The sequence below is a fragment of the Dama dama genome, chromosome 22 (genome assembly GCF_033118175.1).
Source record: "Dama dama isolate Ldn47 chromosome 22, ASM3311817v1, whole genome shotgun sequence".
NCBI lineage: Eukaryota > Metazoa > Chordata > Mammalia > Artiodactyla > Cervidae > Dama > Dama dama.
The window spans coordinates 9,510,765-9,569,108 of NC_083702.1; the positions used below are offsets into that span (position 1 = coordinate 9,510,765).

General features: G+C 50.6%; 1 protein-coding gene across 4 annotated transcripts; it reads left to right on the forward strand.

The window, feature by feature from the left end:
* The first annotated feature begins 466 nt into the window (after nucleotides 1-466).
* On the forward strand, nucleotides 467-20,839 carry PDGFB (platelet derived growth factor subunit B). Of its 4 annotated transcripts, none has more exons than XM_061124523.1 (7): nucleotides 467-596; nucleotides 9,182-9,278; nucleotides 11,553-11,642; nucleotides 12,774-12,982; nucleotides 14,286-14,427; nucleotides 18,737-18,890; nucleotides 19,245-20,838. In XM_061124523.1, the coding sequence occupies exons 2-6, from the start codon at nucleotides 9,212-9,214 to the stop codon at nucleotides 18,862-18,864; spliced, it is 636 nt and encodes a 211-aa protein (XP_060980506.1). In that variant the 5' UTR covers nucleotides 467-596; nucleotides 9,182-9,211; the 3' UTR covers nucleotides 18,865-18,890; nucleotides 19,245-20,838. The 4 variants fall into 4 exon arrangements, with proteins under 4 accessions (XP_060980506.1, XP_060980504.1, XP_060980503.1 ...); XM_061124521.1 differs by lacking the exon at nucleotides 467-596 and adding an exon at nucleotides 763-914 and having other exon boundaries at nucleotides 19,394-20,839; XM_061124520.1 differs by lacking the exon at nucleotides 467-596 and adding an exon at nucleotides 764-914.
* The last annotated feature ends 37,505 nt before the right edge of the window (nucleotides 20,840-58,344 follow it).

Below are 58,344 nucleotides of genomic sequence, written 5' to 3' on the forward strand. Positions count from 1 at the left end.
GGAAAAAAAAAAAAAAAGACAACCCACCCTCCAGCCTCGTTGCAAAGAGAAAGCCGGAGCAGCCGCAGCTCGCAGCCCGCAGAGGACGTCCAGAGCGGGGAGAGGGCGGGCAGACGAACCGACAGACTCGCGCCGCGTCCACCTGTCTGCCGGGCGCGGCCCAGGGCGCAGCGGACACGCCGCGCGCGCGGAGCAGCCGTGCCCGCCGCCCGGGCCCCGCGCCAGGGCGCACACGCTCCGGCCCCCCCCACCCGGCCCGGGCGGGAGTTTGCACCTCTCCCTGCCCGGGTACTCGAGCCGCCGCTGCAGAACCAACTTTGGAAAAAGTTTTTTGGGGGAGACTTTGGCTTTGAGGTGCCCAGCTCTGCGCTTTCCGACTTCAGGGACCTTTCCAGAAAATGTTGCAAAAAAGCTAAGCCGGCGGGCAGAGGAAAACGCCTTTAGCCGGCGAGAGAAGACGAACCATCGACTGCCGTGTTCTTTTTCCTCTTGGAGGTTGGAGTCCCCTGGGCGCCCCCACACGGCTAGACGCCTCGGCTGGTTCGCGACGCAGCCCCCCGGCCGTGGATGCTCGCTCGGGCTCGGGATCCGCCCAGGTAGCGGCCTCGGACCCTGGTCCCGCGCCCAGGCCCTCTCCAACCCCCCAACGACGGAGCCCGGGCTGGGGGCGGCGGCGCCCGGGGGCCATGCGGGTGAGCCGTGGCGGCGGCTGCAGCGGCCTGAGCGCCTGATCGCCGCAGACCCGAGCAGAGCCCACCTCCCTCCCCAGCCCCCGCCCCCCACCCTGGCCGCGGGGGCGGCGCGCTCGGTCCACGCGTCCGGGGCCCCGCGGGGCCGGGCCCGGAGTCGGCATGAATCGCTGCTGGGCGCTCTTCCTGTCTCTCTGCTGCTACCTGCGTCTGGTCAGCGCCGAGGTGAGTTGCGACGGCGGCTGGGGCTGCTTCGCTTCATTCATTACCCCCATCCCTGCCTCCCGATCGCTCCCTCCTTTCGCTGCAGTGAACTTTGGACCCGTGGGGCTTGGCGGCGGGCGTGAGGTGACCTCCGAGGGCTGCGAAGCGAGGTCCAGGGGGTGCTAGGCTCTAAGGGGAGGGGGCAGACGTGGCTTTCTTTTTCCAGGGGGGATCTCAGATCTCCGATCTTTTAAAGCGTCAGGGGAGGAGGTGTGTGTGGTCCTGTCCCCCACCCCTCCAGGAACCCGAGAATAAGCCCCTTCCTAGCACAAGCGAGAGGGGTGGGGTGCTGCTTAAGCAGCAGGCAGCGCGTCCTCGCGAGCCCACTTCGGTTAAGCTTAGGTCCTAACCAGGACCCGGCTTGCCCCGGAGGTGCAAGCTCGCGCACCGGCGGCAGCCACACCAAGCTTCCGCGGGGGTCTGCGAACTACCCCGGCTCCTGCTCCCGGTCGGGGCGTGTGCCCATCGGGCCGTGCAGGTCTTGCCCGGCCCCAGAGTGCAGTGCCAGAGCCGCTTGCAGTCTTGGGCGCGGTGGGTGCAGAGAGAGGTTTGGGGCACCTGGGCTGAGGGGCGGGGTAGGGGCTCGTAGGGAATCCTGCCCCGGTGGTGGTGTGTGCCTGAGGCCGCGCCACACCTGCGCCCGCACCCTGCGAGAGGACGCACCTCTCTTCCCCCGCTCGCAGGGTGCGGAGCGCGCCGCCTCGAAAAGCCCCGCAGCAAGGAAGCTGGGATAGGGAGACGTCTGCGGGAGCTATCAGATCGTACGGGTCCCCCGCACCCCTCCCAGCCTCACGTAGCAGTGAGTTGGCAAGTCTACCCGGAATCCAGGTGGGAAAGGGGGCGGGGCAGGTAGGAGGCGCGAGGTGCCGGGGAGGAGAGGGCGGCGGGCCGCGCGCCGCGCCTGGGTCCCGTCCCGCCAACGCTCGGCCGCGGCCGGGAGCCCGCACCTCGCCCGCTCCTGGGGGGAGGACCGGCCGCTCTCTGCCTCCGACGAGGCGCAGGAAGGAGGCGGCGGCGGCGAAGGGGTTAAGGTGAAGAGCTCCGAGGCCGCGGCCGGGCCTTGGGCCGCCGCCAGCGCAGGTTGTTTTGACCACGGAGGAGCCGTCGCCGTCTCCTTTTGTTCTCGGGGCTCCTCGAGGGCCGCCGGCCGCCCGCCCTGGGGCCCCGCCCTTCCGCGGCCACCCGCCCCCCCGCCACCCCCGGGGGCCAGCACCCGAGAGGGAGGACGCGGGGCTCGGCCCGACCGCCTGCAGTCCCCTCCCGACGTCCCCTCCTCTCCGCTCCCGCAGCCCCCCGGGCCGCGGCCAGCTGTTGGGGAGGGGGGCGCCGGCCGGCCCCAGCTGCCGCCTTGCCTCGCCGCGGGGCCTGGGGGGCTGGGCCCGGTGCCAGGGCGTCCTGGGAACGGCGGCAGCGCCCCCGCCTCTGCTCTCCGCAGCCCACCCCGCCCGGCCCCCCGACTCGCGCTCACTCACCCCACGCATGCACACTCTTGGCCGGAGGCGATGCTGCGCTCCGGCGGGCGGGCGGGTGCGCAGAGCGACGGGCACGCACTACCGCGGCCGGGTCGCGCGCCCGCCGCCGCCACCAAGCCCGTGCACACGCGGGGCACACGCGCGCGCACCGCATACACACGTACGCACGGCCCCTGAACACGCAGCTTCAGCACACGTGCGCGCACACCCACGCACGCACACAGGCACGCAGGGCCCGTATATCCGCCGTGTACCAGGTGCCCACCCCCGCGCAACAGGTGGCCCTGGAACCTGGTCACCTCTGCAGCCACCCCATTTCCTTCCTGGGTCCGATGAGGGAATGGAAACAGGAACCCTCCCGTCAGGTCCCGGCTCCACAGCACGCGCTGGTTTTTGCCTGGTCAGGTCAGCCCGACGCCCCTCAAGCATGACCCCTCTGTGGTTGCTTTTTCAAACCATCCTCAGGTGGCTGAAAAAGATGTTGGTGTGACTGGGGGCGCTGTGATGCTCTCTCTGCAGATAAGCCCGGCTTTGAAAGTCCAGCCAAGACTGAGGGCCCTGAACCGCTGAGGGGGTTTCCCACCCTTGACGGCTCAGTCGTCTTTCCCCCCCGCGAAGCCGGCTCTGGGGAGGCTGGGTGACAGCTGGAAAAGGCCTCTCCCGGCCTGCCCTTTCCATTTCTAGCTTCATCCAGCACCTCCTCCTCCTGTTCCACGACTCCATGGGGGGGGGGGGGGGTGTGCCTGGTGGGAGGCTGTGGCCAGGAAGCTGGTGCCTCTCCCCTCACTTGAATCACAGCATCCTTGAACGTAGTCTTCAGGAACTCACGGTTGTGTCGTGCTTTGCAGTTTATGAAGCACTTTCCTGCAGAGCCTGAGTAAGCCTCAGGAGGTTCTGAGGGAGGAGACCCAAAGGGAAAAGGGAAAACCCAGCGACACGGGAGCCAACCCAGGAGGGCTTCCTGGTGGAGGTGGCCTTGGGGTTGGTCATGTCCCCTGCATGCCAGCAGTTGGGAAGGAAGGGTAGGGAGCTCTGAGGTGGGGCCTGGTTGAGGGTCGGCTGAAGTCCCTAAGGTCTCATCTCCATTAGCTGAGCTGGCTTCTGGGAGGGTGACACTCACTGTCATGTGATGCCTCTGGCCTGGGCACCCTTCTGCCAAGAAGAAGTAAAGGGCCCACAGACCTTCATCACCCAGCTTCTTTCTTATTTGCTAATGGCCTTACTTAGTGGGAGACTGACTTGCTGGAATCTCCCAACCCTAGAAGTGTCTGCAAGATTAGGATCAAACAGAATTTGAAGGCTCTGGTGCAAGACCTAGAAACAGTGTGTGTGTGTGTGAGAGAGAGATAGAGAGAGAGAGAGAGAGATTGATTCAGCAGAAGTAGTAAAGAAATACTTGCCATGGGCCTCCTAAGACCCTCTCAGAATCTTCCCTCACCCCCCCTTCTCCATTGAAATACCCCTTCTAGTGCAATTATCTTCATTTTCTGATTTATTTAGTTGTTTCTTACCCGTTTTTCCTCACTGGAGTGTAAACTCCACTAGAGAGCTTTTGTCTTGGTCACCACTGTCTCCCCTGCTTAGAATGGTGCCTGGCCATGATGGATAATCTGTAAATATTTGTGGAGAGGACAGTGAATCCTTGAAAGGGGGAGGGAAGGACCGGACATGTGTCTCGGGCTTGCTGAGTGCTTTATAAACACGGCCTCATTCCGTCCTCACCCAGGGCAGCCCAGTACAGCTCTCTTGCTCTCCAGCAGACATCTTACATTTGAGTCCCCCCTGCACCATCCCCCAGTATTGAAGGACAAGCATGTCTTTCTTTTCCGTGTCTTGGGACTTGGACTGCCAAGATTGGACCGGACAGAGGGGAAGAAACAGAAGGAAAATGAGATCACAAACAGTTCTGGGTGTTTTGAGCTGGGCCTCAGTTTCCACCATCTAAAAGTGAGAGAGGGAGGGAAGACTAGATTAGCTCAGAGTTCCCCAAGAGCAGCAGAATTACTTGGCTTCTTGAAAATGCAGATTCCTGGGCCCCACTGGTTGCTGGGAGTTGGGACCAGGGTGGTGGTGGTGGTGGCTGGGGACAGTGATTGCGGTGGACTGCCAGGATTGTAATTGCTGCTCTGGCCTCTCTCTTCCCAGTCTAACAGTTTTTTCTGCTGGAAGGAGAGGAGGGAGCCCACTGGGGGAGCTGGGCTAAATAATAGGGATGGGGGAGTGGGAGGGTCCCAGGAGCAATAGGGCAGGGAAATGCTAGGTGGGGAAGGCTGATTCTAAAAGGCTTCTATGGTCTGCCCAGAAAAGGCTTCTTCAAAGGGCTTGGCTTTGGCATCAAATCTAAATCAGGCCTGAGACTCTCAGGCAGGCGAGTGCTCCGAGGCCTTCTTCCTCTGCCAGCCACGGACAACGCCCCTGGTTGCTTGGGCCAAGCCCTTGTCGTCTCCCACAGAGGAACTGCAGGCAGCCTGGGGAGTGTGTATCTGTGTGCGCGCTGGGGCCCAGGCAGAGGGTGGGGTCCAAGCCCCTTTAATCTGCCAGCCTGGCTGGGAGCAGGTAATTCACCTGGCCTCAGCCAGCTCGTGCCCTTCCTACCTCTGCAGCTGGCGTTGGGGGTGGGGTGGGGTGGGGTGGGGAGGAGGCTGTTTGCTTTGGCTCCTGAGGCTGGCTGTGCCCCAGCTGCCTTCTCTCGCCACGCCCTCGCCCTGCCAGGAACCCCAGGCCTGAGATCTGGGACAGCTTTATCAGGGTGCCAGGCCTCCTTTCCCATTTCTGAGGGGGAGCTGCCCACCTTAAGGAGGCTTCTAGGACCTGTGCCCAGGAAACCCGGGCTCTGGGCTGCTCACCCTCCCATGCCACGAGGAGACTCTGACCCCGGCAGGTGCCTTGAGTCCCCCCCAGGGCATCGCATCCTGGAGCTGACCACAAGGCCAAATGTCCCCACCTCTCAACCACCCCCAGCCCCGGAAGGGACCCACCCACCAGCCTACAGGGCCCCCGGCAAGTGCCAGTGTGAGGCTCAGGTGTCATTTCCTGTGGTCCACACAGCCACATATCTCCCCTGGGTGGGCAGCTTTCCACCCACTCACTGTTAGCCTCAAAAATGTCCTACACTGCTGGCCCCACGCATGCGTGCTGCTCACTGCTGCCCTCAAGGAGCCACACAGAAGGAATGGATGCAGACCACAGCGGGGGCTCATTAACTACCCATCAATCTGTTGGCTGCTCGGCTAGGTCTGATTCCACCTCCCAATAACCCCGGCGAGGTATTGTGAGCCCCATTTAAAAGATAAAGAAGCTGAGGTTTTAGGTTGTTAAAAGACTTAACTCCCGGGCTTCCCTGGTGATCCAGTGGTTAAGACTCTGTTCTTCCACTGCAAGGGGCATGGGTTTGAACCCTGGTGGGGGAACTAAGATCCAGCATGCCGCAAGGCCAACAAATAAATAAATAAAATACTTACTCCAAGAACCCAGGTTTCCATGACAGCTGAAGCCTTTGCTTTTTTTTTTTGTCTACTACAGAGCTTCTCCATCTCTGCATTGTGCATGTTTGGGGCCAGAGAATCCTATATTGTGGAGGCTGTTCTGTGCATAGAAGGACATTTAGCAGCCTCACTGGCCTCCACCTACTTGATACCACCAGCATTCCTCTATTTGTAACCACCAAAAATGCTTCCAGACATGGCCAGTGTCCCCTGGAGGCCCACTAGCCCCTGGTTGAGAACCGCTGCTCATGACACACACAGGGTGGGGAGCCGACAACTGAGGAGCACCTCCATGGCGCTGGGAGAAGGGGGGTCTGCTCTGCCTCTTAGGAGCTCTGCAGACTTGTAGCTGTTTACTTAATTTTTCTGAGCCTCAGTTTCCTCATCTGGAAGATGGAAAGAAAAGCAGCACCAACCTCTTGGGATTGGTCATTGGTACAGCATTTAGCTCAGTGCCTGCCTTGTAGTTAGCACTTCATAGTCATTAGCTGTGGTGTTAGTATCAAATGCAGGAGCTCTCAGGGCATTCTGGGCATCAGGTGGCCAAATTACAGAAAGCACATGCACGAATCACCTCTCTGCTTAGAAAAACAGTGGACTCTTTAGGAGGCAGGGTGCTTGGGGAGTGGTCCTCCTGGTGGAGGGGGTGGGAGAATCATACAGAAGGGAACCCCAGAGAGAAGGGTAGAGTCCTTCATGCATTTTACTAGCATTTATTGAGCACCTACTGTGTGCTTCTCCCACTTTCCCAGTCTCTCTCCCAGACTCTTCCCTTCTCAGGCTGGGAGATTCTGGGTTTGCTTCCATGAGATGGCATCTTCTTGGCCTCATTGGCCAAGTCAGGAGCATCTGCTAGGCTGGTTTAGGGACCTGCCTGCTCTGCCATTGCTGGCAGCTGCAGCCAGTGCTCTAGGGGGCAAGGAGGTCTTGGCATGAGTGCTATGTGCCATTCCGTCCTGGGCCATTGGGCCCCTCTCCTGGGAAATTAATTGAATCATTACTCCACAAGAAGCCAGGGAGACCTGGCTGGGTACCCCACCCTTGGCTTTCCTCTCCTGCTTCTCTAGCCACCCCCAGGCAGGATGAGAATTGAATCAAGTGTCTTCAACCCCTTCTATTCATAGCTGAGAGCCAGGACCAGAGAGGGGCGGTGGCCAACCTGAGTTCACGGGACGGTCAGTAGCAGTGGAGGGGGAATCCAGCTCTTTGGACCACCCGCTCTGAGACAGACAGAACCCTCAGGGGGCATGGCCTGCTTTGGGCTTCACTGGAGACCAGCCCTGCTTTCCCTTGCACGAACTGGGTCCTGTGTTCACATCTGGAGACCAACAAAGGCGTGGTCTCTCTGGGTGGGAGGAGGCAGGGCAGGCTGGAGATGGGAAAGGCAAGTGCAGGCCAACCGACTTGACATCCTTCCCATCTCACACACGCATCATCTGGTTTCCCGGCTGTGCAGTCGTGGACCCCAGCTTCCAGCCAGACCTAACTGCTAGACCCTCACCCTTCTCTCCCGACAGCCCTAGGCACCAGGCAGGATTATAAGCTCCAAGTTCAAATGAAGGACTCAAGGCTCTTAAGGAATTTGCTTTAAAAGCATGGTCGCGCTCCACCCTGGGTCTTCCGGTTCCAGGGCTGACTCCAGTGGCCAGGGCTGCAAGCGCAGCCTGGACCCTTAGATGAGGAAATGGAGCTTTGGGGGAGGCTAAAACCTCATCAATCACCAGGCTCCTCACCAACCTTTCTGGGAGCATCCCTGGGACTGGCCACAAGGCAGGATGATCTCCTTCACCTGTCAGGCAGGGAGAAGGCAGCAGTTTCTCAAGGCAGCCTGTGCAGAGCCTCTTAGCACTCCAGTCCTCAGAATGTAGAGAGAACTAGCTGGAGCAAGAGCGCCTCTCATCTTAATCTGGGGAAACTGAGGCGGGAATTGTGTTACCTAAGGTCAGGCAGTGGTAAATCCTGTCTGCTGATACCCACCCCCTCGGGGCTCCTCCCACAAGACAGGACCCTTCTGCGTGTTTGCGTGTGCACGTGCGTGTGTCTGTAGGGATGTGAGTTCGGACCTGCAGCCGATCTTGCACATTTTCTTTGCCCAGAGACACTGATGGTCAGAACCTGCTTTTCAGCCTCTGTCCTGCCCTCACCTCTTTCTTAAGACCTTTGCCATCAGCCCCTCTGGTCTCCCTGGACCGTGGGGGACGTGGCCATGACCTTCCGATGAGGGCTGCTGTCATGTTATCGTGGGACCTGAGATTTCCCTGGAGGAAGCCCAGCTTCGAACAGGGCCTGTTAAAGTGCTTATTAAGTTTCAAGTGTTTTTGGTGGCAGGCCAGAGGGGCTCTAAAAATAGGGTTTGGTTGGGCATGGGGCACGGGTGAACTTTCAGGTTTCCTGGCCATATCTGAGGATTCCCTTCTCTCCTCTCCTGAGTGAGAGGCTAAACAGATAAGGCAAGTACATGCGGCCTCCTGAGACCATCCAACTCTTCAAGCACTTATTAAACACCTTGTGTACCCAGGAGGCCGGGAGTATGGGCTCTGCCATCAGAAAGACATGGATTTGAACGCAGCTGCTGCTGATAATCGGCTGTAGGACTCTGACAAAGGATGTCGCCTTTTTGAGCCTCTTTCTTTTTTTTTTTTTTTTTTTAGTTTTGTTTTAAAATTAATTAGAGGATAAGTACTTTATATACTGTGATGGTTTTTCCATCTGTCAAATGGGGATAATTCAATCTCCCATGACAAATGCTGTCTGCCTTTAGCTGTCAGGTATGGAGGGGAAGCAGAGAGAAATCAAATTGTTGGAGCCTCCGGAACCTGTAGTGTGATGGGGAGACAAGTGTGTGTGTGTGTGTGTGTGTGTGTGTGTGTTAGTCACTCAATCATGTCTGACTCTTTGCGACCCCATGGACTCTAGTCTGCCTGGCTTCTCTGTCTATGGAATTTTCCAAGCAAGAATATGGGTTTCCAGGGGAGACAGATACATACGGTCAAATCTCACTTTAAAGCAAGCTGGGGTTCTGTTTGGGTGAGAGACACAGATCTGAGCTGGGTCTTAGAGACTTGGTCCCAGGTTCCTGTGCTCCTGGTTGTCCAGCCTGCCCTCACCCCACCCCCACACGCCTTCATCCTGGCTGTCCACTTGCCCTTGGCCAAGGGGCCCTGTGGGAACTTCCCATGGGAGGGAGTGTGTGTGTGTGCTGGGGAGAAGAGGGCCATGGCTGGAAAGCCCTTGCTCTCGGCTCACTTGGCCCCCCATCTTTGCCTGGCAGGGAGACCCCATTCCCGAGGAGCTCTACGAGATGCTGAGTGACCACTCCATCCGTTCCTTCGATGACCTCCAGCGCCTGCTGCACGGAGACTCCGTAGGTAAATTGAATCCTCACCCAGAGCTCTGGCCCTTCACTGAGTCCTAGGGAGCCACGAGGGGCCGGGCAAGGACAGACCTTCTTCCTTAACATCCAGAGGACCAGAGGCCTGTGGCTGCCTGGGAGGGCTTGGCCACACCTGTCCAGGGCAGGGCTGAGTAGGCCGGCGGGTTGCTACCTGGGACGTGGGGCTTGGCGAGCGAAGCTCCCACACGTGGCTCAGGCGGGGTGCAGAGGGCGGGGTCCCGAGAGGAGGGGGCGGGGAGAAGGTGCCCAGGGCATCTGCTGAATGTCTATCCAGGTGTGGACTCAGCCAGGGAGGGTGGGGCGGGAGAAGCCATCTCCCTGCCCTTCTGGCCGAGAGCCCAGTCTGCAAGGTCTCCCAGGGACACCTGGCCTGGACCAGTGGGCAGCCCTAGCCATGCCCAAGAGCGCGCCCAGCGCATGGGCACGTGCTTGGTGGCACGCACGTGGCGCGGCTGACGGGCCGGGCCGGGAATGTATTTATAAACGCTGTCTTCAGAGCGAATTCCTTTCTATTCTAACCTCTGGCCTGTTCCCTGGAGCCCTGGTCGGCACCCCCCCTGCACCCCCAGCTCCCCTTCCCTCTGGGGTTTTGTCTCTTTGTCACTTTGTAATCCTTGCCCAGACTGCTATCTACGGGGGACAGCATTTCCTGCCTTTGTTTCCTCTCCCCGTTGGGCCCCTGGCTCCCTCTCAAAAGCATTCTCGGGCCCTTTCAGACCCGCCTGTGCCGGGGGCTGGCGAGGCAGGCGGGAGGGGGACCCAGCTGGGCCCACCTATTGTTCACCAGGCCCCCCACCCCACGTCTCCCACACCCCTCACCCCATGCCCGACTGGCCAGCCCTGGTCAACACAATGGGGCAACTGCCAAATTTAGCCTTTCTGCTGTTTCTTTCCAAGGCCCTTGGCCCCCACCCTCGGGCAGCCCCTACTTACCCCGGGTGGGGGTCAGGATCTCCGAGATGAACCTTTCAATAGTGGGCCTGTTTCAAGGCAACCATGTGGCTATTTTTTTCCTAATCAACTTAACCTTTCCACGAAGCACATCTTTTCCCCATCTCCTCCCGACCAGGGACATTCCAGAGAGGGTAGAGAGAAAGGAAGGGAGTGAGAAGGACAGACAGATGCGCTGACGCAGGAGCAGCAGATCAGAGGGAAAGGCACCAGTTAGGGCATGGTCTCCTCCGAACAGGACCCCCCGGGAGCCTGCACGGATGAGCAGGGAGCTTTGTCTTGGGCAGGGCCAGCGGGCTGGGGAGACAGAGGAAAAGAGGTGAGGTGCTGTGTGAAGCGGGAGGAGCTCGTCCTCCGCGTCCCCGTGGTTTATGTTTTGACCCTTGAGCCATCGGAGAGATAGAAGGGGCTGCCCACGATTCTGCATGGACCTCTGAGTCCCCTGCAGCTCACTTCCTGCAGCGGCTTCCGGCTGCCATTGCTACAGAGAGAGATGCCTTCAAGGCGTGCCGATGACGCCGAGGTGAGGGCCGCCCAGGCTCGAGAAGGGAGCTGTGGTTTGTGACTTTAGGAGAAAATGGACAGCTGAGGGCAGACATGGGGCACAAGGTTAGAGGGAGAGACTGGGGGCTGGAGAGAGACTCCTGCCCGAAAGGGGGCAGGGCAAGGGTGCCCCTACCCCAGCAGACCTAGCTCTCCACCCTTCTGTCCGTCTCCGGCCCCCACCCCCCACCCCTCGCCTTCCCTCTCTCTCTCCCGCCCAACTGCGCCATTGTCCGGGGCTCCGGAGGGGCTGCGTCCAGGGCATGCTGGTCCCCCCTGGGGATGCTGGGAATTTCTCCATTCAGCACTTCCTGTGGGAACTCTGGGCGGAGGGGCACTGGAAACTGGCCTTCGGAGCTCTGGGTCCTCACCCTGCCCTGGAGACCAAGAGGGTTCTCTTACAGTAGCAAAGGGGATGGGTTATTTTTAACTCCATTGACATGGGTTCTGTCCAAATATGTGGTGGAAGGGCCGGGAGTGGGGCTGACGATCCCTTGGCGATGCAGTCAAGGGCCCCCCGCCACCCTCTGAGCCCTGTGTCTTCCCTGGAGTTTGTTTGCCTGGAGGGGCCCCCTCCTCAGAGCTAGGACCCTGGAGTGTACAGGGAGCCAGAAGGGGACACTGTTCTCTGGAGTGGTGGTGGTCCAGTGGGCGTGGGGGAGGGGAGCAATCCTCCCACCTGTCCTGGAATCCCCATCAGATCCCGGCCTTGGTCTGGCCGGCAGTTTTCAGTGTGGCTGACCTCCTCTTACAGATGAAGACGGGGCTGAATTGGACCTGAATTTGACCCGGTCCCATTCTGGAGGCGAGTTCGAGAGCTTATCCCGTGGGAGAAGGAGCCTAGGTAAGACTGAGGGTGATGGTGATGGCCCCTCAAAGGTGGGAGCCGGGGACAGAGAACCAGGGACGCAGCCAGTCCCAGCTGGAGGGCCGGCTCCTTCATCCTGACGCTTGGGAAGGCGTGGAGCTAAAAGTGTGTAGCCATCCTTAAATACCCTCTATCCAGGCGATGAGTCATCGTTCTCCCCTCCCCCAACACACGCTCTCTTCTCCGTATAGTTCTTTAAAACCTCATTTGTTCCTTAGTTCCACCAGGGAGGTAGATATTATTGACCTCATTTTACAGAGTTGAAAACTGGGGCCCAGAGAGGGTGAAGAAGCAGCCTGAGATCACACAGCTAGCAAGAGGTGATGCGCGTCAAGCATAGGAGGATGCAGGTCACTGGGTCGACAGCAGCAGTTTTAGGTCCAAGTTTTAGGTCCAAGCCCCCCTCCTCTCTGTCTGCCTGCAATCCCAAAATGCTGTGGACTGAGGCTGGGACCCTGCCACATAAGAATCAAGTGGCCTGGGTTTATTCCTTACTCTGAATTTGGGCAGCTAACAGCTCTCAGAGCCTCAGGCCCTCTGTATGTGAATGACAGATGGCAGTTGCCCCAGCACTGACTGTCAGTCTGCTTCAGGCCAAGTTTCACTCCCATTACTTGTTCAGTTGGCAAGTGCAGGGTAGGCAGGGTTTTTGTCCCATTTCACAAATGAGGAAACTGAGGCTTGAAAAAAGCAACAAGATAAGACTATATTACAGTATAAACAGCAGTGTAAGGTAATACACAAGTAAGGGCCACATACTGGGCAGACTTATAAATGTGTGAAATCGTAGAATAAAACGGTGGAGGAACTGACATGTGGCACAGATCAGCACTCTCGGAACGATCTAACTTGATCCTGATAGTGGTTCTAGGGTGTAGGTCTCAACCCCATTTTGGAGACGGGGAAACTGAGGCCTTGAGCCCATCAGCAGCCTGCCCAAGTCCCATGGCTGGTAACCTTCCAACCCAGGGTTGCAGGGGGTGGGATAGGCCTTGCTGCTTCTGAAGGTGAGCCAGTCCTAGAGGGGCTTGGCCCTGGGCTTTTCTACTGGCTAGGGGGCCTCTGGACAGGTCCACCCCCGCTGAAGGAGGTCCCTGCTCCCTCCAGGTTCCCCAACAGTTGCAGCAGAGCTAGCCATGATGGCGGAGTGCAAGACGCGCACGGAGGTGTTTGAGATCTCGCGGCGCCTCATAGACCGCACGAACGCCAACTTCCTGGTGTGGCCGCCCTGCGTGGAGGTGCAGCGCTGCTCCGGCTGCTGCAACAACCGCAACGTGCAATGCCGGCCCACACAGGTGCAGGACCGGAAGGTGCAGGTGCGCAGGCCCCGTCCAGCCCGGAGTGGGGGCGGGGGTGGGCACCAAGGCCTTCCCAGAGGGCTCCTGGGGTCTGTCCTGAGAGGGTCCCTCCAGAGAGGGCCGACAGGCGTGGGGAGGCCGCCCATGGTTGCCCGGAGCCCCCCAGGCTGGGGTGACCATGAGCCACAGACAAGCCCCCAGGTAGACAAAATCCCCAAATGTTCCTGCAACAGACAGGTCCGCTAACATACTGGACACTCAGGATGTTCTGGGCAGCTGTTCAGCTTTCCCCAAAGATCTCCCCTAGACAGGGATCTCCATTTTCTTCCTTCCACACAGAGAAGGGCTCATAGGTGCCCCAGCATCTTCAGCACCCACTTATCTCCCTTCAACAAGTCATGTCTTCACCAAGGAGGGCACAGAGGACCTCCCACCCTCCCCAGGCAGCAGGCCCTGCAAGAGCTGGGGCAGCCCCTAGCAGAGAGTCAGAAGGCTGAAGCCTGCCCCTTTGCTGGAAAGATTGGGTATACACTGGGATTCAAGGGAAATTTTAGAGCAGGGGCCATCCTCGGAGCTCCTGGCCTCAAACGGGGCAGGGCAAGGCCAGAGAAGTCTCTGATTCATATGGAAAGGTTTCTGCACCCCTCTGGCCAGCCTTGCCACAGCAGCTGCTGGGTGGTGGGCATACCTCCTCAGGGCCCAGGACCGACAGGTGACCCCTACCTCCTCTTGCCAAGTGTTCTGCCTCCTTACCACGCTCCCCACCCCTGTGGTCAGCCGCAGCCTTTTCTTGTGTCCCCCTTCTGTCTCAAGTCTGGGCCCTGGGCCTGAGATGACCAATGTTACTCTCCACCCTGGCATCCACCGCCGTGGTATCTCCTGTCCCCAGCCCTGCCAGCTCTATGGATGGACACCTGACAGCTGGCCTCCCCCTTCCCGCCTCCCTCCTGGATGAAGCCTCCCCCTGCTTCCTTCCAGACAACCATCTCCCCGCCTCTGCCGCAGCCCCTGACCTTGGCTGGCTCTCCGGGAATGAGGATACCACCGGCCCCACACTCAACCCGGAAATGCCTTTCTCCCTCTCTGGGGGATCCTAAGGGGCCTACCGGAGGCCAGGTCGGGAGGGCTTGTTTTGATGGAAAAGCTACGAGGAGGGCAGAGGGCAAAGTCCTGCCATTGTTCGGGCTGAAGCGCCTGCCTTGCCGCCCTCTGGGCTTTCGAGGAAAGATGGCCTCAGGGGATGCTGAGCAGGCAGGCGGCTCCCTCGGGCCCCAACCCGGGTAGTCCCCTTCAGAGGCACTTTGGGGGTTCTGTCCTCCAGGTGAAAAAGATTGAGATTGTGCGGAAGAGGAAAATCTTTAAGAAGGCCACAGTGACCTTGGTGGACCACCTGGAGTGCAGGTGTGAGACGGTGGTGGCGCGAGCGGTGACCGGAACCCCGGGGAGTTCCCAGGAGCAGCGAGGTAACTGCTTGTCCAAGGTCTGCCTCTCACTGCTCAGCCCTACAACCCCCTTCTCCCATGGCAGCTGCTGGGGGCACTCAGGGAGAACTGGCTCAGGCATGCCCCTGGCTAAATTCACCTGAAGCTTTTCATAACGCTGACAGCAGTCCAGATTCCTCCCCTGCCTGGGAGGGCTTGTGGGAGGATGTAGCCCCAAGCTGGTCCTCTGTCCTTGTTGCCAACCAATGCCCCTCACTTACGCCACCCCAGCCAGGGTGGCCTCATTGAATGGCGAGGTAAGTTTCTGCATCAGGGCCTTTGCACATGTCAGTCTGGGTAAAATTCACATCTCCTAGCTCTTCCCAAGCCTGGCTCCTATTCACCTGGGTCTAAGGTCAGAAGTCACCTCCTTCTAGAGTTCTGCTGGCCACCCCATCCAGAGCAGCCCCCCTCCCAGTCTTGCTACCACAGCCCCCTGCTTTGTTTAGTGAGTGCATGAAATGGTGGGAGGAACCTTGACCCAGATAAGAGAACACCCCATGCATATATCATATTCAGATATTTGACAACTTGTCCTGGAGATGAAAAATTAAATTAATTCCTTGTAGCCTTGATGAAGGAATTAGGGGCAGTGGGAAAAATCACCATAGAGAGATTTTAACTACGTGTACTACTGGTAAAGAACGTGCCTGCCAATGCAGGAGACATAAGAGATGCAGGAAGATCCTCTGGAGAAGGAAATGGCAACCCACTCCAGTATTCTTGCCTGGAGAATCCCATGAACAGAGGAGCAGGCTACAGTCCATGGGGTCGCAAAGAGTCGGACATGACTGAAACGACTAAGCACGCATGCATGCGGTTTGACTTAAAGAATTCAAATGGACTGAAAAATAATCTGGTCCAGTTGCCTCCTCTACATTATATGGAAGAGATGCCTGAGGCCTAGATAGGCTGAGGTCTTGCCCAAGGTCACACAGCCAGTTCCAGGCAGGGTCATAGCTAGAATTCAGGTATCCTGAAGTTTTGTTCTTGGCTCTTCTCTCACCCTGATGGCTGTCACTGGCTGATTTCTTCAAGTATTTAAAAATTTTAGAGCTAGAGGTGACCTTACAAGTCCCTCCTTCAGTGTTACTAACACGGCTGCTGGAGAACAGAGAGGTTAAGGGACTTAATGAAGGTTGCACAGCAGCAAAATTGAGCCTGGAACCCAGGTTTAGTTTGGGGTTCTTTTGACTATGTCAAAGAACAGTGCTATCTTTTGTGCTATCTTTTCTCCCTTTGGAGAAAAGTAAGGATTGTATGAGACTCATTAAGTTACTAGGATTGTTGTTCAGTCACTGAGTTGTGTCTGCCTCTTTGTAACCCCATGAACTGCAGCACACTGGGCTTCCCTGTCCTTCATTATTTCCCAGAGTTTGCTCCAATTCATGTTCTTTGAGTTGGTAATGCTATCTAACCATCTTATCCTCTGCCATCCCCTTCTCCTTTTGCCTTCAATCTTTCCCAGCATCAGGGTCTTTTCCAGCGGGTCGGCTCTTCACATCAAGTATTGGAGCTTCAGCATCACTGAAGCTGAAGTGAACATGTGAACACCATCACACGTTCCATGAACATTCAGGGTTGATTTCCTTTAGGATGGACTGGTTTGATGTCCTTGCAGCCCAAGGGACTCTCAAGTCTTCTTCAGCACCACAATTTGAAAGCACCAGTTCTTTGGCACTCAGCCTCCTTTATGGTCCAGCCCTCACATCCATACACGACTACTGGAAAAAACCATAGCTTTGACTAGACGGACTTTTGTCAGCAAAGTGATGTCTCTGCTTTTTAATATGATGTCTAGGTTTGTCATAGCTTTCCTTCCAAGGAGCAAGCAAGCGTCTTTTAATTGCATGGCTGCAGTCACCATCCACAGTAATTTTGGAGCCCAAGAAAATAAAATCTGTCACTTCTTCCACTTTTTCCCATTCTATTTGCCATGAAGTGATGGGACCGAATGCCACTGTCTTAGTTTTTTGAATGTTGAGTTTCAAGCCAGTTTTTTCACTCTCCTCTTTGACACTCATCAAGAGTCTTTTTAGTTCCTCTTCACTTTCTGCCATTAGAGTGGTGTCCTCCGCATATCTGAGGTTGTTGATATTTCTCCTGGCAATATGATTAGATAAGCATAAAAAAAAATCCATGCAAGTGACTGTTTTGATTTTCAGTAACTTTCTTTGGTTAGGGGGCAGGACAATCTCACTGTCATTTCTTACTAACAAGCCCCCTGAAGGCAGAGCCATCTCAGCCTCTTCCTCCTGCTGTCAGAGCTGAGCTGAGGCAGGGATGCCCTGGGAAAGGCTGATAATTTGACAGCTTCAAACTGACATGCTATACATTATTTGTAGAATTACTATGGCGAGTGCTTTCTATTCAGGAAAAATTATATTCTTCTTTATGTTTAGAATGGGGTTCTCTTCCCTGCCTTTGTTTCAGATGATTTTCTAAACCAGTTTCTTAGGAGGCGTGTTCAACCACTTGCTATGTAGGTCTTGCCATTTTAGTTTCAACATTTTGGCCCTGGGGGACAGTTCCTCTGGCAGCTGGCGATGTGGCTCATGTGATGGTCAGTGTCAGGCCTCTTGGGCTCAAATCTGTGCTGTGTCACTTATGAGCTGAGTGATGACCTTGAACTTGCTCAGGTTTTGCCCAGCCTAGCATCCTGCTGATGGCTCAGTGTCTGGCCCTTCAATGGCCCCCCTGGGCAGCCTCCCTCAGGAAGCATCTGAGACCCACCTGAGTCCCTAAATTTTGCATTTGCTGCAGTGGGATACATGCCTCATGGGGACTTGTGTTTGTGAGGTGGAAGGTCAAGTGTTGGCCCCCAGAGAGCTGGATAAGCCAAGGGGGAAACTCAAAGGCTCCCAGGAAGAAGTGAGCCTTGAATTTGGCAGAGAAAACTTTCATTTCCAGGCTGTCTACCTAGCAGCCCAGGAGGAAGAGAGACAGAAGTGAAGTGCTAACCTTGACCAAGACTTTCAGGCACAGTGATTTACAGCCCAGTGATTGAAAGCATGGATTCCAGAGGCAGATCCCTGGGTTAAAATTCCAGACTTTCTGTCTCGGTTTCTTCATCTGTTAACTATTCAAATCTCTGTCTGCAGTGAGGAGGGATAGGCTTAGAACTCTGCCAGGTGCGTGGTAAGTGCTAGCTAAGGGTTTCTGGTGATTTCCACGCATTATCTCCTAACCCAGGGAGGCCAGGGCAGCTGTTCTCAGTTTTAAAGGTATGGGAATTGAGGCGCAGAGAGTGTGCATGGCTTTCCTCAAAGCGTCCAACTAACTCCTGGGAGAGCCCAGTTTGGATACAGGTGGTCTGGCCCACCTTGTTTGCTGGCGGTGAGGGCCAGGTAGACCACAGGTACAGTGGAGGGAGAGGACCAGGTCCCTGGTGGGAGGTGTGGTTATGCTCAAAGCCTAGTGGCTCCCATCCCATGGTCGGCCATCCCATGACCAACCGGAAGGGGCTGAAGTTGGTGGGAGGAAACCTCAGTAGGAGATCAAGCAGAGGGAAAAAGAAACAAGTGAATAAGAGCAGCTGCTGTTTTTGCTGATCACTTCTTCTCTAAACTTCGTGGCTTAAGACAATGGCCATTTTCTGTTCTCTGGTCTGTGGGTTGCCTGGGATCAGCTGGGTGGGCCTGCTGGCATCTCTTACGGTTGCAGTCAGTTATCTGGAGGCTACACTGGGACAGCTGGGCCTCTGTCCCTCTCCTTGCAGTCCAGGGCTTCTGCTTACCCCATGGCCTCCACAGATGGCATCCCCAGCAGGGGAACCAGACTTCTTATGTGGAGGCACAGGGTTCCCCAAAGTGCAAAGGTGGGAGCTGCCAGGCCTTCTTAAGGCCCGTGTCTGGACCTGGCCAGTACCAGTCTGCCTCCTTATATTGGTTAATGGGACCAAGTCCAGGCCAGGTTCAAGGTCGTGGAAACAAGGGCCAGTGTCAGTGGGGTAATGACAAATAACTTGAGGCCAGAAATCTTCTGCTCCTTTCTGTTGGCCAGCGTTCTATCAGTCATTCCTTCCATCAGTCCTATAAAATGGACAGTCTATTATTCCCATTTCACAGATGGGGAAGCAGAGGCGTAAAATGGCTCAGTCATTGTTCCTCAGGTGCAGCTGGTGAGCGGTGGAGCTGGGATCCAAACCCAGGAGGTCTGGTCCCAGGCCCCCTTCCCCTTCGCCTGCAGGACCTGAGGAGGTCTGTGGCAGACCTTGGTCACGGGGGCATTGACAAGCCCCAACCTCTGCTATTCTCATCCACCTGCTAACCAGACCTCTCTTTCTCTCAAGCAGCTAGGACGCCCCAAACTCGGGTGACCATTCGGACGGTGCGAGTCCGCCGGCCCCCCAAGGGGAAGCACCGGAAGTTCAAGCACACACATGAAAAGACGGCGCGGAAGGAGACCCTCGGAGCCTAGGGGAATCTGCAGGAGAGTGTGGGCAGGTGAGGGCCAGCACCCTGTTCTTTCTCCCCGGCCTGGGCTTGGGCTGAGGCAGGGCTGAGGGGAGGAGCATTTCCCTAACGAAATCCAGGCTCCAAGCCTTGATCCCCTCTTGCCAGTTATCAGTGGAGTTTTCCCATGAGGCAGGTTGGGTGAGGGGATGGGGGTGAGGGGGCCTGACCCATCTGTGTCCAAGGATGTCCTAAAGGAATCAGGAGGTCTAAACCTCATACCTCCCTGTCCTGAGTGCTGCTGGAAATAGGGACAGCTGGTCGACCCTGCCCCTGGTTGCCTGTGAGCGTGGGATGGAGCCCCAGGCTGTCTCTGACCCCCGTGTCCCTCTGCTTGGCCTACAGGGTTATTTAATATGGTATTTGCTGTATTGCCCCCATGGGGTCCTTGGAGTGATAATATTGTTCCCCTCGTCCGTCTGTCTCGATGCCTGATTCGGACGGCCAATGGTGCTTCCCCCACCCCTCCACGCGTCTGTCCACCCTTCCACCAGTGGGTCTTCCCTCAGTGGCCTCCAGCGTCTTGCCAAGAAGCTCAAGAAGGAAACGAAGAACCTGGACTCCATCGCCATCTTCCTCTCCTGACCTGGCAAAAACGGGATAGAAGTGCAAGAGAGACTGATGGGGTCGCTGTTGGGAGAAAGGGGCTTCCTTCCTCAGTGCTGTGGACTGGCCTGAAACCCTGCACGTGGGCCTGAGGACCTCTTAGCATGGCCCACCTGGTCCCCGGACCCCCAGCCAGCTCTGATGGGAGCACCCCTAGGCCGGCCAGGGTACTCATAATCCTGTGGCTGAGACCACGTGGGGGAGCATAGACTGGAGAAAACCCCCTCCTGCAGTGCCCAGGCCCGATCGTCTCCCCTTGGTCACCTCTGCTCACAGTGACCTCCTTTCATTTAATATGTTTGAATTATTGGAAGACGTGGACTCCTCTGGGCAGGTGTGGCCAGAGCACCAGGCAGTCAAGTGCCCTCTCAAACGGGTTAGAGATGAAGTTTGCTCCGGAGGTGGATGTAGGTGGTGACCCGGGCATCCACTGCCTCCTCCCACGCCCCACCCCAGTTCACTGTTTCCTGTTTCATCTCTCTACCTCCATCCTGTGTCTCCTCCCTTATCTGCTCCACCAAGGGGCTCTTGGACCCCTTACTGAGGCCCCAGATAACCCCAGTCACTGCTCTGTAGGACAGAAAACCAGGGGCTAGAGGGCAGCAGGGGGCCTGCCCATCGTATCCCAGCCTAGCCAAGACTGCCATGTAAGGTTGTACAGGGTGTGCACTGCACAAGGACACTGCATGCGGGGATTACAGTTCACACACACTATAGACATGGCCAATTTGTGTATTTATTATGACAGTTTTTTGGCAAATGGAGGGATGCTTTTCCTAATTGACACGAAGGCTCCGTGTGGACTGGCTGTGTCTCTGACCCAGCCCACGACTTGGAGTGGTCAGACAGGAGTAAGCCCTTGGTGAGGGGCAGGGAGGCAGCATTTGTCCATGTGGCCTCCATTTCCCCAAGTCCTCAGCTCAAGCAGTCTTCCCTTCAGGCAGGTGTGAAAAGCCCAAGAGAATGCTCCAAGGGAGGGGGCAACCGTGCTCCATGCCCCTGCTCACACCCCTTCTCTTAGATCCTTTTGAGGTCCAAATCTGGTGGCTCCTCCCAGGAAACCAGCTCTTGGGCTGGGAGTGGGGGAGTAAAGGGAAAAGATCCCCAGGGCCCCCTAGGGGTGGGGTCTGACCTCCCACCTCCCTTTCCACCTTCTACTGCACTTTCCCTCTTCCCTGCTGTCTCCCAAATCTGCTTCCTTCAGTTTGTAAAGTTGGTGATTATATTTTTGGGGGCTTTCCTTTTATTTTTTAAATGTAAAATTTATTTATATTCCATATTTAAAGTTGTAAAAAAAAAAATAACCACAAAACAAAACCAAATGAATCCGCCGGAGATCTGTCTGTTGGCACTGCGTGTGGCAATTACCCTTTCTGCATTGGCAGGATTTGCCGACAGCTTGCGGCGTGTTCCTCTCGCTCCCGGAGGCTCAGGCGCAAACTCACGCACACACACACATACACATGTTCACACATGCTTGTGTGCACATGCCAGCCTGCTGCTCTGAGGGAGGCCCCTGGGAGTGGGTGAGAGCCAGGCAGCCAGCTCTGTACAGCTAGGTCCTGCGGCAGCTCATGATACCTGGGCCCCACATGCCAGCCCTGTGCCCATCACTGGCAGTGAAAAGAGATGAGTTTCTCCAGCCTGAGGGTCTCTACGAAGAGAACGGATCCTCAGCATCACGGGGTGGGACTGGCTGTGGGTGGGGAGACCCACTCTGGGGAAGGCTGGAGGAGGTCCCTGAGGAGTATGGGGTTTAGAAGGAGCACAGCTCAAAGTTGGGACTGGGGTCTGATCTTGGTTCAGCCCTTAGCCAGCTGTGTGGCCTTGGGCAAGTCATACACCCTCTCTGGTTAGAGCCCCATCTGAAGCACAAGAAGATGAGCAGGAGACTTGTGGTCTCCAAGGTTCAGCTGTGGGGTTGTGTGCTTTCCCTCATCCCTGAAGACTTGGGTCTGATTTCATGAGAAAGATGCTAAATGTATCTGGGTCTTACCTGCTGGCAGACTGTGTGTGTGTGCTCAGTCATGTCCTACTTTTTGGGTCCCCATGGACTATAGCCCACCAGGCTCCTCTGTCCATGGAATTTTCCAGGCAAGAATACTGGAGTGGGTTGCCATTTTCTTCTCCAGAGGATCTTCCCGACCCAGGGACCCAACCTACATCTCTTGAGCCTCCTCAATTGGCAGGTGGATTCTTGATCACTTCACCACCTGGGAAGCCCTTTGGCAGATGGGCTGACAGGGAAACCTAGGAGGTGGAGAATCTGACTCGTCGTAAGGACAATCTAAAACTAAAACCATTTTGCCTCTGTGAGTAGTGAGCTCCCTGTCACTGGAAGTGTGTAAGTGACAAGTTAGCAGCTTGGTGACAAGTTGGCTGAGGTTAGACTGAATTACATTGGGGCATCCCTTGATTGGTTATTTGGTTGATTGATAGACTGACTGGCTCATTCATTCATTCACTCACCTTGATCCCGTATTTTGTGTCTGTCTCTGCCAGAGTCTTTGACAGCTATTTGGTGTAGATTCATCCTGGGATTCATAGCCCTGTGTTTGCGGTGGCGGTGATGGACAGTGCAGATCAAAGGGACCGATCTGAAAACTTCTATCCCTGCCTGCCCAACCTGTCTTAGAACCCTCCCCATTCCCCAGACCCCCAGGGTTCTGGGTCCCAAGGCACTAGAGAAGGCTCAGGAGGAGGGGATGGAACTTAGCAGGCAGCTGGAGGGCCCGGCGTATGTGACATCTCGGCATCTGAAAACAGCTGTGATGTTCCATGGACAGCTGCAGGAACTTCCTGGGTGTAACAGGCAGAGCTGCCTGCATCCTTCCCCTTCCCGGGTGCTCTCCCAGGCTGTGCCATCCCAGGCAGCTGCAGTGTCCAGCCTATAGGCCTCCAGGGTCCTGGTGGGCCCTCTCTGAGTTTTAGAACCAGCAACCTAAAATGACATTCTTCCAGAATCCCCTCTCTGGGGACAGGGCATTCCCTTCTTGGTTCCCTTCTCTGCCCTGTGGGCTACAATGCAGGCATAATGTCTGGCACTTCAGCAGCCATCTTGAGCATTGAGGTGGAAAAATGCTGAGATTGGTGGAGTGCAACAGAAGGGCCCGGGGTCCCTGACACCTAATCGCCTAGCTCAAGAGTTTTTTACATAAAGAAAGGAGGAAATATCTCTATTTGACCTACTCTTATTTGGGGTTTTCTGTTCATAACCAAACTCAATCATAATATATAGCCCTGTTCATTCTGGGAAAGAGATGATGTGGCTCCCAGGTTGGACCATTAATATTCCACAATCTTTGGGCACTTAGCATCACCTTGTGAACACTTCTCCTTCATTCAGGGCCCACTCAGATCTTGTTCTCCACCCCTACCCCACCCCCCAGGAATCTTCTCTATCCCAGTTAGCAATATTTCTCCCTCAACTAGAGGAGAACTATAGCCCTCCTTGGAGGCTTAGAGTTGGCTGTCTCTGTAACATAACAAAATAATGGACCTTTTTCACTTATAAAGAAAAATGCCTATGTCCTTTTAATACTAGTGGGATTGTTTTAAGGAATGGAGGAGGAAATGAAGGGCCAAGGGACGGCAAACAGGCTTAAAGAGAGTAAGTGACTTGCAGAAGATCAGCTCCTGAGTGGCTGGATCCCAACCACACCCTCTTCTGCTAACACGACATCTGGTGTGTTTGCACTATTTCATAGCATCAGACCAAGAACCCCAGAATCCCAACACTTGTACACAACCTGGGGTATAGTCCTGGTTCAGTCATGTAGTTACTGTGTGATCCTGAGAAAGTCACTGCTCCTTTCAGATCTCAGTTCTTCCTTTGGGCCTCCATGCAATTGTCAACCCACCAGTGAGTCTTGCTCCAGAACTAACTCCCCCACTCCCCACTGCCTTCTTACCTGCTTTATTTATTGTCATAAAACTTACCTCTTTTGGCTCACTCTACATGTATAGCTGACAACCACTATAACTGTTCAACTATAGTTGAACAACATAAGGATTGATCCATATATCATTTATGGTCAGCCCTCTCTATCTACCTTTCATCCTTAGTTCTTCCTCATCCACAGATTCAACCAACCGTGGACCACATAGTACTGTCGTATTTACTATTGAAAAATATATGTGTAAATATAAGTGGACCCATGCCATTCAAACCTGCATTGTTCAGGGGTCCACAGTACATCATTTCTCGTCTCCTCTCTGCCCCCACTGAGTTGCTTTGTCCATCTTTCTGTCCCTAGAGCCTAGTACCTGGTACATAGTAGGCACTCAATAGATGCCCACTGAATGAATGAACATAAAGGTCTGTTACTGGAGCAATGAAGTGTGTCCGCCCCATGTGGCAGCTTGCTTGGCTGATCATCACACACACTGTAGTGAGGCTGGGACGTTGCTAACTACAGATAAGATATTTCAACTTCTCAGCCATCTTCCTTGATTGGAAGATACTTGAGAGCTGGGGTCATGTCGAATCCATCTCCTAAACTATCCAGCCATCATCTCTCTCCATATTTGCATCTCTCCATCCATCCATCCATCTATCCACCCCGCCACCCATCCACTCACCCATCCATCCTTCTGTCCATTCATCCATTCATGCATCCACCCACCCACCCTTCCACTCATCTACCTATCTCCCACAACATCCATCCCCTCACCCATCCATCCACTCATCCATCTATCCGTCATCCATTCACCCACCCATTCATCCATCTGTCCATTCACTCATCCACCCATCTATTTGTCTGTCCTTCCATCTCATCCACCATCTCCCTCCTTCCTTCCCTCTCTCTTTCTCGCTTTTACCATGTCCCAAGATCTGTACTTGCCACCTCATTTTATTAACTTCCGAGGAGTATCGCACCAGTGAAGAGAACAAAGGTTTAGCACAGAATCCAACTGGCCCCGTCCCAGCAGCACTAACCCCGCTGTCTGGCCTTACGGAGCAGCTGCACAGGTTAGAGACGTGAGGGCCGAGCGCTGCTCCTGGCATGTACCTCACCTTGGTCAGTGGTAGGGTGTTATTTTTTAACTCTCAGCATCCAGCAAAGGGCCAATCACACTCGACTACCGTGGAGTAAAAATGGAAACAAAGAAAGAATGAGCACAAAATCACAGAGGGATGAAAAGTTCAGCTGCAGCCAGAGTGTGCATTTATATTCCAGGCACTGCCCCATTATTCTACTCAATTAACCGCACAATCCTTTCAGGCAGATATTATTGTCCTCCGTTACAGATGAGGAAACAAGGACTCAGCGAGGTTCAGACCTCCCTCCCTCCTACTCCCCAGGGCATGGTTCTTCCATAAATGGCCATGGTCCCCTTGGGGGAATGTTTTGGGGAGATGCATGGGACCAACTCGGAATGTAACTTCAGGTCCATTCTTTGCTCAGGGACCTCTGGGTCTGTGAACAGACTTGGGTTTGAGATGGGGGTAGGACCACCCATTGATTTCTGTCAAGTCAGACCTCTTTTTACCAGACCCAGATCTTTCTGGTTATAAAAGTCTTAGGTCCAGACGTCCCTGGTGGCGCGGTGGATAAGACTCCACCTGCCAATGCAGGGGGCACGCGTCCCTTCCCTCCAGGAGATTCCACATGCCATGGGGCAACTAAGCCTGTGGACCACAGCTACGGAGCCTGCACACCTAGAGTCCATGCTCGGCAACAAGAGAAACCACTGAAATGAGAAGTCCTCGAACCACAGCAAAGAGTAGCCTGTGCAAAAAGAATGAAGACCCAGCACAACCAAAAAATCAAAAATAAATTATTTTTAAAAAGAAAAGCCTTAGGTCCTTGTGGGTTGTTGATCCACTTTCGCCCTGAGGACTTTGTGACACATTAACCCCACCCGTCCTCATGGTCAGACCACTGGGATGGCCACCTGGTCCTGCTGCTGTGATGGCAACGTTCCTACACCAGCCCTGCCAGTCATGGCTGCCATGGCCTCTGCCCTCCCAAGGGCTAGGTGCCCCCCTTCTCCGCCCTCCCCCAGAAATCAGGAGTCAGATCACTGGCAGCACTCCGCACCTGGACAGAGTCCTTTGAAAGCTGTCGGGTTGCCTCAGCATCCTGATCCTCACCGTCTTGGCGAAGGAAGGCATGAAAGTATTTTGGGGTGTCCTTAGGTGGGGTGGGTCACCCATGCATGGTTAACTCACACAGCTCTGTCTGTCCGTTCCGTCTCTGCAATCCCTGCCTTAGTGAGCATGGGCCATCGTTGAGTCAGGCTTCAGCATACCTGTGAAAAACAACCAGCCCTGGAAACAATTAGAGCCACCCTAACTGATCAGTCTGAGCCCCGAATCCAGGACTTCCACTAGGTACAGCTGTGTTAGGTTAATCTCGGTCAGTCCATTCACAGACTGTCTCCAGATTTTTGATGATGTGAAATAACATCTGAGCAAAGTTTTGCCTTTGGGGTTGATATTCAGTGCTGCCCAATCCCACTGGCCATCTGGGGACGGCTCTGTGAGGGATGGGGGGGACATGGGGGGCTCGTTAAAGTGGCCCTGGACAGGGCCAGCATCATCAGATAGTGAGGAGAAGTTGCTTCAGCTCTCAAGGGACTTCAGTGAGTATGGGGGATCAGGGAGGGCTTCAGCACTACCCCACACCCTCCCACGTGGCTCCATGCAAAGGCTGAGCTCACAGTTCCCCAAAGATCTGATGTCCATGGAGCAGAGCTGATGAAGGCCATGGCATCCGTTAATGATATAACTTGCCACGCTGCAGGCTCAAATTCTGAGTTTCATTTTTGCCTGTCTCAGCCTTATGGCTGCAAGAAATCAGGTACCTTCAGCATATGAGTCCTCTGGTTTTGATCTGGCTCTGGAGTCAAGAATTCAGGACACTCTCTTCTGTTTCTTCATCTGTCCGCGCCAGCAGCGCATTCCCACAGTCTATTTCCTCATTCCTTACATGCTCTTGTAAGGCAGTGGAATTTCAGTCTCAAAACCCCTGCCCTCAACGGGCTCTTCATTCCAGGTGATTCCAGGTGGCGGACTGGAATTCCCATTTTCCTCTGCATGCCATAGGATTCCTGGTCTGATCCCTTGTTATGCTCTGAATTTTTACTGTTTCCAGTCCCAAGCAGTCCAGATAACCAATCTCAGCTTCTCTGAATATCCTCCAGCATCCGTGGTCTGTAACCCCTTCTGGCACCAATTTCTACGTAAGGCAGCATTCTTGGTTGCAGGCAGTAGAAACCAACTCAGGTTAACTTAAGCAGAAAAGGATATTCAAAGAATAGATACTCAAAAGGATATTCAAAGAATGTTGAGTGACTCATGAATCACCAGTGAGCTGGAGACCCAGCTGGTATGCAAACAAGATCAGTGCTCCCAGGTGGCCTCTGAGGCCGGTGCTCTAAACACCTGAAGGATGTCACAGCCCCTGTGCCCTGCACGTCCCACACGCAGCCCAGCAGGAGGTGCTCTGCTTCTTGGCAGTGCAAGTCTTGTTTTTAAGTCTTGAGTTGGTGCATCTGGTGGGTGAGCCTTGAAGGCCCCAGCTGCAAGGGAGTCTGAGAATGTGGAATTGGCATGTTTAGTTTCTATCGAAGTGGGTGGTCCGTGGGCTAAGACCCGTGAAGTGGGGTTCAGAGAGTGGGTGGGCAAAACCCTGAAGCAAAACGAAAGCTAAATGTCTGTCTCATTCTGTACCACACTTCACTCATTTCTTCTAGGCTAGGCCAGAACTCTACCTGCCCAAATTTTCTCCCCAGGGAACCTCCCTAGTGGTCCAGGGGTTGAGTTCGCCTCCCAATGCAGGGGACGCAAGTTCGATCCCTGATTGGGGAACTAAGATCCCACATGCTGAGGCAACTAAGCCCGTGAGCTGCAACTACTGAGCCCATGTGCCTCAACTAGAGGGAAGATAAAATGTATTTAAGTAAATTATAAATTTTATCTATCTGCGCACAACGAAGATCTCGCACGCCAAAATTAAGACCTGACGCAGCCATAAATAAAAAAACAAATAAACTCTTTTAAAACAGGTCTGTCTTTCTCTGATTCATTATCTCTACTTGGCCTTAAACTTGAGGACAGAGAACTACACTGTTTTCACCGACTTTTGGATCCCCGGATCCTAGCACAGTTATGTCACAGGCTCACAGTAAGTCCTGCCGAATAATTGCATGAATCTACGCCACAGTCCAGGGTGGAGATAAGTGAGGTGCTCACCTCAGGTGCAGAGTTGCAGGGGGCACCAGACACTCAGCATCCGGATAAGTAATATTTTCAACACAACTTTTAAACATTGTATTGAAGTAGAGTTGACTTACAATATTGTGCATTGTACAGCAAAGTGATTCAGTTATACATGTATATACATATATATTCTTTCAAAAAAATTAAAAAATTTTTAACACCAAAAGCATTTTGCATTGGGGCATACCAATGTTGTGGTAGTTTCAGATGAACAGCAAAGGGTATACATGTATATATTTTCGTGTTCTTTCCCATTATGGTTTATCACAGGATATGGAATATAGTTCCCTGTTCTATACAGGAGGACATTGTTGTTTCTCCAACCTAAATATACTAGTTTGCATGTGTTAATCTCAAACCCCCAGTCCTTTTCTCCCTCTTGGCAAGCACAAGTCTGTTCTCTATATCTTCGAATCTGTTTCTGTTTTGTATATATGCTCATTAACAGAAAAAAAAATTTTTTTTTAATCAATATGAATGCAAAAAAAAGTCTGCAGTGAACCAAATATCAAATTTCAATTAAAGACACGATCCAACCTTACACTTTCAGGATGTCTCACTTGCCTCACTCTAGTCTTGGCCAGGTCAGATCCTTTATTTAAATAAAACATAAATTTTACCTATGTTTATAATACAAATGTTAGAGCATTATGATAAATATTATAATAAATTATTTTATATAATTTTATTTATTTTTGTTTTTGCCTGTGCTGGCTCTTCGATGCGGCTCGGGCTTTTCTCTAGTTGTGGCAAGAGGGGGCTACTCTCTGGATGCGGTGCTCAGGCTTCTCATGGTGATACAATGGCTTCTGCTGCAGAGCACAGGCTTTAGGGCACACAGCCTTCAGCAGTCGCTGCTCCCGGCTCTAGAGCTCAGCCTCAGTAGTTCTGGTGCTCAGGCTTAGCTGCTCTGGGGCATGTGGCATCTCCCTGGATCAGGGATCAAACTCTTCTCTCTTGCACTGGCAGGCAAATTGTTTACCACCGAGCCACCAGGGAAGTCTTATAATAAATTATTTAAACAAATAATATGCATGTGTGCTAAGTCATTTCAGTCAGGTCCAACTCTTTACAACACTAAGGACCCGCCAGGCTCTTCTGTCCATGGGATTCTCCAGGCAGGAATACTGGAGTGGGTTACCATTTCCTCCTCCAGGGGATCTTCCCGACCCAGGGATCGAACCTGTGTCTCCTGCAACTCCTGCATTGCAGGCAGATTCTTTACACTGAGCCACCAGGGAAGCCCTAAATAAAAATTATTTATTTAAAATGTTATGCCCAAGGTGAGTGCTTCAGTGGCTTCACCTTAGTCCTAACCCTGCTATCCTGGTTCGATGTTCACTGCTTTTTTGCTTCTTCTTTTTGTGGACTTGGTTTCTAGTCTCACTCTATTGCCCCAGCTATCAAAAACCTCCTCCTGGGTCTCCCACCCCCAGAATATTCTGCCACAGTCCCCCTCACTCTTAGCCGCCCGGTGAAGCTTGCTCGGGGTAGAGTGGTCAGGTCACTCCTTTGTTCAAGGCCATCTGTGGGTCCCATCCTCAAATGAGAGTCACACTCACCCACAGATGTGCAGAGGCCCCTGCCCTGATCTACACCTGACCTCTCCCTCCCCAGCCGTCCCCATAAACAGCCTGCCCTCCTGCCCGCAATTTGGGCTGCACCCCCTCCTTCCTTCCCCACTGTGCTGTGGGTTTCCCCACATCTCAGCCTCGCTGATCATCTTCAAGGTCAACCTCCAATTTGCTGTAAAACTGCCCCCGCAGGAATGTAAAATAGTGTCAGTGCTGTGGAAAAGAGCACAGTGGTTGCTAAAAAGACTTAATGGAATTACTGTATGACCCACCAGCTCCACTTCTGGGGATACACACAAAATAATTGAAAGCACAGTTTCAAAGACATATTGGTACCCACGTTCACAGCAGCCCTAGTTCACAATAGCCAAAAGCTGGAAGCAACCCAGTGTCCATTGACAGATGAATGGATAAGTAAATGTGGTCTATACATACAAATGGATTATTATTCAGCCCCCTTTTTTTTGCCGCATGATAGATGGGATCTGAACTCCCCGACCAGGGATCGAATTCATGTCCCCTGCAGTGGAAGCACAGAGTCCTAACCACTAGACAAACAGGGAAGCCCCATAGTCAGCCCTGAAAAAGAAGGAAATTCTAATACAAACTACAACGTGAGTGAACCTTGAGGACATTCTGCTAAGTCAAATAAGCCAGTTACAAAAATACAAAAACTGTATGATTCCACCCCAGTGAGGTCCCTAGGGGAGTCAAATTCATGGAGACAGAAACTAGAATAATGGTTGGCAGGGGATGGGGAAGGAGCTGGTGTTTACTGGCTCTATAGCTTCAGTTTTGCCAGATGAAAATGTCCTGGAGATGGGCGGTGGCGCTGGTTGTACAACAATCTGAATGTATCTAAAATCACTGAATTGTATACTTAAAAATGATTAAGATGGTTAACTTTAATGTTATGTGCATTTTGTGAGTGTTAATCACTCACTCACTAACTAGAGTTTTGTCCAACTCTTTGCAACCCCATGGACTGTAGCCTGCCAGGCTTCTCTGTCAATGGAATTCTCCAGGCAAAAATACTGGAGTGGGTAGCCATTTCCTCCTCCAGGAGATCTTCCGGACCCAGGGATCGAACCCAGATCTCCTGCATTGCAGGCAGATTCTTTTACCATCTGAGCCACCAGTGAAGCCCATTTTACCACAATTTTTAAAAAAAAAGAAAAACTGGGAGAAAAAAGACTGTCCCTGTGGTCAGAAGTGAGCACTTTTCCCTCTGAATCCCTTAACCATTCTACCCAAGATTTCTTTGCAGTAGGAGAGCCTGGCAGCAAGGTCTCTCCACAAGGGCAGGGGTGGGGGGAGAGTGGCTCAGCCCACGCCTCCGGCTAACGCACAGTGGCTGCAGTGAGCTCTGTGGGCAGCCCCCTCCAGACACGGGAGCAGTCACCTGTCATACCTGGGTACCAAGGTACTCTGACCCTGCCCAGTTGGAGCCAAGGGAGGGCAGGTGTGTGGTGAGGTGAGTGTGCTAAGTGGGCCTGACAGAGTCGCCTTGCACAGTCTCCTGCTTTGCAGGCATGTGAGTCCCTCCATGCCCTGCAGTCTGGGAGAAAGGCTGAGAACACGGAGCAGCTCTCCAGCTCTCCAGCTTTGTTACGCCATTTGCTAAGTTGACATAAAACAGTCCTGGCTTCATAACGCTGTATGAGGACCAAGTGAGATGAGGTATGGAAACTGATGGGTGGTGGCCTGTCACCTTACCTGACCAGTGGCCATCCTCCCCTTTCCCCATAAACAGAACACTGATCTGCATATGAAGTCAGCAGAAATGCTGGGATCTCAGTGCCAGAAGATGAACTGTGATTGGTCAAACCCAGTCATGGACCTCTGATTCCCCTGGACCAGTGGTTGGTCTAAGCATGGCCATGTGACCCTATTTTGACTACTGAGATGTAAGAGGAAGTCTGTTGGGTATAGAGGAAGGGTGACAGTGGAGGCTCTTCCGCAATAAAAGACAGAGACTTCCAGGGAGGTCGCCCTTCTCTATTCTCCCTTCCTGCTTTGAATGCAGATGGGTGCTTGGAGGATCAGCAGCCATTTTGCAGTAATGAGGTGATGCGCATGATAACAAAGTCAAGGAAACAGTAAGAACTCTGGCTCTGACCCTGTCAAGTCATGGGACAATGCCAGGATTACTGTTGTTATCTCTTGATTTCTTATGATGGAAAAAAAATAAATCCCTGTTTTTCTTCCCTCAGCTGATATGAATTGGATATTTCTTTTGTTTGCTTACAACTGAATTTATTTTTATAGAATACACTGTCACATATGTTAGCTTTTATCTGACCTCATATTCTTTTCCATCCTTGGGCAAGATGTACAGTTCTCTGAGCGTCTCATCGTGTACAAGCTGAAGGTAGAGACACCTGTCTCCCCAGGCTCTTGTAAGTATTAAATGAGACACAGGCTGTGAAATTTCTCTGTAGGCTGTGAAGGTTTCAGCTGTGAAGGAAAGCTGCTGCGGGCCTCTCTCCTGCAGACCAGGGCTCCCTGCGTGAGGAACAAGTTAAAAAAGGAACAAGAGAACAAGCAGAGTCTGGCCCCAGCCGGTGGGTTGGCCTCACCCCTGTTTCTGGGGTAGGAGATTTGATTACTGAGAGTGATGGGGTGGTGAAGAACTCAAGTTCTGGAATCTTGTTGCCTCTGCCCCTGCCTTAGGGTTGTGGTAGCCTGTCTCAGTTCTCTCATCTGAAAAACAGGAGTAACGATAATGGTGAGCCAAATAAGCTTAGTGAATCGAGTGAAGAAGTACATGTGAGTTCAGCTATTTCAGTCAGCAACTGACATGTTACCACCGTGTAACAAACACCAAACTCAGTGGTATAGAGCGCCGAGAGTGCCCTTACCCGTCTGAGGGTCAACTGGACTTGGTTCCAAATTGCAGGTTGGGTCTAGATGTGTTCCTTGACTGAGCAAACCTATTGAGCTCCTACTGTATGCCAAACTCTGTGCTGGGTGCTGGGATACTGTGAGTGGGAGAAAGATCCTGCCCATACAGAGCTCACATCCCAGTGGGGTGGGGCAATGGGCAGCAATGGAAGCTGGTAGAAGAAAAAGGGACGTGACACTGGAGGTCCCAAGGTGGGGAGTGCTGAAGGGCCTCTTGGTGTGGACCTACTGGGCACTACTGTGTGCTAGCTATGGGAGAGAGAGATGTCTGCTGAGATCTCTGCCGGGGCACAAAACTGTGAATGCATTTACACCCCTGGTCTGTGGGTTTGTGGTCACTGGCCTGTGTGTCTGCGTGCATGTGCACATCTGTCCATGGGCATGGCTTCGAGTACATTCGTGTTTTGCTGGCAGTTCTATGTATTCCTGAGAGAGAGAGAGAAAGTGTGTGTGTTTGTGTGTGTGTGTGTGTGTGTGAGGAGGGAGGTGTGTGACTCAGACCTTCCCCAGCTGTGGCAGAAGCTGAGATCTGAGGTGGAGGGGGAAGGGGGTTTCTCTCACACGCCTACTCTGGGGTGGGGGTGGGGGCCCCCAGGGTGCCCACGACTTTGTGGGAAGAAGGTCTGGGAGCAGCCAGAATGTGTTTGCATTTCCTGGGTGATTGACGACGCCGGGGAGCAGGCTGTCTTCCCATGACAGATGTAGGAATGTTTCTGCTAATCAAGGCGGAAAGCAGGGGTGTGGGGGCCGTCGGAGCACCACCCACCCCCCCAGCCCTGCTCCGTGGCCACCTGTTTGGGGCCTGGGAAGCAGTTGGGCGTCGAGAGTGAGAAGCTCCCAGACCCGGGCGACTCCGCCGCCCACCCCTGCCTCCCCGCGGCTCAGACACCTCTCGCCTGCCTCCAATCCCCCCAGGGTAGGTGGGAGAGGGGAGTCAAGGGTTCAGCCCAGAGGATGATCCCACATATGGCGGTAGTGTTGAGCCAGACTTGGGGCCCCAGCAGCGAGGGGCGGGGCAGGGAACAGAAGTGTTCATCTTCCCAAGGTACCCCCCAACCCCACTCCCCGCCCCCCGCATGAGCCCCCTCCCCCCACACACAACCTGCCCTCCTCCCCCATGTCTTTTCTGAGTTGAGGGAAGATAGAGCCTCAGAAGAGTCAGTGATGGCAGGAAATCACCCAAATCGGGAAACTGAGGTGGCCCCAGGTCTCAAGGGGGTGGCGTGGTCGTGGCAACCTCTGCGTTGCCCCCAGGCCGCCCATCCTCCCAGCCCACCGCACCCCTGATCCTGTCACTCATGAAGCTTTTGGTCCTGAGGAGGGGGCGGCAGATAACGGGATCCTCCAGACCAGTGTGGTCCAGGCCTCCGCCACTCATCCGGGTCGCGGGTGACTCCCTGCCCTGTCTGCACGCCTCCCTGGAGAGGGATGTGGGCCCTGGGTGTGTGAGGATTGTACTTGAGGGCGGGGTGGGCTGGGGCCTAGGGGGCTATTGGTGACGGTTGGAATGGCTCTCACCCCCAGGAGCCACTGGGAGGCCCGAGGATGGGGCCTGGTCCTGAAGCTGTGTGTGTGTGTGTGTGTGTGTGTGTGTGTGTATGTGTGTGTGTGTGTGTGTGTGTGTAACTGTCTCTGCACATTCTGTGGGCTTGTGCGGGAGGGAAGGACTTGCTGACTCGGTGACTTGCTTGGTTTCCCAGGCGGGATCCCTTGGGACCAAGCCCCAGGCCTGACCCTGGCAGTCCCCTGCCAGGCGTATCCAAAGTCACTTTCTCACGTTTGGCTCTGAGATACCTCTTCTCCCTCTCCTTTTCCCCGTCAGGGAGGGGGACGTGCCTGTGAGTCACCCCATGACTCACACAGGCACACCAGGGCCTGGGAGGGGTGGTGTATCTATGTGTGTGTGCGTGCATTCGGGCAAATGTGTGTGTGCACCAGTGCAAGTGTGCTTGCATGTGTGTGTAAGTGCGTGTGTTCACGTGTTAAGGGGAGGAACCTCAGCTGGGGGTGGGAAGGGGACATGCTTGGCTTCTCGCCTTTAAAATTGTTAATGTCATTGCAGCCAGACCGCCACTTGGAGGGTCACTTGATCACAGCACAGGATGGTCACCTCAGCAGATGGGTAAGGCCTGGGTACTGGTCTGTTTCAACCAGACAGGGGCTGACCCTGTGTACGTGGGAGCCCAGTGGCTTCTTGGATGGTTGCCTGGGAAACATTGAATTTGTCCCCAAAGGGAGGCCCTGGCAATAAAAGGTGCTAGAATTCACTTCACAAATATTTTGCTAGAAACAAAACAAAACATAGGGACTTCCCTGGTAGTCCAGGGATTAAGAATCCGCCATCCAATGCAGGGGCTGCAGGTTTAATCCCTGGTCGGGGAACTAAGATCCCTCACGCAGAGGGGTACCTAAACCTGCAGGCCACAACAAGAGAAGCCCACATGCCAAAATTAGAGAGGCCTGTGTGCTGCAACAAAGACTCAGCGCAGCCAAGACAAAACACAAACAAAAATCAGCCCCCCCCCAACCCTACAACATTTTGCTGATTGATTATTCATTGATTGAACAAATATGAATGGGCCACATAGAGGGATTTAGGGATCTATGCTATAAGATAGCGCTTCTCAAACATTACTGAGCAAAATAATTCCCTGGGGATCTTGTCAGAAGGCAGATTTTGCATCAGCAGGACTAGGTAGGGTCTGAGACTTTGCATTCTAAGCTCCCAGGGGAGGCCCATGCTACTTACTGATCAAGGGACTGCGTTTTGAGAGACAAGAATGGAAGAATGTTTAGCAGGGAAACTCCGGGTCAGCTCAGGAAGGTGCTTGCCCTGTGAATCTTGCGGCAGACTCTGCACCTCAGCTGTGAGATGGGATCACCCAGCTCCTGCCTGTGGTTCAGGCGTCCTGGCTAGGGAGCTGTGAAGGTAACAGTGTTCCCAGAGAACTGCAACTTGTTCCATGACTGGGCCCTGACAGCCATAGGTTAGGTGACTTGGGAACTCTGCGTCCTGCACCCATTTTCTGAAGACCTACTGTGTGCCGCCAAGGGGCATGAGTTGGGGGTAGTCAAACCTTGGGGGTTGAAGTCTGGTAGGGGAGCTCATGGAGTTGGTGTTAGAGGGAACCATTGAGGCTACCCCTCTGCTCCCATATGACAGATGGGGAAACTGAGGCCATAGGGGCAGGAATGGACTCAAAGTCCCATGAGTAACTGATGGAGCCAGGACTTGAACACTAGCCCTCTTGCTCTTGGGGTAAAATTCTTTCCATACCCAGAAGAGAGCGCACGGAAGGGACAGGGAGCCATGGATGGGCAGGCTGGGGCTAGACCAGGAGGGAGTTGGTGACCTGGACCTCATGCAGGTCCAGGGAGGCCTAAAAACTTCCATTTTGTTGGAAGAACCCACTTCGGTTCCCACAATTTAGGTATCCCACTTAGTCCTTGTCCACCCTGGAAGTCTGCCAGGGCTTATGTCAAGCCCTCCGGTTTTAGGCCTTCTGGTATCGTTTCCCCTCGTTTCATGTGAAACCACATTTGCCTGCCTTTAGCATCTGGCTTCAGTCCCATTCTCTAAGTTTCCTCAAAGATGATGGCAGAGGTTCTGACACCCTGGCTCGCCAGCCACAGCTGGTCCACAGAAATAGCGTCAGCCCTCCTGGACTAGGGGTGGGGGGAGGGAAAGAGGGAGGCGATACCAGCTAAAGTCTTTTTTTTTAAATTAAACTTTTAATTTTCAGATAATTGTAGATTCACACCCAGTTTTAAGAAATAGCGCAGAGATCCCATGTACCGTTTACCTAGTTTCCCCCAATGAGAACATCTTGCAAAACTGTAGGACAACATCACAATACAGTCAAGATAATGAACATTTCCATCCCCACAAATATCCCTCCTGTTGCCCTTTTACGGCCACACCCACTTCCCTCTAATCCCTATCCTTCCTTAACCCCTGGCAAGCATGCAATTTTGTTATTTCAAGAATGTTATATAAATGGAGTCATACAGTATGTAACCTTTTGGGGTCGGGTTTTCTAACTCGGTGTGATTCTCCAGAGAGTCATCCAGGTTGTTGTGGATATGAATGGTTGCCTTCTTATTGTCACTGAAGAGTTTTCCACAGTGTGGATGTTCCCCCAGTCTGTTTAACCACTCATTCACTGGAGGACACCTGGGTTGTTCCCAGTTTTGGTTATTATGAATAAAGTTGCCATAGACATCCTGGTACAGGTTTGTTTGTGAACATAAGTTTTCGTTTCTCTGCCCAGAAGTGCAATTACTGGATCATATAGAGTTGCACATTTAATTTTTAAAGAAATTGACACACTGTTTTCTAGAGGGACTATACCATTTTATGTTCCCACCAACGATGTAAAGAGATGGGAATACCAGACCACCTGACCTGCCTCCTGAAAAATCTGTATGCAGGTCAAGAAGTGACAGTGGAACTGGACATGGAACAACAGACTGGTTCCAGATTGGGAAAGGAGTACATCAAGGCTGTATATCGTCACCCTGCTTATTTAACTTATATGCAGAGTACATCATGAGAAATGCTAGACTGGATGAAGCACAAGCTGGAATCAAGATTGCCAGGAGAAATATCAATAACCTCAGAGATACAGACACCACTCTTAACGGCAGAAATCGAAGAACTAAAGAGCCTCTTGATGAAAGTGAAAAAGTTGGCTTAAAGCTTAACATTCAGAAAACTAAGATCACGGCATCCAGTCCCACCACTTTATGGCAAATAGATGGGGAAACAATGGAAACAGTGACAGACTTTATTTTTGGGGGCTCCAAAATCACTGCAGATGGTGACTGCAGCCATGAAATTAAAAGACGCTTGCTCCTTGGAAGAAAAGCTATGACCAACTTAGATAGCATATTGAAAAGCAGAGACATTACTTTGTCAACAATGGTCCGTCTAGTCAAAGCTATGGTTTTTCCAGTAGTCATGTATGGACGTAAGATTTGAGCTATAAAGAAAGCTGTACAGTTCAGTTCAGTCGCTTAGTCGTGTCCAACTCTTTGCAACCCCATGAATCGCAGCACGCCAGGCCTCCCTGTCCATCACCAACTCCTGGAGTCTATTCAAACCCATGTCCATCGAGTCGGTGATGCCATCCAACCATCTCATCCTCTGTCATCTCCTTCTCCTCCTGCCCCAAATCCTTGCCAGCATCAGGGTCTTTTCCAATGAGTCAACTCTTCTCATGAGGTGGCCAAAGCATTAGAGTTTCAGCTTTAGCATCAGTCCTTCCAAGGAACACCCAGGACTGATCTCCTTTAGGATGGACTGGTTGGATCTCGTTGCAGTCCAAGGGACTCTCAAGAGTCTTCTCCAACACCATAGTTCAAAAGCATCAATTTTTCGGCACTCAGCTTTCTTCACAGTCCAATTCTCACACCCATACATGACCACTGGAAAAACCATAGCCTTGACCAGACGGACCTTCGTTGGCAAAGTAATATCTCTGCTTTTTAATATGCTATCTAGGTTGGTCATAACTTTCCTTCCAAGGAGTAAGCGTCCTTTAATTTCATGGCTGCAATCACCATCTACAGTGATTTTGAAGCCCCCAAAAATAAAGTTTGATACTGTTTCCACTGTCTCCCCATCTATTTCCCATGAAGTGATGGGACCAGATGCCATGATCTTAGTTTTCTGAATGTTGAGCTTTAAGCCAACTTTTTCACTCTCCTCTTTCACTTTCATCAAGAGGCTCTTTAGTTCATCTTCACTTTCTGCCATAAGGATGGTGTCATCTGCATATCTGAGGTTATTGATATTTCTCCTAGCAATCTTGATTCCGGCTTGTGGCTTCATCCAGCCCAGCATTTCTCATGATGTACTCTGCGTATAAGTTAAATAAGTAGGGTGACAATGTACAGCCTTGATGTACTCCTTTTCCTATTTGAAACCAGTCTGTTGGTCCATGTCCAGTTCTAACTGTTGCTTCCTGACCTGCATACAGGTTTCTCAAGAGGCAGGTCAGGTGGTCTTGTATTCCCATGTCTTTCAGAATTTTCCACAGTTTATTGTGATCCACACAGTCAAACCCTTTGGCATAGTCAATAAAGCAGAAATAGATGTTTTTCTGGAACTCTCTTGCTTTTTCGATGATCCAGCGGATGTTGGCAATTTGATCTCTGGTTCCTCTGCCTTTTCTAAAACCAGCTTGAACATCTGGAAGTTCACGGTTCACGTATTGCTGAAGCCTGGCTTGGAGAATTTTGAGCAATACTTTACTAGAGTGTGAGATGAGTGCAATTGTTCAGTAGTTTGAGCATTCTTTGGCATTGTCTTTCTTAGGGATTGGAAAGAAAACTGACCTTTTCCAGTCCTGTGGCCACTGCTGAGTTTTCCAAATTAGATTGATTATATTCTTTGCAGCCAAAGAAAGCTGAGCACCAAAGAACTGATGCTTCTGAAGTGTGGTGGTGGAGAAAACTCTTGAGGGTCCCTTGGACTGCAAGGAGATCCAACCAGTCCATCCTAAAGGAAATCAGTCCTGAATATTCATTGGAAGGACTGATGCTGAAGCTGAAACTCCAATGCTTTGGCCATCTGATGCAAAGAACTGACTCATTGAAAAAGACCCCGATGTTGGGAAAGACTGAAGGCAGGAGGAGAAGGGGACGACAGAGGATGAGATGGTTGGATGGCATCACCGACTCAATGGACATGAGTTTGAGTAAGCTCCAGGAGTTGGTGATGGACAGGGAAGCCTGGCCTGCTGCAGTCTATGGGGTCTCAAAGAGTTGGACATGACTGAGCAACTGAACTGAACTGAGTTTCTCTGCATCCTCACCAACACTCGATGTTGTCACTAATTTTTATTTTAGCCATTCTGAGAGGTATGTAATGATAGCTCAGTGTGGTTTAATTTGCATTTCACTTACAATTAATGATGTTGAACATATTTTCACATACTTACCTGCCATCTGAATATCCTCTTTGGTGAAGTGTCTCTTTTGTGTGTTCTAATTAGATATTTTCTTTTTTTTGCTGTTGACTTTTGAGAGTTCTTTATATGTCCTAGATACTGGTCCTTTGTCCGATAGTGTTAATTGCTCGGTTGTGTCCATTTCTTTGTGGCCCCATGGACTGTAGCCCACCAGACTTCTCTGTCCATGGAATTCTCCAGGCAAGAATACTGGAGTGGGTAGCCATTTCCTACTCCAGGGAATCAAACCCAGGTCTCCTACATTGCAGAATCATTCTTCACAGTCTAAGCCACCTGGGAATCCCTTCTTTGTGAGATAAGTGGTTTACAAATATTTTTTTTCAATTCTATAGTTTGTCTTTTCATCTTCTTAACAAGTTCTTTCACAAAGGAAAAGTTTTAAATTCTGATGGTGTCCAATATCAATCTTTCCTTTTATGGATTATGTTTTGGCGTCAAGTGTGAAAACTATTCACCTAGCCTTAGATCCCAAAGTTTTTCTCCTGCATTTTTGGAAAGTTTTATAGTTTTACATTTTGCATATAAGCCTATGGTCCATTTTGAATTAATTTTTTGTAAAAGGTATGAGACTTAGGTTGAGGGGTTTTTGGTTTTATTTTTGGGCTTTTTTTTTTTTTTTCTCTATGGATATCCAGTTGCTCTGACACCACTTATTAAGAGTCTGTCTTTCCTCCACTGAATTGCTTTTGTGTTCTTATTTAAAAAAAAATCCATCAGGAATATTTGTGTGGTTTTTCCACTGATCTATGTGTTACTCACGCAGCCAATACAACGGTCTTGATTGTAGTAGGTGTGTATTAAATCCTTCATGCCTTATAAAAGTTTATACTAAATCAAGTAGACCAATCCCTCTCATTTTGTTCTTTTTTTCCCAAAGTTGTTAAATGACTGAATCACTTTGCTGTGCACCTGAAACATTGTAAGGCAACCAGACTTCAATAAAATATATATACTAAGAAAAAAGCAGTTGTTTAAATGATCCAAGTGCCTTTACTTCTTCATATAAATTTTAGAATAATCTTGTCTATAGCTACAAAAAATCTTTCTGGAGTGTTTAAAGGAATTGTGTTAAATCTGTATGTCAACTGGGGAGAACTGACATCTTTACTGTGCTGAGTCTTTCAATTAATGAACATGATATATCGCTCCATTTATTTATCTTTGATCAGCATATAGTTTTCAGCATGTGAACCCTCTATATATATTTTGATAGATTTACATCTAAGCATTTTATTTATTTATTTTGAGAGATTATAAGTGGTGTTTAAAATTTGGTGCCCCTATGCTTGTTTCTATGATATAGAAATACTATTGATTTTTGAACATATATCTTGTATTCTGCTACCTTGCTGAATTCACTTATTAATTGTAGGAGTTTTTTGGTAGATTCTTTGGGATTTTCTATATAAACAATGATGTCATCTGTGAAGAGGGACAGTTTTATTTCTTCTTTTCTGATCTGTATATTATTTATTTTTCTTGCCTTCTTGCATAGGCTAGAACTTCCAGCACTATGTTGAATAAAAGTGTGAGAGTAGATATACTTGTTTTGTTTCTGATCTTAGGGGAAAGGCAGTTGGTCTTTCATTTTTAAGTATAATGTTATCTGTAGGTGTTTTGTAGATACTTTATCAAGTAAAGGAAGTTCCCCCCCATTCCTATTTTTTCTGAGTGTTTTTATCATGAAATATTATGTCAAATGTTTTTTCTACATCAGTTGATATGATCATGTGATTTTTTTTTTCTTTAGCCTGTTAGTAGAGTGGATTGCACTGATAGCTTTTCAAATATCAAACTACTCTTGCACCCCTGGAATAAATCCCACTTGATCATGATGTATAAATATTTTTATATGCTGTTTAATTATATTTGCTGATGTTTTGCTAAGGTTCTTTGCACCTACATTCATGAAGGAAATTGGTTCCTTGTTCTGTACTCTTTGTCTGGTTTTGATATTGGGATAATACTAGCTTTATAAAATGAATTGAGTAGTGTTTTCTCCTCTTCCATTCCCTGGAAGAGATCATGTAAAGTTGGTGTTAAAACATGTGGTAGAATTCTCTGTGAAACTATCTGGGCCTGCAGACTTTTGGTAGGGGGATGAGTTTTAAAAATTACAAATTCAATTTCTTTGATAGTTACAGAATTTTTCAAATTATAGATTTTATATTGAGTGAGTTGTGGTAGTTTGTATTTTTCTAGAAATGGGTGTATTTTGTCTAAGTTGTCAAATTTATGTGTGAAAAGTTGTTCTTAGCATTTCCTTGTAATCATTTTGGCATCTATGGTGTCTGTAGTGACATCTCCTGTTTTGTTCCTGATATTGATAATTTGTATTCTTTCTTTTTTCCTCTTTGTCAGTCTTGCTGGAGACGTCTCAGTTTTATTGATCTTTTCAAAGAACCAGCTCTCTGTTTCATTGATTTTCTCTATTATTTTTGTTTTCAATTTCACTGATTTCTGCTTTTATCTCTATTATTTCTTTCCTTTGCTTGTTTTGGGTTTATTATATTCTTCTTTTCCTAGATTCTCGAGATGGGATACTTTCCCTCTTTTCTAATATGTATGGTTAGTGCTATAATTTTCCCTTTCAGTAATACTTTAGCTGTGTCCCATATTTTGGTATGTTGTATTTTCATTTTCACTCAGTTCAGTATATTTTTGGAATTCATTTGAGACTTCCTCTTTGATCTGTGGATTATTTAGAAGTGTTTTATCTAATTTCTAAGTGTTTGGAGATTTTCCTACTATACTTCTGTTACTGATTTCTAGTTTGATTCCATTGTAGTCAGAGAACAACTTTGCATTATTTCATTTATTTTCAATTTACTGAGTTTAGAAAAAAAATGATCTATCTTGGTACATGTTCTAAAGTTGTTATTGTTGTTGTTCAGTTGCTAAGTCATGTCCAAATCTTTCTGACCCCATGGACTGCAGCACATCAGGCTCCTCTGTCCTCCACTATATCCTAGAGTTTGGTCACATTCTTGTCTATTGAGTTAGTGATGCTAACCAACCATCTCATCCTTTGTCGCCCCCTTCTCCTTTTGCCTTCAATCTTTCCCAGCATCAGGGTCTTTTCCAATGAGTCGGCTTTCTGCATCAGGTGGCCAAAGTATTGGAACTTCAGCATGAGTCCTTCCAATGAAAATTCAGGGTTGATTTCCTTTAAGATTGACCGGCTTGATCTCCTTGCTGTCCAAGAGACTCCCAAGAGTCTTTTCCAGCACCACAGTTTGAAAGCATCAAATCTTCTCCACTCAACCTTCTTTATGGTCCAACTTCACATTCGTATGTGTTCCAAAAGCATTTGAATGTGTATTATCCCATTACTGGGTGGTGTGTTCTACAAATGTTGATCTGTTGGTTGATGGTGTTATTGAGTTCCTCTATATCTTTGCTAATTTTCTCTTTATTCTATCCCTTATGAAAAATGATCTTGAAATCTCCAACTGTAATTGGGGATTTGTCTATTTTCTCCTTTTGGTTCTATAAGGTTTTTCTTCAGATACCTTGCAGTTTACTGTTTGGTACATACTGTTTGGTACTTAGGATTGCTATGACTTCTTCGCAGATTGACACTTTTATCATCACAAAATGTTTCTCTGTGCCTCTGGCAATTTTCTCTGCTTTGAAGTCTACTTAATCTGATGCTAATATAGTCACTTCTGCTTTCTTTTGATTACTGTTTGCATGATATGTCTTTTACAATCCTTTTACTTTCAACCTGCCTATATCATTATATTTGAAGTGAATTTCTTGTAGATATCATACAGCTGGATCATGTTTTTTAATCCACTCTGCCAATCTTGTCTTTAATTAGTGTTCTTAGACCATTAGTGTTTAACGTAATTATTAATGTGTTAGGGCTTAATTTTGTTATTTTGTTTTGTTTTGTCTTCTCCGTGTTCTGTTTTAAATTCTTCTGTTTTCTTTTCCTGCATTCCTGTGGATTACTTGAATATTCTTAAGAATTCCATTTTGATTTATCTATGGTATTTTTAAGTGTATAGCTTTGTATCACTTTTTAGTAGCTTCTCTGAGCATTATATGTACATAATATATCACAGTATACTGGTGTCATTATTTTACAACTTTCAGTGAAGTATAGAAATCATCCCTCCCTTTAAGTCCCTTTGGTTTCTCCTATTTATAATATAATTGTCTTAAATATTTTCTCTAGATACATTTAGAGGCATGTCAAATAGTGTTAAAATTTTTTTTTGCTTCAACTCTTGAATCCAAGAAGGAAATTCTAATGTGCTTACCCGTATTTTTTGTTTGCTATGTTCTTTTTCCTTCCTTATGTTCCAAGATTACTTTTTAAAAAATCATTTCCTCTGTTTCAAGAACTTTTTTTTTTTTTTAGCTATTCCTTTAGATGGGGATTGATGGTGACCATTCTCTTGGTTTTCCTTCACCCAAGCAGGGCTTGATTTCCCCTTGATTCCTAAAGTACATTTTCTCTGGATATAGGGTTCTGGGTTGAAAATCCTTTACTTTCAGCACTTGAAAAATTTCATGCCACCACCGCACTCCGTATTTTCTGAAAGAAAATCCACTCTCTTTCAAGTTTTTTTTTTTCTCCTATGAGTAACATGTCATTTCTTTCCTGCTGCCTTAAAGACTTTTTGTTTCTAGTTTTCAGAATAAGTTTGACTGTGAAATCTTTGTGTGGATTTCTTTGGGTTTTTCCTGTTTGGGATTCACTCAGCCTCTTGAATCTCTAGGCCTACGTCTGGTGCCAAATTGTCAGCCCTTATTTCTTTGAGTGCCTTTTTAGCCCTGCCCTCTTTCTCTTCTCCTTCTGGGACTCCAGGGACATGAATGTTAGATCTTTAGTCCCACAGCATCCTGAGACTTTGTTCTTTTTGTTCTACTTTCTCTCTGTTGTTCAAGTTAGGTAATTTCTATTATTCTGTGCATATAGTCTGTAACTTACGATGGTTCAATGTATGACTTTTTGATGGTGCTAAAATAATACACATTTGGGAGAAACCATATTTTGAATTTCGTTCTTTCCCAGGGCTTGCAATATGCAGTACAATATTCTCTCGTGATGCTGGGTAGTGGTAGCAAACCACAGGTTCCAGTCAGTCATGAGACCACAAGGGTAAACAACTGATACGCTTACAACCCTTCTCTGGACACAGACCATTCAGTTTTTCACTTTCAGTTCAGTACTCAATATATTACATGAGATATTCAGTGCTTTAATATAAAATAGGCTTTGTGTTAGATGGTTTTGCCCAACTGTAGGCTAATGTAAGTGTTCTGAGTACATTTAAGGTAGGCTAGGCTAAGTTATGATATTTGGTAGGTTAGATGTATTAAATACATTTTGACTTATGATATTTTCAACTTGCGATGGGTTTGTTGGGACATAACCCCATCATAAGTCAAAGAAGATCTGGTTTTCACTAATTCTTTATGTCTTCCATTCTGTGGTTGACATTCTTCTTTTTTTTAAAAAAAAAAAAAAAATTTTTTTTTTTTAAATTTGACTGTGTGGGGTCTTAGTTGTGGCATGTGGGATATTTCTTTGCACATGTGGGCTCTTTGTTGCTGTATGCGGGCTTAGTTGCCTGGTGGCATGTGGGATCTTATTTCCCTGACCAGGGATCAAACCCATGTCCCCTGCATTGGAAGATGGATTCTTAACCACTGGACCACCAGGAAAGTCCTAACATTTTTCTCTATACCATCTATTGCTTTGCTGAGGCGTTTGACTTTTTTCATTTGTTTCAAGTATGTTCATAACATTTCTATTACCTCAGTCTTGGCACTTGTTGATTGTCTTTTTTTCCAGGAAGTTTGAGATCTTCCTGGCTCTTGGCACAATGAGCAATATTCTGTTAAAATCTGGACATTTTATGTTTTATGTTGTAAGATCCTATCTTCTTGAACCTTCTGCTTTAGCTGGTTTTCTCTAATGCTACTCCATCAGGGCAAGTGAGGAGGCTGCCGCCTCATTGCTGCTGGATAGGGTTGCAAGTCCCAGTTCCCTACTTGACCTCTACTGATACATGAGGCGATGAGACTCCTTGTTAAAGCTTGGGTGGGAGTGGAAGTCCCAGGTTCCTACTTGGCTTTCGCCCTGGTGGGAAAATTGGAGCACTCACTGTAACCTGTTGAGGGTGGAAGTATACTTTCCAAACTTGCTCTTTGCTGGCTTGGTGGGGCTACAGATTTTTCTGAGGTGTTTGGCTGGAACAGAGCAATTAATTTCACGTCTAACATTTTCCCATTTTGCTAGGCTGCCTCTTTTCTGTTTTTTCTTTTTTGAATAGAGAGAATAGGCTTTTTTTTTTTTTTTTGAGGGGGGATTGCTTTTACTGTCTAGGCTTCTTGGCAATTCCAGGTTGCTAGCTTCTTCAGCTCCAGGTCTGGGATGTATGAGGCAAATTAAAAGAAAGAAGGAAAACAACAACCAGAAAACTCATCAGTGTGTTTGTTCCTTGGGTTCTTTGATCCTGAGCTAATCTGCCTTCTTCTGCCCTCCTTTTCGAGTCTCTTTGTGCTTGTTTTGTATATTGTGTCTAGGTTTCTAGCTGTACTTAGGGGGAGGAACAGGGAAAGAAGTAAGCCTCCTAAATCTTCCCAGAAGATGTAAACATTTAAAATTTAAATTTTATGTTTACCTCAAGGGGAGATTATTGAATTAATTAAAATCCTTTGTTCTTAGTACACTTTCAATGTCCATGCAAGGCTCTCTCCTGTTTTATATAAAGTATGCATTTATATTTGTGTGTGTGTGTATAAAAAAAAATCTCCCCTCATCCATGAATCAACTCCTATTCCCCTTCCTCCAAAGGCTCCATACCTAGAGCACTCAGTGTATGTCCTTAAGGATGTATGCAGCCCCACAGTATATAGCTTTGTGTGTCTTTGTATGTGTATGTGTTTACACAAATGGTAACATGTCAGATGATGCTTTCAAACTGTGGTGCTGGAGAAGACTCTTGAGAGTCCCTTGGACTGCAAGGGGATCAAACCAGTCAAGCCTAAGAGAAATCAACCCTGACTATTCATTGGAAAGACTGAGGCTGAAGCTGAAACTCCAATAATTTGGCCACCTGATGCAAAGAGCTGACTCATTGAAAAACACCCTGATGCTGGGAAAGATTGAAGGCAAAAGGAGAAGGAGTAGACAGAGGATGAAGTGGTTGGTTATCATCACTGACTCAGTAGACAAGAATTTGAGCAAACTCCAGGATATAGTGGAGGACAGAGGAGCCTGATGTGCTGCAGTCCATGGGGTCGCAAAGAGTTGGACACGACGCAGCGACTGAACAACAACATATCAGACATCCCATTTTATTTATTTCCCTTTTCACCAAATAGGTCTTTTTGGTTTGACCCATGTTGTTCTACAGGTGAGCTACTTCTAACCACCATGCACATCCATCATCTTTTACTTATGTGCTAAGTCGTTTCAGTCATGTCCAACTCTGTGCCACTGTGTGGACTGTAGCCCACCAGGCTCCTCTGTCCATGGGGATTCTCCAGGCAAGAATACTGGAGTGGGTTGCTATGCCCTCCTTCAGGGGATCTTCCCGACCCAGCGATGAAACCTGTGTCTCTTACACCTCTTGCATTGGCAGGTGGGTTCTTAACCACTAGTGCCACCTGGGAAACCCATAACATCTACTTACCTATTCCTTAGTTGGGGAAATTTGGGTTGCCTCAGCTTCACAGCTGCTGCAAGTGTTGCCAGGGATACACTGGGCGTGCCCCCTGTAGACCTGGGTGGAAGGTGCTCCAAGGTTTACACAGAGGTGAGGGTGGCTAGGTTACAGGCGCATGCTGTCATAATTGCTCCAAGTCCTGGCATATGCTGGGAGGGCAGTACCTGTTTATGCTCTTGTCAACAGTGTCTGAGAAGTCCTGTTGGGAAAACTAATTAAAATAGCTTTGAGAATTCTTTGGTGAAGCAGACATCATTTTGGCAAGGTGAGTGCTGCCCCCTAAATCATGTTTGGGCTTGTAAATAACTAGGTGGCATAACTCAAGTTTCCCCTGGATTTCCCCTGGTGATCAGGGGAGAGTCCTGCCTGGGCAATGGAAGGGGACTGAGGTTTGAAGTGGGGAAACATTTTGAAACAGGGCGAGACTTGAATCCTCAGAGATCCCAGAAGTTAAAATAACCTCTGGGGATTTGGCATGAATGGGAGGCGAAGGGGACAGTCCCTAGTATAGGGCCTGGCACAATAAATGAATAAATGAAGGAGTGATTGGCCTGTGTCTCTGCACATTTGCTGGGAGTAGGGGGTCTATGCTTCTGGGAACCTCAAGTTTTATTTCCTACTTTGGCCGTGCCGGCTGGAGGTGCACACTTGGAAAGGGACAACCTGTGTCCTTGGGGCCACCAAACCCTTATCTATGATCTCCCTGCCTGCCTCTCCCAGCCTCCCATCATTCATTCATGAATACTCGCAGACACCTAACAGGCCAACAGTGCCAACCCCGGACACTCAAAGGGTAACGTTCTTCATCAGTGTAGTGTGCTCAGCCCAGAGACTCCTCCCAAGTGATCTCAGCCTGGATTCCCTTTGATATCTCAGCCTCTGCACTGGAGACCCTCCTCTGATCATCCAGGGTGAAAAACCAACCCCATCCCACTTCCCATCCCCTGCATTTTTCTCCACTGCTTGTCTGAATTTCCCTTTGGGGGCATTTATTGCAATTTATCCATGCCTGTTTATTTCTGTAAGTATTAAATTTTTTAAAAAAAATCTTACCTGCTAAATTAGAACTCTTTAATTCACAAGTGTAAGTGCCTGGCGGGCTTTCCAGGTGGCGCCAGTGGTAAAAACCTGCCTGCCAATGCAGGAGACACAAGGGATGTGGGTTCGATCCCTGGGTCGGGAAGGTCCCCTGGAGAGGGGCACGGCACCCCATTCTGGTGCTCTTGCCTGGAGAATCCCCGTGGAGAGAGGAGCCTGGTGGGCTAGAGTCCATAGGGTCACATAGAGTTGGACACAACTGAAGCGACTTAGCACTCATGCACACATGTAGGTGTCTGGCACATTACGAATGCTTAATAAACCCTTTGCAGTGACTGTCAGATGAGTAAGGGCTGAAATGAAGCTACCTATGGCTTTTTAGAGAAGGGAGAAACCCTCTCTGCCTGGGGCCAGAAAGGAGGGCTTCCTGGTTGCGGTGGTGACCCCAGACAGAATGTTTACCAACTGGAGTCAGGAATTACAGGTGGAGAGAACCACATGGCATGTCCAGGGAACCATCGATAAGCTGGTAGGGACTACCACAGAGGACTTTAGGCAATGTAGGTGGAGGATTTTTCTTTAAACTTTTTATTGAAGAGCAATATATGTAAAGAAAAGTGCTTACATCATAAGCATTCACTGGGATGAATTTTCACAAGCTAAACACACCTGTGTAACCAGTGCCCAGATCAAGAGACAAGACATTACCAGCACCCCAGAAATCCTCCTCGTGTCTCCCCTCATTCCTTTTTCCCCAAAGATATCACTGTCCTGACTTTGGTGTTTTTGAAGCTCACATAAATGGAATCACACAGCATGTACTTCTTTGTGACCAGCTTCTTCCTCTCAACACTGTGACACATGTCTAATCTCACTTCATTCTACTGATGATGGACGTTCACGTTATTTCTGGATTGTGGCTGCATTGAATAAAGCAGAAGAAAAACATCTTGTACATATCTTTCCACAAACATATGTATGCATTTCTGTTGGGCCTATGCCCAGGAGTGAAATTGCTGGATTCGGGGTGAGCATCTGTCCAGTTTCAGGGAGACAACGCCAAAGAGTGGTTGTACCAAACATGGTCCCTGCAGTAGCAGTGTTCTGAGAGTTCCGGTTGCTCCACATCCTCACCATCACTCGATACTTTCTATGATTTTTATTTTAGCAATTTTGGCAGGTGTGTAGTAGTATCTCGTTGAGCTTTTATTTTGCATTCCCCTGATGACTAATAATGTTTTCATGTGTTTACAAGCCCCTTGGAGAACCTCTTTTACAATAGACCTGTTCAAAGTCTCTTGCCCATTCTCCACTGGTTGCCTCTCTTTTCCTGATCAATTTGTAGAAGTTCTTTGTATGTTCTGGTTATGCGTCCTTTGTCGGGTATGTGTTTTGTAAATACTCACTGAAGGACTCAACACCAGGGATTGATGTGGTTGAACTGTGTTTCTCAAAGCTCTCCCCGGCTATGGATGCAGGGCAGGCTGATTGTGAGATGGGGAGGAAGGGGTGAGGTGGTGGAGGTGACCTGGGCCGCAGCTTGTGGCTTAGAGAGTGGGGCCGGAGTCTAGAGCGACTTCAGTGGCAACAGTGGCAAGCAACATCTGTCATGTCATGTCATGACAAAAACAAGATATGCATGGTGACAAAGAGAGGGGATGTCAAGGCTGGCTTCCAGGTTTCTCTGGCTGGCTGACAAGCTGACGCATTCTGCCCACCCGCCCGCCGGCAGCCAAAGGCGGCTTTGTCCTCCCAGGCCCCACCCAGGCCTGCTGATCCGAGATGCTCTGGGGTCAGCGTCAGGACATTGGAGAGAGTGCCCAGTGTAGAATCTGGGTCTCCCATGGCAACTGGGGGATAAACACCCCTCAACCCACACACACATGGCTGGGCTGGTCCAAGAAGACCCTGTGCCCCAGAGAGGTTGGCAGCTGCAAGATCTGGGCCCAGCTGGAGTGGACAATGACCCCCTGTCTGCAACCTACTCACCCCTGCTGAGCCCAGGCTCAGGGGATGAGGGTCCTAGTCCAACCCCTGGGGAAAGAGGAGAAACAGATCCTGCAGTGTCTGGCTTCTGATGAGCAGCGGGGACAGCGCTCTGAATCCCTCCCAGAAAGCCAGGACCCCCGTATCTATTGTCCTGGTGAATTTCTTGACAACGCCCCACCCCCACTCTGTTTCTCGGAGTTTACTTGGGATAGCTCCTCCCCCGCCCTTTGCAGCTTGCTGCAGTGGGTTCAGCAGATCACAGCATTTCTGTGGTGATGTGGTAATTAAACCTGACAAACTCTCCTTCTGTTACACGAGGCATGGAACGTTCACCATGTGTTGCACTGTGTCAATGGCTTTGCATATGTGATGTCAATCACTCCTCCCAACGACCTCTCAGGAAAGTATTTGGTACATTTTATAAATGCGGACCCTGACTTGCCCAAGGTCACACAGCCAGAGTGGCAGAGGCCGGATTTGAACTTGGGCCACTTGGACCCTGCAGCTCCCTTCCTCTCTCTGCTGGGCCGCTGGAATAGTGAGGGTGTAGGGGGATTTGGATGTCTTCCCACCCCGTGGCCTCACCATCACGTGACTCTGTGCGTGGGAATGGGCATGAATCATCTGTGCTACGGGAGGAGGGGAGTCCTGAGAGGGTTCAGGTTCATACCCGGGCTTTGCCCTACCTTGCAAGGTGAGTCACTTTTCTTGGGGCCTCCACCTCCCCATCTGAGCAACGAGGTCATCCCTATGCAGCCTTGCTCCCCGGGTTCTTGGGCGAGCAAGTAAGGCAGCACCCCGCAGAGCTGAGCTCAGGTGGAAGGAGCTGTCTGCATCCGTCTTGCACTCCTTGTTTGGCTTTTTCCCAGTGCCTAAGCTGACCTTTTCTGTTCCCTTTTTTGGTGTTAGGGAAGAGTCAGATGGCGTCCCCAACCCCGAGTTCTCCAGCCTGCCTTTTTCTCAGCTTAATCAGTCTCCAGCTGCTCAAATGTCCCAGGCAGATCCTGAGTTCCGGCCAACGGTGGCCGCCCCCATCCCAGGGCTCCAGGCCGGCCGGATGGGCAGCTGGTACTGGAAATGGCCTTGATAGGAGATTCCCCCCCTTTCCGCTGCTCAACCACTTCCTCTCTGACAGAGCACGCAGTCTCTAGAAGGTTCTGCTGCTGGGACCAAGGGACACGGGCTGGGCCCTTGTCTGTTGTTCTCCTGTGTCCTGTAGTAGCAGACACTGCAGGGAGGGGGTGGAGAGGGGAGGTCCTCCTTGGCACCCTTGGGGCTTCCCTGGTGGCTCAGATGATAAAGAATCTGCCTGCAATGCAGGAGACCCAGGTTCCATCCCTGGGTCAGGAAGATTCCCTGAAGAAGGGAATGTGGCTACCAAAATTCTTGCCTGTAGAATTCCATGGAAAAAGGAGCCTGGCAGGCTACAGTCCGTGGGGTCGCAAAGAGTAGGACATGACTGAGTGACGAATACTTTCACTTTTTACTTTTTTCTCCTTAGCACCCAGTCCCTTGCCTCCCTCCTGACAGCATCCCCTGGTCCCCAGCCCATGACTGGATGGGGGGGGGGGGGTGGGTAGACCCACCCCAGCTCCAAATAGGCCCTGATTGGTTTAAGCCAGTTACTACATCTCATCCTGTGGTTGCTGTGATTGGTTCAGGGATAGACACCTGACTTAGGTCGGGCCAATCACAGCAACCACCTCTCCTTGAGGTCTCCATGAGGCAGACTTTCTCTCCATTGGACCTGAAGAGAAGCAAGTAGACCCAGACCTGACTGGGGGACATACTGAGATCCCCAGGGGAGAGCCAGCGTGGGAAAGGAGCGAATGTGACCACGTAGAGCTGAGAGATAGAGGCAGAGGAAACAGGTCCTGTCACCTGACTGAATCAAGCTTTGCTTGAAACCTCAAAACCCCCTGTGCTTTTGAGTTACTATATAGCTCATAGATTTTAGTCTTTAAAAGCCCCCATTGTTGTCCAGTTGCCAAGTCATGTCTGACTCTTTGCGAACCCATGGACTGCCGCATGCCAAGCTTCCCTGTCCCTCACCATTTCCTGGAGTTTACCCATTGAATCGGTGATGCCATCCAACCATTTCATCTTCTGTTGCCTTCTTCTCCTTCTGCCTTCAATCTTTCTCAACCTCAGGGTCTTTTCCAATGGGTCGGCTGTTTGCATCAGATGGCCAAAGGATTGGAGTTTCAGCTTACATTGCCCCTATATGTTGGGTTTTCTCTTCCTTGGAACCCAGAAATCCTGAATGAGGCCTATAGAATGATGAGGGCCAGGCCTCGAGTCCTTTTCCTGCATGTCCCACTCACAGGACGGAGCCCAGGATCCAGCCCAGCACCAAAAATGTCCCTGCCCCGTCCTTAGTCTCAGAGCCAGAAGAACATTTAGAGGCCTTAAGTCCAGGGCCCCCCATTTTTCAGATGGGAGCACTGAGGCTCATCACTCCCCACCCCTTTTCCACTCTACTGATGTCTTACTGGAGGCCTCAGACAGATGGGAGGAACTGGGGATGCAGCCATGCTGGGTCCCCAGGCCTCTCCACCCCCAACTCCAGGTCCTCCGAGGATGGGAGCTGTGTTCTGTATTGCTAACACCACAGCGGGTCTGGCATGCGCACAGAATGTAAACAGCTCTCACTGGGGCACTCTCAGTAGTCTACAGGGTCAAGGCCAAGACTTTATCCTGACATCTGAGGCCCAGTCCCTTCTGTCTTTTCTTCTTCATCCTCTCTACTCCCCCCTTGAGCTGAGGAGGGGAACCATGGCCACTGTGCAGGCCTTGTCCCTGCAAAAATCTGTTGGATATTGCTGAGCCGAAGGGTTGCATCATTTAAAGTCATGACCATGAATCTCTAGGCTTTTGGTATTTGTTCCAATTAGCTATTTCTGCATCATTAAATAAGATGCAACATTTTAAGACAACATTTTATTATCTCACCAGGATTCTGGGGGTCATGGATTTGGGAGGGTCTCAGCTGTGTTGTTCAGGCTGGAACTGAACATCTGAGTGGCTGAGGCTGGTACATCTGAGCCCTGACTGGCATCCCTCTCCCTCCATGGACTTAGAGACTCTCCAGGTTCTCTCTTCATGGGCTAGCTTGGGCTTCCTCACAGTATGGCTCCAGCTCAGGGCTCCTGCATGGATATCCTACAAGACAGAAGCTCTTCTCACATAGCTTCAGGAGGGTTGTACTGCTGTTTCCACCCATTCCATCAGTAATGAGTGAGTCACAAACCCGCCCAGGTTCAAGTGGAGGAGAATTAGACTCCATTTCTTAGTGGAGGCATGGAAGGTTCTAAAAGAACTTGTGGGGTGGGAGATGTTCCCATCTTGGGAAAATGCGATTGGCCAGTTTGGATGTGTGATGCTGACACATTTTTCTGGTCTGCTTGCTTCCCCCTCCATGGGAGAGGGTTCTTTCTCACATTCTCCTCCTCCTGCAAATATCCAGGGTCCTCTTCCCGTATTTACGACCCATGATCTCGCTGCTTCTTCACTGAAATAACAGAAGGAATCATGGGAGAATGCCCACATGCTCCTACAACCTGGTCCCGCACCCGCTCACACTGACGTCCCCCTGGTCTTGTGGATGGAGTATCTGCGAGTCTCCCTAAGGCCCACCTGCACCCTGGATTTTATCCCCTTCTTGCAATTTGCTTTCCCGCTCGCACCACCAGTGTCCTCTCTTCCACGAAAACTCTTCAGGAGAGAATGCTAAGTCTTCTCCCGTCATAAAAACAAAAAAGAAAATGAATCAAACCCCAAAACAACCCTGTCTTCACCCCACCACTCAAGTTCTCTGCTCCTAGGTCTGCCCGAACATTTGCAGTGCCTTGGAGAAGAGTACAAGAGAGAGGCCCATATACCCTAAATCTAAATATCAAAATAATACAAACACGTGGACTAACTTAACTCAAATCTGTCTTTCTACTTGAGAAGCTGATCTTCTTAATGAAGCATTTGGATTCAGAACTCTCCCACTCCTTGAACATGGTCGCAGAGGACAACCAGCCTTGGACTTGGCACTTGCCCTGGTTCCCAGCCCAGCCCCCTTCTTTCTCACCCCTGGTTCCACCCACACCTTGAATGGCCCTGAGCATCTGTGTGTGGACACCTAGCCCAGACCAAGCTCTGTCCAATGCCTCCTGCTCCCACCCCCACCCCTGCAGCAAACAGTTGTCCCATGAACACCCCTTGGGACGAGGCCCACGTGGGGCTCTCTGAGCCTCTTGTCTGGGTATCAGGTGGCACCGCTGCTCCCCTCCCTATTCAGCAACAGTCCTGGGAAGCGTTGGCTTCACTTGCCCTTTTGACTTCCTTTCCTCTATTCTTTCCCAAACCCTCTCTTTCCTAAAAGGCTTGCCCCCACCGCTCTGCAGGAACTGTACCACTCGTGTCCCCATCCACTTGCATGCTGCTGAAGGCTGAGCACCTTGGCTGAGGACCGCGCCCCGCCCCTCACCCCCCGGCCCTGCTCTCCTGGGCCCCCACCTCCCTGGTTATTCCTCTCAGGCTCCTCTGCTGGTCCTTCCTTCCTTCTCTGACTTCTAAATGTTGGGGGAAGCCCAGGGCTCAATCCTTGGACCTCTTGCCTGCACCCATTTTCCAGGCCATCCCATCTTCTCTCACAGGCTAATTACCACCCACAAGCCCACGACACCTAAATGTCATGCCAGCTCCACCACTCCCCGTGGATGACTTGCATTTATCACTGGGCATCTCAGCCTCAACCCGTCCAACCTCAGCGCCTGCCTCCCTGCTGCCACCCATCCAGAGGCTGCCCCGCCCAGCCAGCCAGCCTCCCAAAGCTGGGGTACAAACCTTGGAATTAGCCTTCCCTTTCCTTTACCTGTCCCCAGCCCATGGGGCAAAGACTGTCAGCTCCGCCTTCAAACACTCCGCCTTCAGATTCCTCATCCTGCTCACCTCCAGGCTGCCAGCCCAGTCCAGCCCCTGCCTCTCCCCAGTCCCTTACTGACCCACCCAGCCCCAGGCTGCTGCAGGTCCTCACCATGGGCCCCAAGTGGACCTCGCCTCCCCTGCCCTCCCCTCGGGCTCTGCATTTGCCATCCCTCTGCCTCCTCCCCAAGTCGTCCTCCTCCAGATCCCACACCTCACTTCCTTTAGTCTGTGATCAAAATACCATGGGCGGATGAAACCTTCCCTGATCACCTCATAGCAAATGAACTGCTGCTTCCCCATTCAGCCTCGTCTCTTCTCCGCACTTCTTACCATCTGGCCTCACATACATTTTACTCATTAATGGTTCTATTGCCTGTTTTCCTCTACTTGAATAGAAGCTGCCCTTGGGGATCCCCAAACAGTACATGTGCGTGCGAGCTAAGTTGCTTCACTCATCTCCAGCTCTTTGTGACCCCATGGACTGTAACCTGCCGGGCTCTTCTGTCCATGGGATTCTCCAGGCAAGGATACTGGAGTGGGTTGCCATTTCCTTCTCCAGGGGATCTTTCTGACCCAGGGATCGAACCCTAGTCTCCTGTGTCTCCTGCACTGGCAGGTTACCACTAGCACCACCTGAGAAGCCCAAACAGTGCATGGCGCATAGTAGATATTTAACAATAGGAACGTTTCCTGAGTGAATAAATGCACGAGTGAATTGCTGACCAATCCTTTGAATGCCTACTTAGCTCTAGTACGGCAGGCTTCTAGTGAATTGCAGCCTGAGTGTCTCTCCTGCTCTGTAGTTGAATGATGCTCCAGACATAGGGCAGGTCTCCTAACACCACCCTGTCACACCTCCCTCCATTACCCTTGGCCTGCCTGAAGCCCTCTTGTGAGCAGTCACCTCCTCCCTGAAGCCCTCCTGTGAGCAGTCACCTCCTCCCTGAAGCCCTCCTGATTCACCCATCTCTCTCTTTCTCTGGTGCCCTCCTGTGGGGAATCACATTCCATCTGTGTCAGCATTGTCTGTGCCTGGTGACTGTCCCACCCTCCCAGTGGACAGACTTGCCAGGGAGGGCTATGTCTTGAGCATTTCTATAATCTCTCTCCACTGATCCCCAGCACCCAGTAGGTGCTCATTCAGTGTTGACTGACTTTAAGCTGAACACAGGACTCAGTTTTAAGTTCAGTATTTTCTGCTAGGCCTTAGTTTAAGTCTTGTTTCTTTGTTTTCTAGTTTATCTTTAATGTGATTTTTAGTACCTTTGTTCTCCTTTTTCTGATTATAAAACGGATACGTGCTCATTGCAGAAAACATTTAAATTATGCAAGGGTATAAAGGAAAGATAAGATTACTCCTAATTTAACAATCCAGAGATAATCAATTATTAGCATTTATTAGCTAAGAATCCAGATATATATAGCATTATCAGCATTTAACTTTTTCTTCTGGGCACTCATTTTATTCTTTTATTAAATCTTATATTGTGACCATGGAGAAGAAATGGCAACCAACTCCAGTATTCTTGCCTGGAGAATTCCATGGACAGGGGAGCTTGGTGGGCTACGGTCCATGGGATCGTAGAGTTGGACCCAACTGAGCACACAGCATATATTGTGACCATATCTTGTGACCACTAGTCTCCAAAGACATCATATTGAACGGCTGCATAATATTTCACTGTGTCAGTTTATCATAGTTTATTTCACCAAGGGCTCATGACACACACACTGCCCCCCTGACCTCTACACACATACACAACCCCCACCCATCCACCCCCACACTCTGACAGCACGCTGTGTGATAAACACCCTGACACACACTCCGGCAGCTCCCCATCTTCACAATGGAGGTGATTTCCCAGCCCGGGGTGAACAGTGCACTGGTCATGTGGACCCAGCAGGGTGGGGTTCCAGCCTTTTCCTCTTACTGTCCCTCAGACAGACAGATGTTGGGACAGACACCAGACAGACAGACAGACAGAGCAGACAGGAGACAGACAGGGGTCAAGGGAAGTAGATGCAATGGCTTTGGGGTGTCTGGGCTTTTAAGGAGGTCAGGAGATGGGGAAGGTGGGGCGGTGGGCAGCAGGGCTGCGCTCTGACGGGAAAGCCTTGGGCCAGAGCAGGTGACAGAACGGGGCTTCCTCTGCTTAATGCCCTCGAGTGTGTATAGAGGGAGACCGCTGAGTGGAACACTCGACCCTCAGAATCCCGGGAGCGTGGAGGCTCTGCCCTCCAATGGTCAATGCAGGCGCGGAGGTCTAGCACGGGACCTCTCAGAGTTCCTGACTCCAGCAAAGAGCCTTTTCTGGCTCCCTGTGTGGCCTGGACCAGAGTCCCCTGGTCTCTGTCCCAAGAACGGCAAAGAACTTTTGAATTGCATTAAGGGGCAAGGAGGGCAGATGGCTCGGAGGGTCTCTAGGACTGGGCAGAAGGGCTTGGGGTGGCTCTTGAACTGCACCACTCCAGCACATCCCTCCCACCCTCCCCTACCCAGCCCTGGGGGATCTCCCGGGTCCCCCAGTGCAGAGGACAGTTCCGAGCGGACAGGGGCCCACGTCTACAGTCACCTGTGCATGGGCGTGGTCTCCTGAGCACAGGAGTTTCTGAGGTGACCCCTGGGAGCTGTCCTGTCCCTGCTCCTCCCCAGACTGCTCTGCTCTGTTCGCAGAAAAACATGGAAAAGAACAAACTCAGCTCTGGGCAGTCTGGGGAAGGAACAGTGAATGCATGCATGGGGTCCAGAGTTAGCTCAACGTGGCTGACTGTGGGGTCTTGGACAAGTCATTTCCCTCCCAGGACCCACCAAGACACACCCATGCAGGAGACTCCGGAGACTGACCACCCTGGGACTGCACTGTTTCCGGCTTTTCTCTGAGTCTCCGAAGTCTGCAGATCATTGCTGCAAATGGAGTTGGCCTAGATAAACAGTGGAAATCACCCTAACCTGCCCCAGCTCTTCAGTGCACAGGGGATTAGGGGAAGAGGCTCTGCAAAGAGGCAGTTACCAGACAATGACACCACAGGGAAGCAAGGCGGAGACTGCCCAAAGGAGGCAGACAACCCTCCCATTTTGCAGATGGAGAAACTGAGTCCCACAAAGGAAAAGTAACTGTCCCAGGTACCAAAGACTAGAATTTCGGAGCCCTCTGCCTCTCCCTCTCCTTCCCTGACCCAGTCACCCCTGCTCCCCCCAACCATTCTCCAGGGCTTCCCTGGGTGGTAGTGGTAAAGAATCTGCCTGCCAATGCAGGAGACACAAGAGCCAAAGTTTCAATCCCTGTGTTGGGAAGATCCCCTGGAGAAGGAAATGGCAACCCACTTCAGTATTCTTGCCTAAAAAATCCCAAAGACACACAAAATCCCATTCCCTGGGGATGGGGGACAATCTGGGGAGCCCCACAGGCAGAATTGAAAGCAGAATCCTCGTCCCTAGTGACAACGAAACGTATATTACCATATGTAAAATAGATAGCCAATGGGAATTTGCCGTTTGACTCAAGGAACTCCAACGAGGGCTCTTAA

What these genes read in the sequence shown, in the direction of transcription:
- PDGFB (XM_061124521.1), top strand. Translation starts at nt 852, where the DNA reads ATGAATCGCTGCTGGGCGCTCTTCCTGTCTCTCTGCTGCTACCTGCGT. An exon ending in TGCAGGACCGGAAGGTGCAG is followed by an intron (nt 12,983 to 14,285) that starts GTGCGCAGGCCC and finishes TCTGTCCTCCAG; the next exon opens with GTGAAAAAGATTGAGATTGT. An exon ending in GAGTTCCCAGGAGCAGCGAG is followed by an intron (nt 14,428 to 18,736) that starts GTAACTGCTTGT and finishes CTTTCTCTCAAG; the next exon opens with CAGCTAGGACGCCCCAAACT.